Source organism: Haliotis rubra, unplaced genomic scaffold (genome assembly GCF_003918875.1).
Source record: "Haliotis rubra isolate DU_JTF1 unplaced genomic scaffold, ASM391887v1 Scf1085, whole genome shotgun sequence".
Classification (NCBI taxonomy): Eukaryota; Metazoa; Mollusca; class Gastropoda; order Lepetellida; family Haliotidae; genus Haliotis; species Haliotis rubra.
The window spans coordinates 1-53490 of record NW_025764987.1 but is presented as its reverse complement, the minus strand read 5'-3'; the positions used below and the strand labels follow the sequence as shown (position 1 = coordinate 53490).

Below are 53490 nucleotides of genomic sequence, written 5' to 3'. Positions count from 1 at the left end.
TACAATTATACAATGTTTCGAAAACGAACAACTTAATTTCGCACGCGAAGAAGAACGTGTACATACTTCAGAGCACGCTAAAGTTTGCTGGTTGCTTGCACACAGCAAAATTCCAGCTATATGGAAGCGGTCTGTAAATAATCGAGTCTGGAACAGACAATTCAGTGATCAACATCATGAGCATCGATCTACGCAATTGGGATACGATGACATCTGTCAACCAAGTCAGCGAGCCTGACCACCCGGTCCCGTAGTCGCCTCTTACGACAAGGATGGGTTACTGAAGACAAATTCTAACCAGATCTTCATAGGGGAGACAAGGATGGGTTACTGAAGACAAATTCTAACCAGATCTTCATAGGGGAGACAAGGATGGGTTACTGAAGACAAATTCTAACCAGATCTTCATAGGGGAGACAAGGATGGGTTACTGAAGACAAATTCTAACCAGATCTTCATAGGGGAGACAAGGATGGGTTACTGAAGACAAATTCTAACCAGACCTTCATAGGGGAGACAAGGATGGGTTACTGAAGATCAATTCTAACCAGACCTTCATAGGGGAGACAAGGATGGGTTACTGAAGATCAATTCTAACCAGATCTTCATAGGGGAGACAAGGATGGGTTACTGAAGACAAATTCTAACCAGATCTTCATAGGGGAGACAAGGATGGGTTACTGAAGACAAATTCTAACCAGATCTTCATAGGGGAGACAAGGATGGGTTACTGAAGATCAATTCTAACCAGACCTTCATAGGGGAGACAAGGATGGGTTACTGAAGATCAATTCTAACCAGACCTTCATAGGGGAGACAAGGATGGGTTACTGAAGATCAATTCTAACCAGACCTTCATAGGGGAGACAAGGATGGGTTACTGAAGATCAATTCTAACCAGACCTTCATAGGGGAGACAAGGATGGGTTGCTGAAGATCAATTCTAACCAGACCTTCATAGGGGAGACAAGGATGGGTTACTGAAGATCAATTCTAACCAGATCTTCATAGGGGAGACAAGGATGGGTTACTGAAGATCAATTCTAATCAGACCTTCATAGGGGAGACAAGGATGGGTTGCTGAAGACAAATTCTAACCAGACCTTCATAGGGGAGACAAGCATGGGTTGCTGAAGACCCATTCTAACCTGGATCTTCACGGGTCTTAAGGCTTGGGAGGAAACCGAGAAGTGATGCAAATCCAAGACATTTACCACACAAAGACACAAAGGACAAACTTACTGAAACCATCAAAGATAACCTTCTTCACTTGTTTTATAATGGTGTTAGCATCTATGCCGAAACGTTCATCTGTTGCAATAAACAAGTTATCCATAAAAAGAGTTCCTCTTCATCAAAGATAAGCACAATAACTAAACTGAATAAAATACACAGCGTACTGAAAGAACTGAACTGACCAGAGCACGAGCTCGTTTGAGAAAACAGAAAATGCAAAAAATACAAAAAAACACACTTCAAAGCTCAAGACAGAAATGTTACTCTAACAGCATAGAGGCGTGGCTACACATGATGACGTCATTTTGGATAATTTCCGTGAACATTTTATCTAGCTTCGCCTGCCTGCCTGTGTCGAGTGGTTGCAAGGTGACAGATTGCTATGTTGTTTATCATCCGGGAGTTGAAGTTTATGCAACGATACAAACGTAACGTAGGACCACTAAGTTCTCGTTCATATTAGAGAATATAAATACATTGTAAAACACCCACCAACAGTGGAATTCCTCTGAAAGTCAAATGTTGCAGAAAGCTGACAAGTATACTGAACAACATTAGAAACGCACCACACTAAAATGCACCGACGATGCTCAGATAACATGGGTACATTTCAGTCTGACGGGGATATTTCGTATTACATGTATATGGGTGCTGCGTTTCTAATATTGTTCTGTTTATTTGTTTGTTGCTTGTCGTAAGAGGCAACTAACGGGATTGGGTGGTCAGACTCGCTGACTTGATAGACACCGTATCCCAATTGCGTAGATCGATGCCAATGCTTTTTTCAAAAGATACTTAGCTAAAAAACATGGATCCCCTCAATAAGTTATTAAAGTCAAAATTCAACAATTTCATAAACCCTCCACGATGAAAGAAATTTGGAAGCAAGTTGAAATGACTTGGGGTGGGGAACCTGAGATGAGGAGGGGAAAGCAGATGAAGAAGAAGTGATTAAGAGATAAGAAGGGGCGGTGGGGTAGCCAGTGGTTAAAGCGATCGCTCGTCATGCCGAAGGCCCGGGTTCGATTCCCCACATGGGTACAATGTGTTCAGCCCATTTCTGGTGTCCCCCGCCGTGATATTACAATCACGTGATTAAGTGTTAAAGATAGAACGTCAGAGCAAAAGAATACACAGTCTTGGCCCGCCTCAGAAACAAACATCCAAGTGGGTCAAGTTGTGTCATTCCTTTCAAATGATAAACTGCAAGCATAGAACGAAGTGGAACTATAGAAAGAAAATAGACGGCTACAACTTAATCTAAGAAAAGAGAAACAATGAAAACTAATATATTGCGATGAAAATGATAGCTTTTGTTACGTAAGAGGTCTTATCAACCATGGTTCTCCCGGTTTAAAAACTCTTTCAAAGACCAAGAAGAAGAAACAGTGCACAGAAAAGTTTGTACGTCTTGTTAGGTACGTGCAAATATGAAACATATTTTTAAAGTCTATTCACTGGTGTATTGATGTTGACACGAAGCTGAAATAAACATGGCTGTTCTGTCTTCAGTAAATTCACTCACTCACTTATTCCAGGGTCTGTATGGCAGGCTAGTGGGATCTTAAATACCCCTACCCCAACATCATTTCATGGGTGGTGGTGTAGCCTCGTGTTCAAAACGTTCGCTCGTGACGCTGAAGACCTGGGTTCGATTCCACATATGGGAACAATGTGTGAAGCCCATTGCTAGTGTCCCCCGCCGTGATATTGCTGGAATATTGCTGAAAGTGGCGTAAAACCTAAACTCACTCACTCACATCATTTCATATGCCCATAGCAACCGTACCAACAAATAAACCAACCCGGATACTACATTTAACTCCGTCGGAATTCGATCAATGTGGTCAATGTGGTCAATGGAATATATTTGAGTCGTACACTTCCCGACGTCATCACCTCATGAGGAAAACTAATGATAAAATGAAAACCTCACGACCCGAGATAAAACCAATAACTCAAATGAAAGACTAAAACAAACTAATTCACTCGCTCACACACTTACTCACTGTCAATCCTGAGTGAGCATCACAAGATGCGTTAACACTGACTATATTCACCCCATGGAGAATATTTTACGGACGCTTGTCTCACTTCGCGAATCATAACACGACTATTGCTGAGTGCGGCGTTCAACAACAAACCAACCAACCTTTCTCCAAGCTATTAACTGTTACCCTATTCCGTCTTAAAGACGAGGGTCAAGTTAAGGATATTTAGCCACCCTTCCACGTGGTTGGTTGCCCTGGCCCACCATTGGTTGATTCCTGGAGTCAACATTCCCTTCATGTCGAGCAATGTTCCAACAGACTTTGGTTTCCACAACTTCAGAGTGAGTGAGTGAGTTTAGTTACGCCGCGTTTAGCAATATTCCAACACGGCGGGGGAACACCGGAAATGGGCTTCACACAAGAGGGGAGATCGAGGATTCGCTTTCCACGTTGATTTCAAAGACTCTGGCTCAGAAGGTGTTCTGATGAAGGTTACAAAATTTCAGACCTGCAAAGCTTTTACAAAGTTTTACGGGAGACATATGGATGCCATTCCAAATCTGAGGCATCGGTGACTACAATTGTGTCCTGATACCATTCCCTATCTGAATTTACACTGCAGAACAGAACAGAACAGGGCCCCGTTTCACAAAGCTCACGTAAGCCTAAGATCTCGTAACTTTTTTCGTAGCATTCTTACCTCCCATGTTACAGTATATAAGGTATGAATGCTACGAGAAAAGTTACGAGATCTTAGGCTTACGAGAGCTTTGTGAAACGGGGCCCAGAACTTTTATTAGGGTCAGGCCGGAATACTCGACATAAGAGGTACAAATATACAGTTAAGAATACACGGGATGGCGGGATGGTTTACAGTAAAGATTTACAGTTTTCATGATGGCATTACAAAATGTACATTTTTAAACACTAATTCATTTACAGTTAAACTCGTTAAATTTTAACACATTGGTTTTTTAACATAATGGTTTGGAATATTAAGTATAACAGTGTAACGTTTGAACTTAATGTAAGTTCTGTTTCTAAGACTAAGCATTAGTCTACAAAACACCCAACAGTTCGCTGTATGCATCAGTTCCTTATAGGCATGATTTACCATAGCTGAAACTCTCTGATCCATTACCCAAGTGGATATTGACACATGACTCATACTGTAACAGTCATGATATGCATTAAAAGGTTAGACCCGTGAAGATCCGGGGTAGAATAGGCCTTCAGCAACCCATGCTTGCCACAAAAGGCGACTATGCTTGTCGTAAGAGGCGACTAACGGGATCGGGTGGTCAGGCTCGCTGACTTGGTTGACACATGTCATCGGTTCCCAACTGCGCAGATCGATGCTCATGCTGTTGATCACTGGATTGTCTGGTCTAGACTCGATTATTTACAGACCACCGCCATATAGCTGGAATATTGCTGAGTGCGGCGTAAAACTAAACTCACTCACTCACTCATTAAAAGGTTAACATCGTAAATACAGTTAAATAGAACTGAAGTAATCTATTATCAACATCAGTAATCTATTATCAACATCAGTAATCTATTATCAACATCAGTAATCAACATCAGTAATCTATTATCAACATCAGTAATCTATTATCAACATCAGTAATCTATTATCAAACATCAGTAATCTATTATCAACATCAGTAATCTATTATCAACATAAGTACGAGCATATCTGAAATTAACACCAAAGTGTGACATGTTTCACATACACATAACGTCATGGTATTGCCAAAGGTAATAATGAGTGAGTATAACTTTACGCCGCTGTAAGCAACATTCCAGCAATAACACGGCGGCAGACACCAGAAATAGACTTCATACATTGTACCCATGTGGGGAATCGAACCTGGGCCCTCGGCGTGACATGTGTCAACCTACTCAGCGAGCCTGACCACCCAATCCCGTTAGTCGCCTTTCACGACAAGCATGGTTTGATGAAGATCAATTCTAACCGGGTAGGGGCTTTAGTATTGCAGGGAGGGCTGGGCAGTAGGGAAAATAATATGGTTCAGGGACTGTGAAACAGACTAGGTTTTTTGTGTGTGTCTTTTTTGGGTGGGTGGATGGATATGTGGATGGTTGGTGTTCTTTGTTTTTATACCAGTCAGTTGCAGCATATTCGTGTCACGAAGTATGGTTATAGCGAACTACAATTAGAGGTCCCGTTTAGTTCGGTATAACCGTAGTGGACTATATGATGTATTGTTAACGTAGGAACATGTGCCATAACTGACATGTTATTTACCTTGTGTAATTCTCATGTTCTTCCTAAATAAGTACTGCATTAAACGATTGTAACATTCTATACCACCCATCAAAAGTTTAGACTCACTAGTTTAAATGTAGCCACTTACATCAGTCAACTATTCTAAACTAGATTTTGCAAAATATTCCATACTGTTTAAAGGTGCTGTTTACACATGAGCTAAATGTATTGTAAAACAAACTTGTAAAGTTGAAAAGATAATTGTCATGAGTTCAATAAATGATGCAGCTGTTCACATGCACGATGTCTGCACATGCTTTTCAGCAATTTGATGCATGATCATCATGCAATTCATCTGCATAAGGTTTGCAGTTGGTTCCCCCAAGGAAGGGCAGAAATTCATCTTCGATGTAGCCACGTATATGTATATAACATATAGTGAATGCTTTGAGTGAGTCTAGACTTTTGATGGGTAGTATATAAAATTTCTGTCGTTGACAATAGTTTGAATTGCTCTGTGGTTGTCTGACATTTAATTACAGATAAAATATATAAAAATGTCAAATATATGTAAAAATATACATATTTGTCAAAATAACCAACTCAAAATGACGCTTTGAACAATCCAATTCTGGTGCTGAGGCAATCTAGGCTTGCCAAATCATTCTAGATATGTCTAGGACCCCTATTTAATGGATTCCCTGTTCTCGGGCACAGACAAGCTGAACAATGAATTCGTCGTGTATTTATCCAGGTCTTATGTTGTGTGGGTTTGTCGTGTACAGTGGTGCCTCTGTTAATCGAGCTGATTCCCCGCCTCGTTTAACTAAGAGTCATTGAACCAAAATGCCGGTTATGGACACATTACAATCCAAGGGGCGGTGGGGTAGCCTAGTGGTTAAGGCGTTCGCTCGTAACGCTGAATCCCCGGGTTCGATTCCCCACATGGGTACAATGTGTGAAGCCCATTTCTGGTGTCCCCCGCCATGATATTGCTGTAATATTGCTAAAAGCGGCGTAAAACCATACTCACTCATTACCACACTCATTACATTAAGACAGACGGCTCAGCAACAGACCAACCTCAAACATCGCCATAGAATCGGGCGGCCTGCAGCTACTGCAGAATCTTACAACATTGAAATGAACTTCACGCCATGTACCCATGTGGGGTATTCAATCTGGACTTTCGGCGGGACGAGCGAACCCACCGCCCCCCGTTATATGTAGGAATAATGAGGAAGTTTTATGGGAGACACAGGATATTGTTTTTATCACACACCACTATATATATATATATACATATATGTATGTATGTATGTATGTATGTATGTATGTATGTATGTATGTATGTATGTATGTATGTATGTATGTATGTATGTATGTGTATGTGTGTATATATATCTATATATATCTCTATCTATATACTCTCCCAAAAAAAGAAACGCATCATGAAAATAGCAATTTCATGTAGCAATGAATTTTACGTAAGTCCTATGGTGTTTATGTTTTGAAACATCACAACAAAACGCACCATCCGTAAAATACGCGTATTTAACAGCATGATTTACAATTTCGGCGTGTAGTGTCACAGAATACACAATTCACATGCAATGCACGTGAAAGTTGGGGATCAGATAGTCTCAATGATGGGTATAAAAGGTTGATCGCTGTCTGTCGATTATTCACTGTATTTGGACTATTGCAGATGCCCCTCGTAGTGGGCGACCTAGAGCGACCACTGCGGCGCAGGATCGCTACATCCGGGTACGTCACCTGCGTCATCGAACAGCTACGGCGACCAGTACGCGCGCTCGACAAATACCCGGACTGAGGAGGCTTTCTGCACAGACCGTCAGGAACAGGTTGAGAGAGGCTGGTTTAGTGCCAGAAGACCTTATTTTGGCCCTGTGCTTCGACAACAACATCGTCGACATCGAGTTCAATGGTGCACCAACGTTCAGGCCTAGAACCTACCGAATTGGCGTAGAATCTGGTTCTGTGATGAATCAAGATTTCTACTGGAACGACGCGATGGAAGAATGCGGGTGTACGGACGTCGACGTGAACGTTTCGCCGACGCTTGCGCTCCCAAGGTTGACAGATTCGGCCGGGACAGTGTTATGATGTGGGGAACGATCACCTGCCGTAGGAGAAGTGATTTGGTGATGATCCAGGGCAACCTGACAGCTCAACGGTACTGTGACGAAATCCTACGCCCACACCTCCTTCCAATCATTGATCGCCAGAGGGAGTTGTTTCAACGGGACAATGCCAGGCCCCACTTATTTTTCTACAGATTATCTGTCAACCCTCAAGCAAATTGCTAGTGTTCCAGCCTATGTTCCCCATTTTGTTTTACTTTTATCTTAGTACCTCCAAAAATGCAAAATCTGCAATAAATGCACCACAAACTTCGGGAAACAAACATGAAAAATATATTTTGTGTGTTGAGATAGGCAGAAGTCACACCAGAATCAAACGTAGATATTAAAGTGCATAAAAAAGCAATTTGAAGCTACAATCGCTTGTTAAAGTGACTGCTCCTTCGATGTTTACTGAAAGAGCTTGTCTTGGAGACACTACCCACCCCCTTTATCATAAGGACACAACTTATTCTAATCTTTAAACTCATACTTGATACTTGATGCCATGGGTTCAAACTAAATACAGAATGGTCACACAAGAGTGTCAGCTCTCAACATATTGTAAACAGTGCCAGCTTGAATATCTGGACGAAATGTTTTTGAAAGATTAATATGGGGGTGTCCTTAAAAAGCAGCAGTGTTGCTCGAACTGAATTGGGGCGGTGGGGTAGCCTAGTGGTTAAAGCGTTCGCTCGTCACGCACAAGACCCGGGTTCGATTCCCCACATGAGTACAAAGTGTGAAGCCCTGGTGTCTCCCGCGTGATATTGCTGGAATATTGCTAAAAGCGGCGTAAAACCAAACTCACTCACTCGAACTGAATAGACTTTGAAATTACGAGTTGGTTAGTCTCAAGTACTTTGGCTGTGCTCCAAGAGAAATAGAGGGCTATTCTATAGCGATATATATCGGGGCAATGGACTTGCGAGGCTGCATCACCTTTAGTTCACCAATGAGCCTTTTAACAAGCACATCACAATATTTGCGAACACTGCTCACAAGGCGTAACTGATACTGGTAGCATGAGCGACAGAAGTCACCCATAAAGATTGTCCTTGTTTAAAAGAATTGTGTTTGCTTTCCGTCTGCAACGGGTTGGATGTGAATAAGAAAAAAGTTCGTCTGCTTTAGGACAGTCGTCTGCTGGTTTTTTTAGAGGTAATTGTACGCAACGCTAATCAGTGGTTTACACATTGTTCTATACATGTCTGACCAATGCAACAACGTGATATACGTTGGGTAATGTAGGAAAAATGTACGTCTAGCTGTATCAAATTCATCCTGTACGGTGTACAAGTTGTACACCATGAAAGTTAGACAAGCTGTTTGGAAAGAGATAGAATAAATATATAAGACATGTAGAGGCAAGGAACGTATTTCATGTTTACCATCTTCATCCTTAATCTCAGAGATAACATATTGTATCATGGACATTTTAAACGCGAGGAACATGTTTCATTGGAAATATATGCTGAAGCAGGTTTATTCATAGCTAATGTAGCAGATAGACTAAGCCACCGGCCTAACAATGTCAACATACCGACCTCGCCTACCGGTGAAGCTTCCCATTCATACATTGTGTGATCAGTGTACCGTATTTAGGTTAGGAAGATGTGTTGTACAATACTTATTTTTAAAGGGAGTTATTTCAAAGAGTGTATATATATATATATAAAGAAAGTGATGAGAATACCGAGCGTACAGTAGTACATATATAAGAAGAAGTTTCTGAAATAATTACACAACACGGATCTTCTCCAACATGTTTCACTTTTATCTTCAGGGAGAAGTGATTACAGTTAAACGGATTATGTTATGACGTCAATTTGTCATGACGTCACAATGCAACTGTATACAAATGTTGTGACGCGGCGTGGACAGAATGCGCGTCCATAAACAACAGATTAAGGACCCCAAAAAACAAGGTGCATCCCCTAAGCGCTCACATTGACAATTGCGCAGCAGGAAAGGAAATAAAATTTAAAATATTCCCTTTCTATAAATGAATACTGCTGACGCCATGCAGCGTAAAGCTAAAGAAAACTTTTTCATCAAAGAATTGTGTCCATCGTTAAATAGGTAACGCAATGTGTCTGAATTATACTTGTTTTCATTGTGCTACTAGTACTGTCAATATAAAGCCGCCAATGTGACGTCATGGCAACGCCGCGTCACAACATTTGTATATACAGTTGCATTGTGACGTCATGACAAATTGACGTCATAACATAATCCGTTTAACTGTAATCACTTCTCCCTGAAGATAAAAGTGAAACATGTTGGAGAAGATCCGTGTTGTGTAATTATTTCAGAAACTTCTTCTTATATATGTACTACTGTACGCTCGGTATTCTCAACACTTTCTTTATATATATATATACATATATAAAATGTAATCGGTATATTTAATACATTTGTATCAATGTGTAACTGTTTACAGTTGGATGGTCTGAAAATACCCAGAGTTATGTTGACCCTAGACATGTGTGCGGGCGAGTTCATTCATCAGAAATCTGTTACTTACGATGTGTTTATAAATACGAACTGCTAACCACACTCATAGTAATGTTTCATCCCGTGGTGAGAACCGTCATGGATCTATTGAAAGGTGTCATACATTCATGTTCAGATATATGCATAAAATCTACACGCACATACATTCCTACATGACCGCAATTTCATTCAAATGTATTAAATATACCGATTACATTTAAGATACATATATATATATATATATACATATACACACACACACACACATAACAACAACAACAACAACAACAACAACAACACAGAGGTTAATGAGGGGAATACCCATGACCTCTTTGAAATAACTCCCTTTAAAAATAAGTATTGTACAACACATCTTCCCTAACCTAACCCAAATACGGTACACTGATCACACAATGTATGAATGGGAAGCTTCACCGGTAGGCGAGGTTGGTATGTTGACATTGTTAGGCCGGTGGCTTAGTCTATCTGCTACACATTAGCTATGAATAAACCTGCTTTAGCATATATTTCCAATGAAACATGTTCCTCGCGTTTTAAAATGTCCATGATAAAATATGTTATCTCTGAGATTAAGGATGAAGATGGTAAACATGAAATACGTGTCTTGCCTCTACATGTCTTATCTATTTATTCTATCTCTTTCCAAACAGCTTGTCTTAACTTTCATAGGTACAACCTGTAACACCGTACAGGATGAATTTGATATGCTAGACGCACATTTTTCCTACATTACCCAACGTATACGTCACGCTGCATTGGTCAGACATGCGAGCAGAACAATGTGTAAACCGCTGATTAGCGTTGCCTCACAATCACTCTAAAAACAGCAGACGACTGTCCTAAAGCAGACGAACTTTGTTCTTATTCACATCCAACCCGTTGCAGACGGGGGAACCGCTAGCAGACGACGAACACCTGTGTCATCTCATTCACTCCGCTCAATTCAATACCTTCCTTTGTGACCGCCTCCGTGGTGTAGTGGTTAGAGCGTCCGCCCGGAGAGCGGAAGGTCGCGGGTTCGATCCCCGACCGCGTCATACCAAAAGACGTTAAAATATGGTACTTGTTGGTCCCTGTCTGGCGCTCGGCATTAATTGGTACAACGAGGACTGGTCGGCTCGGAGTCAGTATACTGTGTCTGAGTGGGGTATTCAAGCTTCACTGCGGCATGGTATCTCAGTGGGCTAGCACTATAAAACCAGCTTCAGTCTGGGCTAGTACAAGCAGCCGCACATACACATACACACGCATGCACGTCGTCATATGAGCGAAATATTCTCAAGCACGACGTAAAACCCAATTTCACCTAACCTCACCTCACCTTCCTTTGTACCCTTTGTTACCACATCTTTAGGGAGTCTTCTTCGGTCCACTGCACATTCAATTCAAGTACCTCACTCCATTGTACACTCGCTCATGCTTCACCGATTTCCATTGAAATTGGGAGGCAACTGGTATTGTTGTCACTATAACCTACATTTTCCTCTACTTACATGAACCAAGTATTTCACATGATGGATTTCACTGTTTTCTCTTACATCGTCAGCATAGCCAGTCATTACAAACCAATCATTTCACTGTTTCCTCTTACATCGTCAGCATAGCCAGTCATTACAAACCAATCATTTCACTGTTTCCTCTTACATCGTCAGCATAGCCAATCATTACAAACCAATCATTTCACTGTTTCCTCTTACATCGTCAGCATAGCCAATCATTACAAACCAATCATTTCACTGTTTCCTCTTACATCGTCAGCATAGCCAATCATTACAAACCAATCATTTCACTGTTTCCTCTTACATCGTCAGCATAGCCAGTCATTACAAACCAATCATTTCACTGTTTCCTCTTACATCGTCAGCATAGCCAGTCATTACAAACCAATCATTTCACTGTTTCCTCTTACATCGTCAGCATAGCCAATCATTACAAAACAATCATTTCACTGTTTCCTCTTACATCGTCAGCATAGCCAGTCATTACAAACCAATCATTTCACTGTTTCCTCTTACATCGTCAGCATAGCCAATCATTACAAACCAATCATTTCCTGTTTCTCTACATCGTCAGCATAGCCAGTCATTACAAACCAATCATTTCACTGTTTCCTCTTACATCGTCAGCATAGCCAATCATTACAAACCAATCATTTCACTGTTTCCTCTTACATCGTCAGCATAGCCAGTCATTACAAACCAATCATTTCACTGTTTCCTCTTACATCGTCAGCATAGCCAGTCATTACAAACCAATCATTTCACTGTTTCCTCTTACATCGTCAGCATAGCCAATCATTACAAACCAATCATTTCACTGTTTTTCTCTTACATCGTCAGCATAGCCAGTCATTACAAACCAATCATTTCACTGTTTCCTCTTACATCGTCAGCATAGCCAATCATTACAAACCAATCATTTCACTGTTTCCTCTTACATCGTCAGCATAGCCAGTCATTACAAACCAATCATTTCACTGTTTCCTCTTACATCGTCAGCATAGCCAATCATTACAAACCAATCATTTCACTGTTTCCTCTTACATCGTCAGCATAGCCAATCATTACAAACCAAATCATTTCACTGTTTCCTCTTACATCGTCAGCATAGCCAATCATTACAAACCAATCATTTCACTGTTTCCTCTTACATCGTCAGCATAGCCAATCATTACAAACCAATCATTTCACTGTTTCCTCTTACATCGTCAGCATAGCCAGTCATTACAAACCAATCATTTCACTGTTTCCTCTTACATCGTCAGCATAGCCAATCATTACAAACCAATCATTTCACTGTTTCCTCTTACATCGTCAGCATAGCCAATCATTACAAACCAATCATTTCACTGTTTCCTCTTACATCGTCAGCATAGCCAATCATTACAAAACCAATCATTTCACTGTTTCCTCATTACAAACCAATCATTTCACTGTCAGCATAGCCAGTCATTACAAACCAATCATTTCACTGTTTCCTCTTACATCGTCAGCATAGCCAATCATTACAAACCAATCATTTCACTGTTTCCTCTTACATCGTCAGCATAGCCAATCATTACAAACCAATCATTTCACTGTTTCCTCTTACATCGTCAGCATAGCCAGTCATTACAAACCAATCATTTCACTGTTTCCTCTTACATCGTCAGCATAGCCAGTCATTACAAACCAATCATTTCACTGTTTCCTCTTACATCGTCAGCATAGCCAATCATTACAAACCAATCATTTCACTGTTTCCTCTTACATCGTCAGCATAGCCAATCATTACAAACCAATCATTTCACTGTTTCCTCTTACATCGTCAGCATAGCCAATCATTACAAACCAATCATTTCACTGTTTCCTCTTACATCGTCAGCATAGCCAGTCATTACAAACCAATCATTTCACTGTTTCCTCCTACATGGTCAGCATAGCCAATCATTACAAACCAATCATTTCACTGTTTCCTCTTACATCGTCAGCATAGCCAATCATTACAAACCAATCATTTCACTGTTTCCTCTTACATCGTCAGCATAGCCAATCATTACAAACCAATCATTTCACTGTTTCCTCTTACATCGTCAGCATAGCCAGTCATTACAAACCAATCATTTCACTGTTTCCTCTTACATCGTCAGCATAGCCAATCATTACAAACCAATCATTTCACTGTTTCCTCTTACATCGTCAGCATAGCCAATCATTACAAACCAATCATTTCACTGTTTCCTCTTACATCGTCAGCATAGCCAGTCATTACAAACCAATCATTTCACTGTTTCCTCTTACATCGTCAGCATAGCCAGTCATTACAAACCAATCATTTCACTGTTTCCTCTTACATCGTCAGCATAGCCAATCATTACAAACCAATCATTTCACTGTTTCCTCTTACATCGTCAGCATAGCCAATCATTACAAACCAATCATTTCACTGTTTCCTCTTACATCGTCAGCATAGCCAATCATTACAACCAATCATTTCACTGTTTCCTCTTACATCGTCAGCATAGCCAGTCATTACAAACCAATCATTTCACTGTTTCCTCTTACATCGTCAGCATAGCCAATCATTACAAACCAATCATTTCACTGTTTCCTCTTACATCGTCAGCATAGCCAATCATTACAAACCAATCATTTCACTGTTTCCTCTTACATCGTCAGCATAGCCAGTCATTACAAACCAATCATTTCACTGTTTCCTCCTACATGGTCAGCATAGCCAATCATTACAAACCAATCATTTCACTGTTTCCTCTTACATCGTCAGCATAGCCAATCATTACAAACCAATCATTTCACTGTTTCCTCTTACATCGTCAGCATAGCCAATCATTACAAACCAATCATTTCACTGTTTCCTCTTACATCGTCAGCATAGCCAGTCATTACAAACCAATCATTTCACTGTTTCCTCTTACATCGTCAGCATAGCCAATCATTACAAACCAATCATTTCACTGTTTCCTCTTACATCGTCAGCATAGCCAATCATTACAAACCAATCATTTCACTGTTTCCTCTTACATCGTCAGCATAGCCAGTCATTACAAACCAATCATTTCACTGTTTCCTCTTACATCGTCAGCATAGCCAATCATTACAAACCAATCATTTCACTGTTTCCTCTTACATCGTCAGCATAGCCAATCATTACAAACCAATCATTTAACTGTTTCCTCTTACATCGTCAGCATAGCCAGTCATTACAAACCAATCATTTCACTGTTTCCTCTTACATCGTCAGCATAGCCAGTCATTACAAACCAATCATTTCACTGTTTCCTCTTACATCGCCAGCATAGCCAATCATTACAAACCAATCATTTCACTGTTTCCTCTTACATCGTCAGCATAGCCAATCATTACAAACCAATCATTTCACTGTTTCCTCTTACATCGTCAGCATAGCCAATCATTACAAACCAATCATTTCACTGTTTCCTCTTACATCGTCAGCATAGCCAATCATTACAAACCAATCATTTCACTGTTTCCTCTTACATCGTCAGCATAGCCAATCATTACAAACCAATCATTTTCACTGTTTCCTCTTACATCGTCAGCATAGCCAATCATTACAAACCAATCATTTCACTGTTTCCTCTTACATCGTCAGCATAGCCAATCATTACAAACCAATCATTTCACTGTTTCCTCTTACATCGTCAGCATAGCCAATCATTACAAACCAATCATTTCACTGTTTCCTCTTACATCGTCAGCATAGCCAATCATTACAAACCAATCATTTCACTGTTTCCTCTTACATCGTCAGCATAGCCAGTCATTACAAACCAATCATTTCACTGTTTCCATCTTACATCGTAAGCATAGCCAGTCATTACAAACCAATCATTTCCTGTTTCCTCTTACATCGTCAGCATAGCCAGTCATTACAAACCAATCATTTCACTGTTTCCTCTTACATCGTCAGCATAGCATACAATCATTACAAACCAATCATTCATTACAAATAGCCAATCATTTCACTGTTTCCTCTTACATCGTCAGCATAGCCAATCATTACAAAACCAATCATTTCACTGTTTCCTCTACATCGTCAGCATAGCCAATCATTACAAACCAATCATTTCACTGTTTCCTCTTACATCGTCAGCATAGACAATCATTACAAACCAATCATTTCACTGTTTCCTCTTACATCGTCAGCATAGCCAATCATTACAAACCAATCATTTCACTGTTTCCTCTTACATCGTCAGCATAGCCAATCATTACATATTTCACTGCATAGCCAATCATTACAAACCAATCATTTCACTGTTTCCTCTACATCGTCAGCATAGACAATCATTACAAACCAATCATTTCACTGTTTCTCCTACATCGTCAGCATAGCCAATCATTACAAACCAATTTCACTGTTCCTCTTACATCGTTAGCCAATCATTCCAAAGCAAATCATTTCAGTGTTTCCTCTTACATCGTCAGCATAGCCAATCATTACAAACCAATCATAGCGATTTACAGGTACAGGAAAAGAGAAGAAATAGTTAACTTACAGATTAAACATTCCCAAACCTCCCTCCATCCAAAATGGTTTTTCGAATATTTCCATGAGAAAATATAATTATGTTTGGTTTCATCTGATCAATACTGAGTCAAAATGCACATACCATATGACAAAAGAACTCTAGGACAATAATTCATAAATAAACTTTTTGGATATTTTTAACAATAAAATCTTTAACTCAAGGGCAAGTGCAGCAGATAAACCAGATTTGTCTTTCGCAAGGGAGCAGTCAGTTTTATCATTATTTTATTCCAGTAAACATTACAAAACCGCACTTTCACTGTTTGATATTTTTTAAAAACCAATTAAATTATTGCAATTCAGATACAATTTTGCCTAATTCGATTTTACAAACGTAAGATATAATATTTCCTATATGTTTCCTTAAGAAAATACGATTTCAGCATAATTAAGTTGTGAGGTTTTGGTTTCCAGAAAGTTGATGATAATACACTATAGTCCGTCAACTTATCCCTGTTTTTCACAATTTACATGAAACTCCTGAATATTTTAAAACACTACTCTGTTCATATGGTAATTGTATACCGTGACTAACATGATATCGATTTTAGTCATTTTAAAACGATTGTTAGAGATTTTGCCTTTAAAGCTGTCATATAATAATTGTAAAACTGTGGAGAGTTTTACGAGGGGTTAACGCACGTGATGGAAAAGCCAACAACATTGTCAAATGTGTGTCAGCGTGATATGTACATACAAGGGTATTTACATTAGCACGCTTAAGTGATGTCAAAGATCGCCAACACACAGGCTTTGTTGAAAACGATGTTGTTCAAAGATGACCGGCAAATCATCAAAAGAGGGGTTTTTTCAAGCGCGAGGCAAAGCGAAAAAGTGTTTCTCCAAAAGACATTTAATGCCACCAAGATCTGCAAAAGAACATTGCAAAGAGTTATCTCCCATGACGCTCTTTCCGAGCTTGATGATGACATGGTAGTTAAATCGGGGGCCGTCTCAAAACATGCAAAGAAAAGAAAGCTTGATAAATTCGATAGAAGGGTTGTGAGGGATGTCATGCGTCGTTTACATCGATCCAATGAGTTCATATCGTCAAGCAAACTGAAGCAAATATTGTTCAAAAGAAGACCATGACATCAATGTATCAAAGCATACAATACGCAAGCTGTTGCTCAAATTTGGATATAGATACAAGAGATTGAGCAACCAGTCTTTAAAGACTTCAATAAATCTACTTGTTTAAAATGGATTTGTGATGATTATACAGTCCCTTTAGATTTCCTTGCAGGCGTGACAATGTAAACAAGATGCACGTGTCTCACGCCATGTTGTTTGCTGTTCCATAGTATCATTTTACTCCCTTGTATAACTACTTCTATTTTTCATATTTTTATAAGATGGCTTCTTAAGAAGAAGCTTTAATAATTGACATAAAATTATGAAATTTAAACCGTAGATAGGTCATAAGATATAAAGAGCCTATGCACAAAAACATTTTGAAGGCATTTTTGGTTAAAAGGTTAATTGTGTAAAACAGGGTGCCAAAAGTTAGGTTGACAGACTATAAGTTTATGTTCATAAAATATTTTATTAGATATTCAAAACTCATGGTGACGCATTAATCCTACAGGCCCGTGGCAGTTTTACTACAAATGACAAGTTACGATATTGAATTTGGACTTCATGCTCAGAGCCATAATGAAATATATCCGTGAGCATTGATCATGCAATGACCCACTTTTTAAGATGAGTTCGAAAACATATGTTGGCGCATATGCTTTGAAAACCAAAATTACACGGATAAAAATGGTAACTGCAACACACGTTTCTCTGACTTTCCAAAACCAAACTGGAATTGAAACATGGTAGCACATTACTGCGATCGGACAAGAATACACCAAAACGTATACATCAGCAATGCTTGAAAGTATGGTCACCATGACTACCCACAAATCTAATTGTCGCACAGTTTTCAAACAATGATCGGTCTAATTGTATGAACAGCCACGGTATCAGGTGTAGCATGCATCCCTCGGACCTTTAACATCTGCTAGTTTCCTCCTCATAATGGCAATCAAGCATCATATCAAAGAAAAGCAAGATTTATGGATGTCAACTTCTATATTGTGAACAACACGACGTTTCGGAGTATATGCTTGCTCCTTCATCCTTCACCTGATGCACACGACGTTCGGAGTGTATGCTTGCTCCTTTATCCTTCACCTGATGCACACGACGTTTCGGAGTGTATGCTTGCTCTTTCATCCTTCACCTGATGCACACGACGTTTCGGTGTGTATGCTTACTCCTTCATCCTTCACCTGATGCACACGACGTCCGGAGTGTATGCTTGCTCCTTTATCCTTCACCTAATGCACACAATGTTTCGGAGTGTATGCTTGCTCCTTCATCCTTCACCTGATGCACACGACGTTTCGGAGCGTATGCTTGTCTTCATCCTTCACCTGATGCACACGATGTTTCGGTGTGTATGCTTGCTCCTTCATCCTTCACCTGATGCACACGACGTTTCGGAGTGTATGCTTGCTCCTTTATCCTTCACCTGATGCACACGACGTTTCGGTGTGTATGCTTGCTCCTTCATCCTTCACCTGATGCATGCTTACACGACGTTTCGGAGTGTATGCTTCGTTCCCTTCATCCTTCACCTAATGCACACGTTTCGGAGTGTATGCTTGCTCCTTTATCCTTCACCCGATGCACACGACGTTTCGGGTGTATGCTTGCTCCTTCATCCTTGCTACCTGATGCACACGTTTCGGTGTGTATGCTTGCTCCTTCATCCTTCACCTGATGCACACGACGTTTCGGAGTGTATGCTTGCTCCTTCATCCTTCACCTGATGCACACGACGTTTCGGAGTGTATGCTTGCTCCTTCATCCTTCACCTGATGCACACGTTTCGGTGTGTATGCTTGCTCCTTCATCCTTCACCTGATGCACACGACGTTTCGGAGTGTATGCTTGCTCCTTCATCCTTCACCTGATGCACACGACGTTTCGGAGTGTATGCTTGCTCCTTCATCCTTCACCTGATGCACACGACGTTTCGGAGTGTATGCTTGCTCCTTCATCCTTCACCTGATGCATCCGCGACCGCGTCATACCAAAAGACGTTAAAATATGGTACTTGTTGGTCCCTGCCTGGCGCTCGGCATTAATGGGTACAACAAGGACTGGTCGGCTCGGAGTCAGTATAATGTGTCTGAGTGGGGTATTCTTGCTTCACTGCGGCATGGTATCTCAGTGGGCTAGCACTATAAAACCAGCTTCAGTCTGGGCTAGTACAAGCAGCCGCACATACACATACACACGCATGCACGTCGTCATATGAGCGAAATATTCTCAAGCACGACGTAAAACCCAATTTCACCTCACCTCACCTCGATCCACGACCAGTTTTTCGGTCATAAATCCAATATGGCTACCATCACGTGTTTCAGCAATGGGGAAATCGATATGAGCTGCAGGTGGTGTGATAATAGCTGGATGAATCATAACCGGTGCTCATTTTCTACTTGAAAATGAAAATGCCTTCGACATAAAGCCAATACATTTTTAATGTATAGATGTTTTATATGTCTCTATTCTCTGGGTGCAGAATATAGATTATCACGGCTTTCAGTACAAGACAATACTATTCATGATAAACACATCAGGAGATTTGTGAATTACATACATACACTACACAGCTGTATGAAACAGATATTTCGCTATAACGCGGGTCTGGTGACAGCTGCCTTGATCCCTCTTGCAAACTTAAATGCGCCTGACGTCGTCAGGGTATACCTCAACGGGGGCGGTGGGGTAGCCTAGTGGTTAAAACGTTCGCTCCTCAAGCTGAAGACCCCGGTTCGATTCCCATATGGGAACACTGTATGAAGCCCATTTCTGATGTCCCTCGCCATGATATTGTTAGATTATTGCTAAAAGCGGCGTAAAACTAAAATCACTCACAATACCTGAACGTAACGTCCTGAAAAGTGAATCCTAGTTTCTGGTACGGAGCTTCCAACCCCGTGAGAGAGAAAAGTTGGTATTCGGGAGGGAGTTCTTTGATAACTGAATCATCCATGAGGTTTGTCCTCATCTATGGGACCAGTGAAGAACCCGGTTAGAACTGGTCTTCAACAACCCATGCTTGGCATAAGAGGCGACTGACATGATCGGGTGGTCAGGCTCACTGAATTTACATACCGCCGAAAATATAGCTGGAATATTGCCGAGTAGGGCGTAAAACTTAACTCACTCACTACAGATGGGTCAGCTACATGAATGATTATTCCCTCTTTTACCCTTTCTCAACCCACTTCATGTACAACATATATATCCTTATCTATGAGAGTTCGGGTGACGTTAGACTAACATCTAGTCTCTGAAACGAACATATTTTACAGAAAATACTTCCTAAATTATAATAATAAAATATAATAAAAAGGAGCCCAGAGACTTTCTCCATTTTCACCAGAACTGTGGAAATCTAGACTTGCCACATACTCTAGACTTGAATGGGCCTTCTTGGATATATCAAATTTTGTTTCAGGGTCTGTATGACAGACTAAGGTGACCTCAACGTTGAGTTAGCATTACGAAACGGGGCCCTAAGGGGATCGAGTGATTGATGAGTGATAAATTTACATCGACTAATTACTTGTACATACATAATTTATATCAATGTGTTCTTTGCTATAAACTAAATTTCAGTAGCCTACAACTATCGACTGCAGCCAACTGTCAACACAAACAATGAATCTAAACCTTGCTTCGGCGTGAAAGGGCACAGTTCCTTCTCTGATAGTGACACCGCTGTTGAAACAAATGATTCAAACCGGTTCCGGATTGACATTAACTGGTTCAGGAAGGGTGGTGTAATATTGCCTCGCTTACACCAAACCGGAATGATTCTGCCGAGCCGGTAGTCGGTTATCACGAGCGGGCACAGGAACATTGGGAAGGGGAAGCTCTAGGCGCACGATGTCCGTGCTGAGGGTGGCGATCGAATTTCCTTTGCCAGCGATCTTGTCGCCCGGAAACATCTGCTGACTGGCCACCTGGTCCAGTCAACGCGGCTCCCGCCCCAGGTAAGTTTGTGAACTTTGAAACATCACCGTGTTCGTCATGGGATTTCACATCAGGTACGATATATGTTAAAGATCCATTACCCCACCGACTTGTACAAAGAAGTGAAGCGTTTGGTACAACTACAAGTATCAACAGTCCATCACCCTGATGGGCCACAGCGGTTGATCGTAACTTGACTGTCCGTTTAAACATAACCTTGTTACCTCTATCGAGCGTGCTGACGTCAGAGGGATTGTCTCAAACTTGGGCTTTCACTTACTAGCCTGGTTCCCTGGGTATCCTGCGCTGGCGCTTTACTGCTCGCGAGACACTAAATGGTTATTCATTGGCGGATCCGAGTTGGTGTGTGTGTGTGTGTGTGTGTGTGTGTGTGTGTGGGTGGGTGTCGAACCCCTTGAAAATGACTTAAGACCACACTGAAGATTTTATTTGCGTTGGCTTTCAAAATTCATCGATCCGCCCATGTTATTTGAAACGTATTAAAATTGAAAACCCAAGAACGGATTTAGATGTTTTCTTAGCATTTTCCCCAATTTTAGATTAAAGTTTTCGCTAATATAACGAGAATAGTGACATTATTTAAGCAGTTTCGAGACATGAAAGACATACACAAATGAAAGACATAAAGAATGACAAGCACCCCATTTACAGCAACGACATGTGCGATAATATTTCGTGTCAATTCACTGTTGTCACGAAATCGTACACGTATTCCATGGAACTGAACGATTACAATAATTACATATATCGTTACATATATTTTAGAAATTTTGAAGACTCAAATATTATGCCCCGTATCTTCCAGCGTCATACGGTTGATCTGGCGGAAATATTGGAGGATAAAGAATTATCATTATTATTATTTACAGACCACAATAAATAAAAGCGACAAAGATAGAGCGGGTGATTATTGCTGTTGCTGTTGTTAGGGGCCGTTCATAATCGGGGTGTGTGTGTGTGGGTTTGAGGTTTGATGTTGATTTTCATGGAGTTGCATGTACAATGTGAATGCCCCCAAATTTATGTACAAAAGAAATGCCCCCCACCCCACCCTGTATGTCATGTACAAAATCAATGGACTACCCCCTAGAACACCTGTACAAGATTGATGATGACCACTCCCCTACTTCCCCAAAACCAAAGGGTGCCCCTTCCTCCCTTCCCTCCATAATCACGTCTCACTGTAGTTAAAACGCATTGCCTTCGCCGAGATAGCGTGTATTTCCTGTGCTGCTATTTAAAGACCGAGCTAGCGAAACTAAAAATTCAAACCGGTTTCAGAGTGACATCAACAGCGCGACCCAGCTGTCCGCATCTAACGTCAATGTCAACACTGGGTATATGATACTCCGTCACTATGCAAAACCCAAGTGCTTAGGGATTGTTACTCGTGCGCAAGCCTGGGAGGAAACCATTTGGTGGCTGGGAATGATTAGGGTCATGAATAGACTTGCACAAGTCTAAAAGATAATAATTGATAGTTTAATTGATAATTTCTATAAAAAAATATAAATAAGAGACTGGTGTCCTTGTCCTTTGTATGTTGACATGCCTCTTTAAGGATAGAATTACTGTACATGCATGGGCTTAGCCTTCAGTACGGTTATGGCCTGGGGAAACCGAAATCTGGACAAAACCTCCTCAATTTAGGTGTCGCTTTCGCGACTTTGGTTTTCGCTTTACCGGGAATAGGGAATATTGAAATTTCGCTTTCCCGGGCCGCCACCTTCAGTACAGCCTTGGAGCAAGGCTAGGTCATGAGTTGTGGGTCGTAGTAGCAGGGATGATCTAAACTACGTTGTATAGTCTCCCCGGTGGTAGTAACGATATATGCATCTAACGAAGTTTATTGCGGTCCCACCATTTGCTGTCGAATTACATATATCGTGTATTATACGTTTATAACGAATGTGGTACCTGTGAGTTCGTTACAACCGTACTTTACTGTAATGAGGTTATTCGTATTAAATGCATATACCTATGTTTATAAAGTGACGAAATTGAGTCTTTCTATTTCCATAGTTACATTGATGTTTCTGAATTATTTATATCTTTCTGCATACTGAATAATTCAAATATATCATTTGCGATACGTATATTAGGTTGCACCAAAGGCTATATGAATTCATGATATGTAGGGGCGGTGGGGTAGCCTAATGGTTAAAGCATCTGCTCGTCAAGCTGACGACACGGGTTCGAATCCCCACATGGGTACAATGTGTGAAGCCCATTTATGGCGTCCCCCGCCGTGATATTGCTGGAATATTGCTAAAAGCGGCGTAAACCCAACTCACTCACTCACTCATTATATGTGTTGGCACTACTTTGTCCCAGATAGTGGCGGTGGGGTAGCCCAACGGTTACAACGTCCGCTTGTCACGCCGAAGGCCCGTGTTCGATTCCCCATATGGGTACAATGTGTGAAGCCCATTTCTGGTGTCCACCGCCGTGATATTGCTGGAATATTGCTAAAAGCGGCGTAAACCCAACTCACTCACTCGCTCACTCATTATATGTGTTGGCACTACTCTGTCCCAGGGGTAGCCCAACGGTTACAACGTCCGCTTGTCACGCCGAAGACCCGGGTTCGATTCCCCCAATGTGTGAAACCCATTTCTGGTGTCCATCGCCGTGATATTGCTGGAATATTGCTAAAAGCGGCGTAAATATAAACTCACTTACTCACTACCCTGGACTATTGGGGGTATACAGTATCCATCTGAGATACAATGCTTATATTTATAATTGAAACCTCACGCAACTCAATGGGTATTTTGCAACAGTTTGCGGTAGCAAATGTGTAAGAAATGAAAATAGAAATAAAATCTGAATTACGTGGCGAGATTCATATGGCAAATTCAACAAACAGGCATCTCGCAAAGACAGGATACAATTACCGTGATTTGATACCTGATAGACGTGATTTAATACGTCTTGGTCGTGACATGAATACTTGATGGCCGTGATTTGATACGTACGGCAAGCCTTTTCACTTGTATCAAGAAAATTACAGATATCTTCAGTTGTTTTCAAGATATCTTGAATTAGATTAGATATACCTTGAACTATATTGAAGATATCTTGAATACGTTTATAACGAATGTGGTACCTGTGAGTTCGTTACAATCGTACTTTACTGTAATGGGGTTATTCGTATGAAATGCATATACATACAACGTATGTTATATTTGGGATTACACTAATCACACAGCCTGAACAAAAGCATAAAAGAATAAAGAATGTAAACTTTTTGTTCCTAGAAGTAGAAAAGATACACCTTAATCAGGCTTTAGCAGCTCTACACCAAAGTTTGCCTTGTATTTGAAAATCCCTTAGAACAAACCCTTGGTTTATATATCTGAAAAAACATTCGTGATATCACGAAATGAATTAAGGATATGTGGAAGCATGAAGGGGCACAGATCTAGATTGTGTGGTTTATTGTGCGGCTTCAAATAAAGTCAGTTAATTTTAGGTCAGCTGACATAACAATATCATCAAAGTCAAAATACAGAAAAATACCCGGTACCCTAAACGTCGGACAAGCCATTATTCCGCAATCCAAAACCGGAACCCTATGTCGGTGTTCCTGTTCAACTTCGTCACGATATGGCTGCAATATTGCCGATGTGACGTTAAATTTTAACTCACTCACTCACTCCTGTTCAACTGGTTGCGGGTGGTATTGTGCATCGCGAATATATCGAATTTGAATTTGTATTGTTGTATATGTTTATGATATATGCTCTTGTACAACCAGGGTGGTGGGTAGCCAAGTGGTTAAAGCGTTAGCTCGTTACGCCGAAGACCCGGGTTCGATTCCCCATTACGGGTACGATGTGTGAAGCCCATTTCTGGTGTCCCCGCCGTGATATTGCTGGAATATTGCTAAAAGCGGCGTTAAACCATACTTACTCACTCACTCACTCTTGTACCACCAAGGTGTTGTATGAGAATATAGAATTCAATTGAATTAAACCATACTGTAAATTGTCGTTTCTTACATAGTGCAGTCAAATGCATTCTGATCAAGTAAATAGCACAATGCAGAATGGACACGTCATTGGGTACGTTTCTGTATTCGTATTTTGGCTCAGGTACGTTTTTGAATACAGAAACGTACCCGGGGTACACATCTGTAGTACCCGTGCCGACAACGACCCCTTCAGCGGCAGCGGGGAATATAATGTGGTTCAGGGACTGTGAGACAGACTATAACCCGCCTCTACGTCAGGCGAGGGTTTATTGATTCATAGACAGACGCGTGGTAAGATTAGCATGGCATTACCCTGAGACAATTTCAGGCATGTGCATATTCAATTGAAGCCCGATCACATCTGCCTGTGCCCTGACATCTCGCAGAACAAAGGGGCAGGCATACACCCGCCACATCGCCCCTGGGCTCCTTGAACGGCTCAGTCACCAATCGCAAGAATCTCTTGTATTCCCGTGGGGCAGCATGACTTAGTTGACTAGTTCAAGTAGCCCCTTTAAATCAGCGCAACCCTTTGTCACTACGACTTATCATGTGATTCATTCGGATCAGCGGTTGCAGGATTTAGAGCAGGATGCCGTCACGTTAACCAGAGACCATATAATATATGGTCTCTGCGTTAACCCAAACCCTATCCAGTCACGCTGTTGTGATTACGAGCCTGCTGAGAATCGAACCACGTGACTCAGGTTGGGGACGAGAGAGGATACGGGAGCGCGTGGAGTATGTAGCTGGGGAATGTTTTCGGTCCGTGTTTTCGTCTAGGATTTCACCACGCTCGCCAGTGAGAGTCGTCTGCGGCATTATGTATCGTTGAGGTAGGTTGTAGTTGTCGTCTGCAGTAGTTGTCGTCTGCATCAGCTCTGCACCCTACATGCGCAAAAAACGTTTAGTTTCTGAAAATTTACAATTTTGATAAATACAAAGGATTCTATTTATATCGGAAAGGAGGCCTATTGAGGTTGATGATTCAGACATCCTGAAACTTGTTTCTTCAAAGGCTGATTCATTGCAGTAGTGCTCTCCGTAGTCGGAAATGAAGGGCTTCATGGGCCGGGATACAGACTATATACATTGCACGACGCTCTCAAACGTGGTTTGGAAACCATGTAAGCCTGGGGATCTGTATTTAATTTTCCTTGTTGAACGTGCTCGTTGATTCTCCGTCGCTGACTTACCCTTGGGTTAGAACGAACCGGAATTTTACATATTCTTGACATTTTGCCAACTGATTATGCGTGTGTGTGGTGATGCTGCCTCTCTCTTCAATGTGATATTAGACTAACAACTAGTCTCTGAAATGAACACATTTTACAGAAAGTAAGTTCACAGTAAAAACAATATATAATATAATGAAAAGGATCCCTGAGACTTTCTTAATTTTCAGCTGAAGCTTTAGAAATCTAGACGTGCCACATTTTCTAGACTTGCGTGGGCTTTCTTGGATATGTTTGCTTCAGGGTCTGTATGACAGACTAACGTGATATTTATGGAGGCCGAGAGAGGGCGTGGCGTGTTCGCCTTAAGATACGACCGCGATAAGATAACGCGAGACCAGAAGTGAAGACAAGAAAGCGATACGGCCAGAGGAGAAAACGGTATAACAACGTGATACAACGGAGCTAGAAAGCGGTAGAGATGGAGACGATGAAGCCATAGAGCGATAAATCCAGAAAGGACGATATTACCCATAATGTCGTTCATTAAAAGGGGTTAACTGATTTCCATTGGTTCAATTCTGTAATATCCACCGCTGTTTTGCTATTTATACAGAGACAGTACTGATGCCAGGAGTTGGGTTGGGTTGAGTCTAGGGGTGGGTATTGCTGAGAATTTTCATATTGCGATATATTGAGTGAGTGAATTTAGTTTTACGCCGCTTTTAGCAATATTCCAGCAACATCACGGCGGGGGACACCAGAAATGGGTTTCACACACTGTACCTATGTGGGGAATCGAACCCGGGTCTTCGGCGTGACGAGCCAACGCTTTAATACAGGCTACCCCCACCGCCGCTTGCGATATATTGGGATGCCAAAGCATATATTGCGATATGTATTGCAATATATTGTGAGCAGTTGTTTTTTTCACAAAAGACTACTTATAATTGAGTTAATGATTGATTTATAAAGCAAAAACACAACAAAATCACTATGCTTGATTAAGCTTTAATCAAAAATTTTGATCATGACAAAATAAAAATGTAAATAATACATGCATTTGGCACAAATGAAGCAAGGAAAAGAACAATTAACACCAACACAGTGGTTACTAGTTTGAACTTGTTTCTCCACTCTCTAAAAACGCCCTGAGATTTTAGACAGCAGCTGGACCTGGTCAGGCTATATCAGAGATCACTGGTCATTAATGAGTAAATATTGAAACATTCAGATCCAAAACATTGCGAAACACTTAAAATTCAGAACACAACTTCAAACCGAACAACAATCCATGCAGTTAAATATGATTTTCACCACGATCAATCATGAACATCTTCATCAGCATCAGCACCACACCTTACCAAAATCATCATTAATCATCATCATAATCACCATCACCATCACCATTATCATTTTACAACATGATTTCCGGAGTGAAAATCGGAACTATACGAAGGTTTCCGAGTGTTACGAAGTTTTCCGAATGCATGTTAAAATACCGGTTTTCGATTTAGCGTATCGCAATACATATCGTTTTCATGTCTGAACCGGTAAATACCGGTAAACCGGTTTTATTGCGCAGCCCTAGTTGAGTCCCGTCCAGGATTCGAACCCACACTCAACAGAGTCAGGCACCTAATCGCCAGCACACAAAGTCAGCAATCTAACCTACTCAGCCAGCGCAGCTTCCACAAAAAATGGAAGTCGGACAACTGGGGCGGTGGGGTAGCCTAGTGGTTAATGCGTCCGCTTGTTCTGGTGTCCCCGCCGTGATATTGCTAAATGTGTCGTAAAACCATACTCACTCACCCACCCCATTCAGCCACTGCGGCTTCTAAGAAAAGGTGGGGTAGCCTAGTGGTTAAAGCGTTGGGTCGTCACGCCGAAGACCCGGGTTCGAATCCCCACATGGGTACAATGTGTGAAGCCCATTTCTGGTGTCCCCCGCCGTGATGTTGCTGGAATATTGCTAAAAGCGGCGTAAAACCAAACTTAGTCAGTCAGTCAGTCCAAGAAAAGGTAGTGTTGATCACGGACCTCTGTACCCTGCTGATGAGTGTAAATTGGCACGGCTCCCAGGGCCGAAAACCATGACAGGACTCAACCCAAAAATAGTACTTTGAATCTGTACTTTACGAAGAAGGTGTTATCCCAAATATAACATGTGATACATTTGACCACGCCCTGGCATTGTGCATTCATAGTTTAATTTGGTATATGGGTTTGGTATTGAATGTAACCGTCTTGGGAGCCACTGTCTTTGGGGGGGGGTAAATTAGATGTTTGTCTGCCACAAAGTCGCAATGCCGGTCGGGTGAGTCTACATTCATGATTGACCTGTTTGGATACACAGGCCCTTTGTTCCAGCAGGACAATACCGTTATGCAGCAATTCTCTAATGAGTTCTTCTGTTAGCCATGGAGAGAGATATTTTTTTATTATTATTTTTTTTTTAATCTTTTTTTTATTTTTTATTTATTTGGGGTGTTGATTACAATTTAAAGGGCTGCACTATTAACGTGTGCCTATCGGGTCCGTGGGTGAGCATTGGTCATTCTGTATTTTTAATAAAATATTGAGTCATCTTCTATAGCGCACAGTCTCCAAACACCGCGTGATTGCTCGCGGCGCTTTATCAGAATCTGATTATTATTACCCCGGATAAGCCAAGCTGCCTGTCAGAAGGTTATAGGCGCTTAAAAGGTTAAAGTCACATGACTTTTCCAACCGGATACTAATTTTCTGTCTACAGTTTTGTTCTGACTAAACTTCGGCACTTTCCCTTGCAGTTACAATCTCTTTTATGTTGGCTCATTTATATTTCAAATTGACAACAAAATACAACGTTGACGGTTTCAGCCTGATTACACTTGCTTCAATGCAACAGAGATCGATCCAGAGCGAACCGTGCACCGTTAGGTCCCTAATACTATTACACAATTAGTTATCTGTCTGATCTAAATTGATTCATGTCCAGGGTAGAAAGTAGAAAATGCTGGTGACTGCAATTATTTCCTAAATTTTGATAATGATAACTTAGCAGGTTCGTTATAATGTACCGTTAAAACATGGTCGACCTGTGAGTGAGTTTAGTTTTACGCCGTACTCAGCAATATTCCAGCTATATGGCGGCGGTCTGTAAATAATTGAGTCTGGACCTGACAATCCAGTGATCAACAGCATGAGCATCGATCTGCGCAATGGGGAACCGATGACATGTGTCAACCAAGTCAGCGAGTTTGACCACCGATCCCGTTAGTCGCCTCTTACGACAAGCATGTTACTGAAGATCAATATTATAACCCGGATCTTGACAGGTCGAACCCGTGAAGGTCCGGGTTAGAATATTGATCTTCAGTAACACATGCTTGTCGTAAGAGGCGACTAACAGGATCGGGTTGTCATTATATGTTATCGTATCCCAATTGTGTTGTGCGATGCTTATGCTGTTGATCACTGGATTGTCTTGTCCGGGCACGGTTATTTACAGACCGCCGCCATTATAGTTGGAATACTGCTGAGTGCAGCGTAAAGCTAAACTCACTCAGTCATTCACTTAACAGGTTCGATATCATGCATCCTTAAGAGAAGGATCAGTATTCATATCCAAGCGCTTGCTAAGTTACATGTACCATGTACAAGTACATGAACAAGCAGACTCCATGCAAGTTTATCATTTCTCAAATGACAACAAGAATATTTACCAACATAATTATGGTAATTTGCAGTGAAACAATGTTTTACTCTAGGTAGAACACAGGCGATGACCACTAGCCTTGTCATTTTTAATAAACGTGTGTTTTCTGAACTATCTTTCAATACCATATATTTAGATTTAAACAAATTCATTTGGAAAAATATCCTATTATTAAATTTTTAACCTGGTCATCTGGAGTCAATTTCCACGGAGGTGTTTCTGTATAACCTACAGTAAGGGAGATAACCCCGGTTAGACTATCCCACCGATTTTGTGTATGCTACAAGGGACACTGTCATCTTTGTTTTTGTCATATGTGGCATCGTGTTGACAAAGCCGCATGATTACCGCTGGTAAGACTACAAAATGTGTTGTGTGTTACAGAAAATGCCCATGACCCGCCAATGGCTGAGGTCGTGTCAGTTTCTTGAAAAAAGGAGGTGTATATAGATGATACCTCTTCCCGTTTGAACTCACCAGAACAGTTGCGTTGCAATATCAGAATCGCTTTAGGTCAGCTCGAAGCGCTTGCCCACACTTCCGTTACCGTTTGCTCTCCTTATCCTAATGAAAAACATAATAGAAGAGTCTAAGGAAGACGTGGAACAAACTGAGAATATTTGGATATAAGCTTCTTTTGTCTGTTTCCCAGGTGGTCCTGTCAAAACTTTCTTCTTCCGCTGTCAAATTCAAATTTCGGTAAGATTATTTTTTACAGAATGCCGGATACCTTGGGCCATCTTTGAAAGCACGCTAGTTTACTTTTGTTTAGGGTAAGTTTTAGGTTTAGGGTGACGTGACACTAAACAAAATGGCTGGTAGGTATCCGGTATTTTGTAGGGGTGGGGTAGACAAGCGGTTAAAGAGTTCACTCGTCTAGCCGAAGACCTGGGTTCGATTCCCCATGGGTGCAATGTGTGAAGCCTATTTCTGGTGTCCCGTGAAGATCCGTGTTGGAACTGGTTTTCAGCATCCTATCTTGTCGTGAAAGGCGACGGACAATGGGATCGGGTGGTCAGGCTCGTTGACTTTTTGACACATGTCACCGTATTCCAATTATCTAGATCTATGCTCATGCTGTTGATCACTGGATTGTCTGGTCCAATCACTATCACTTACAGACCGCCGCCGTGTCCCCCGCCGTGACATTGCTGGAATATTGCTAAATTCGTCGTAAAGGTTTACTCACTCGGCCGTCATTGTCGTTTGGGACCGAAGCGACTTCAACCAGCAATAAATGCAGCTCTCCTGTGTGAGGTGAATCTTTGTGAAGAAACGTTTGATAGTCTATCTATATACATGTATATGCAAATAGAGAAAATAAAGAGCAATGTATGGAATGCAATAACGTATCTACATTAACCCCAGAATTCGTTTGCTCTTTGCTTTGGAGACGACCTCAATCTTAAACCGGATTAAGTAAGACACTTGCACGTCATTTCGAGACAGAAAAAAAGGGTTTGTCAATCGCGCGAGATCCCGGCAAGGTGTAAGTGGGGCACCAGTCGGTTTCCGTGCTACGGATTTTGTAGATCGATGCTCATGCAGTTGATCACTGGATTGTCTATTCTAGACTCGATTATTAACAGACCGCCGCCATATAGCTGGAATATTGCTGAGTGCGGCGTTAGAAGAAGAAGAAAATAGTTTATTAACGTGTCCCGTGGTATACAAATGACATGTTAAAATCGCATACAATTCACAATAGAATATGTAAACCACCTGGTCCTACGGCATATGAGACACGATAACTACTTAAAATCCTGATGAAAATGTGGAATTTATTAATATAAGACTAAAACATTAAAATATTTATATACATACTGATAATTGTTGTCCAGGACTAAAGGGCGTGTTGTCGTCTAATATGCATTTGTGTTATATTGCGGCAAGAGGCTTCACAAACCAACCGACCTGCTGTCATCAGAGCCTGCGATACAGTAACCTTGACGTGGAACTAGGGGTGGGTATTGCAGAGAATATTCATATAGCGATATATTGCGATGCGAAAGCATATATTGCGATATGCATTGCAATATATTGCATGAAGTATTTTTAAACAAAAAACTACTTATAATCGAGTTACTGCTTGATTTATAGAGCAAAAACACAACAAAATCACTATGCTTGATTAAGCTTTAATAACAAATTTTAATCATGATAAAATAAAAATGTGAATAATATTTGGCACAAATGAAACAAGGAAATATCGGAAGATTTCCGAGTGTTACGAACTTTTCCGAATGCATGTCAAAATACCGGTTTTCGATCAGCGTATCGCAATACGTATCGTTTTCATGTCTGAACCGGTAAATACCGGTAAACCGGTTATATTGCGCAGCCCTACGTGGAACCCATGCATGTTACTGTCGTAGCTATGGAATTATGCAACACATTACGTAAAGTGCACCGACATGCTTGGGACCACCTGTTTTTATTTCAAACTAAGTGCTTTTGTTTACAATGACAAGTCCGATGGTGCGTAAAGCCAACACCTGCAGTTGAGTTAGAGGAGCAGAACTGTCTATCGCGGCTTATAAGGTGTGCAGAGCCGTGTTTGTTGGCTCTCGTTTACAAAAACTGCTCCAGAACGCTCGACGTATTGTCTCGTTAGGAATAGCTGGCGTCATCTCTAAAGTGAAAGTAGGAACAATAGGATGTCAAAAACAAAAAGACAAATTATCAAGGATATATCTGATATTATCCCAGGGGCGGGGCAGGGCAGGGCAGGGCAGGGCAGGGCAGGGCAGTGCACACTATCAGCAGCACGTGGTTACATCAAAAAGATTTATCTTTTTTTAAATACGAAATTGGGTGCTACGATTCTGGTGCATATAACTGTTGAACTGACAACGAAATGGCATATATACGAAATTACACCCATGGCATGTGTCATAGCGTCTAATTCAGGACAGCCATCGTCCAAATATTTTTAAAGACCAAAAACTATGTAGCCAAGCCATGTGAGACTTAATTGTATTTATGTATATGACGCTAATCTGCATACTTAATCCTTATCACTACCGAAGTGTACATTGTCTTGTCAGCCACCCTGTACCACTGTCACTTCTTTTAATAACTATTTAAAACATTTATAGCCTTAATTGGTCATCCCCCTTGGTCGTGCCTGCCATCACCTCAAATGGTCCAAGGAACTGCTATTGTTTCTCTGTCTGTCCATTATTGAGTCTTCGCCTGTCCATTGTTGTCAAAAACTGTATATATGCTCACATCTATATTGTCAACCAGTCGGGTGTAGTGGCGACCGCGAGCAGGATAATGTCGCTGTAGGAAACGCCCTGGGGTTGAGCTGGAACTCTGCTCACCTCGTTCATGTATACTTGTTTATCAGGTACTGTATAATCAACTAAAGAAGTCTGAACTCAACGTATTTCTTCGTCTTCGTCAAGGTATTATTGTCCGAGCTAATTCCCCTATCGACGCATATACGAGTTTGATCACTGGATTGTCTCGTCCAGACTCAATTATTTACAGACCGCCACCATGTAGCTGAAATATTGCTGAGTGCGGCGTAAAACTAAACTCACTCATATACGAGTTGACACATGTACAACATCGGCATTAGGCGAAAAGCCCTTAATACTATTCTTATCATAATTGAATAGCATCTATTTCATTACTTTCAGGCAGAATCACAAGTTGACACCGTTTAGGCAGTAACTCAATCTAGAAAGGCGAGGACCCAAGAAAAGGCACCACTCGCCCCTGTCCCTAACCTCCAAGAAGACTCGTCCCCCTATCGATCCTTGTTATGTGCGAAAATACGACAAACCAATCAGAACGCGCGTAATGGTTGCGGTGCTTTGATAAAAATAATCCCGACTACTTAAATCGTTTATGGCATTATGTTATTGTTTAAATAATCATGAAAAATATCGTCTGTTGAAAGTACTAAGAACGTATCTAACAGAATTGTGCTGTCTAATGTGAAGCTTTCGATAAGAATCATGCGATTGAGGGTGAGAGATTCACGGACATGCGTGTGTTGACATAACGGCTCTCACTGGTCCACCTGAGTGTATTTCTGACGATCTTGCGGGCTTGTTGTAATGATTGTACGTGCGCTTCCAAGAGTTTGGGGAAATGTAATTTTATATCGCTACGAGTTTCAAAACAATAATATTATATCTGTTTGTAACTAATCAACTTTAATCTTACATTGGGCATATATTTCACATCAAATTCTGGGAATATTTTAGTCTGAAATTCATTCATATATTTTTCAGTTCAGTTAAAATTCCACTTGGGATATCACAGCAAGGTTACACGAAAGTTCAGTTGGTGAAATATTTTAAAGTCATTTTTTGAGTTTCTGCTTCGGGTTTTAATGTAGCTGTTTTTTTTATAAATTTTATTTGCACATTCAATGAAACAAATCCCATTTGTGATTATTAAACCCTTTTCAGAAATAAAATTGGTGAGAAATATAAAGTGAACATCTGCTAATAATTACGTCTGAAAATGTCATTAACGAATTTGTTTTTCTCCTTCTTTTAGTTGTATCAAGAAGGAGGTCTAATTCTTTAAAATAATTAAAACAAAAACAAAAAAACAACAACAAACACAACAGCAATACAATATGAGTACTTCGGTGATATTAAGTACCATTGGAATCAAACAGGAATAGAGTTATCGTTCTTGTTTAAAGTAGTTCTGATGTTCATACGCGTTGGCGATCTATAGTCTGCTTTTAATACTCGTGTTGTCCTTAATTTGAAATCAAGTTTTAGAGAGAGATGCTAGTTTTATTTCTTGACACCGTGATATTCTAGTTGGTTTTACTCGTCCTTCGTTGACAGGTGGTTTTATAATTTACATGTATTTATGGTGATTTTAAAACTTTTTCGAACCCCTATGACATGTGCACAAATGTGAGGCCCATTTCTTGTGTCCCCGCCGTGATATTGCTGAAATATTAAGCTAAAAGCGGCGTAAAACTTAACTCACTCACCACCAATTGTATATATTCTGCATTGCGTTTTCTGTAGGATGCCTGACGTTCGGATGCACTTATGATAATCAGACAAACCTGGCGACGCTGTTTGAAGATCTTAGTCGGATTCCTTCTTTTCATCGTGTGTCAGGTTCTCTGTTGTAAGTATCATCATCACATGTTGCTGGTCTCCTGGAGGGCCAGGGTAATGATTCCCACATGGGCCAAATGTGCAGCTCCACTTCTGGCGCCGTGATGTTGCTGAGTATTGCTAAAAGCAGCGTATTACATTTCACTCACCACTCACTCACTCACCTGATCCTAGTGGTTAAAGCGTTCGCTCGTCACGCTGAACACCTGGGTCTGATTCCCCAACATGGGTACAATATGTGAAGCCCATTTCTGGTGTTCTCCGCCGTGATTTGCTGGAATAGTGCTAAAAGCGGCGTAAAACTAAACTCACTCACTCACTGAAGATCAATATTCTAACTCCTGACCGTCACGGGTCGACTGCTGACGTCGACCGTTATGACCTAATTTTCTCCCACTGGTTTATTGGTTTAAGAGAGGAACGGTGGATTCAGTTAGACGCTGTTCGTTGTACTACATGCCAAGTTGATCACTGGATTATGTCTTTGTCCGGGCACGGTTATACAGACCGCCGCCATTATAGCTGGAATACCGCTGAGTGCAGCGTAAAGCTAAACTCAATTTCAGTCATTCACTTAACAGGTTCGACATCATGCATCCTGCTAGGGATCAGTATTCATATCCAAGCGTTTGTTGGGTTATTACGTACCATGTACAAGTACATGAACAACAGACTCCATGCAAGTTTATCATTTCTCAAATGACAACAAGAATATTTACCAACATAATTATGGTACTTTGCAGTGAAACAATGTTTCTTTACTTTAGGTGGAACACAGGCGATGACCACTAGCCTTGTCATTTTAATAAACGTGTGTTTTCTGAACTATCTTTCAATACCATATATTTAGATTTTAAAACAAATTCATTTGAAAAAATATCCCATTATTAAATTTTTAACCTGGTCATCTGGAGTCAATTTCCACGGAGGTGTTTCTGGGCGAACCTACAGTAAGGGGAGATAACCCCGGTTAGACTATCCCACCCGATTTTGTGTATGCTACTAAGGACACTGTCATCTTTGTTTTTGTCATATGTGGCATCGTATGACAAGCCGCATGATTACCGCTGGTAAGACTACAAAAATGTGTTGTGTTACAGAAAATGCCCATGACCCGCCAATGGCTTAGGTCGTGCTCAGTTTCTTGGAAAAAGGAGGTGTATATAGATGATACCCTTCCCGTTTGAACTCACCAGAACAGTTGCGCTTTGCAATATCAGAATCGCTTTAGGTCAGCTCGAAGCGCTTGCCCACACTTCCGTTACCGTTTGCTCTCCTTATCCTAATGAAAAACATAATAGAAGAGTCTAAGGAAGACGTGAAACAAACCGAGAATATTTGATATAAGCTTCTTTTGTCTGTTTCCCCCAGGTGGTCCTGTCAAAACTTTCTTCTTCCGCCGTCAAATTCAAATTTCGGTAAGATTATTTTTACAGAATGCCGGATACCTTGGGCCATCTTTGAAAGCACGGTAGTTTACTTTTTGTTTAGGTAAGTTTTAGGTTTAGGGTGACGTGACACTAAACAAAATGGCTGGTAGGTATCCGGTATTTGTAGGGTGGGGTATGACAAGCGGTTAAAGAGTTCACTCTGTCTAGCCGAAGACCTGTCTGATTCCCCATGGGTGCAATGTGAAGCCCATTTCTGGTGTCCCGTGAAGATCCGTGCAAGAACTGGTTTTCAGCATCCTATCTTGTGAAAGGCGACGGACAATGGGATCGGTGGTCAGGCTCGTTGACTTTTTGACACATGTCACCGTATTCCAATTATCTAGATCTATGCTCATGCTGTTGATCACTGGATTGTCTGGTCCAATCACTATCACTTTTACAGACCGCCGCCGTGTCCCCCGCCGTGACATTGCTGGAATATTGCTAAATTCCGTCGTAAAGCTTTACTTCACTCGGCCGTCATTGTCGTTTGGGACCGAAGCGACTTCAACCAGCAATAAATGCAGCTCTCCCTGTGTGGAGTGAATCTTTGTGAAGAAACGTTTGATAGTCTATCTATATACATGTATATGCAAATAGGAGAAAATAAAGAGCAATGTATGGAATGCAATAACGTAATCTTACATTAACCCCAGAATTCGTTTGCTCTTTGCTTTGGAGACGACCTCAATCTTAAACTTCGATTAAGTAAGACACTTTTGCACGTCATTTCGAGACAGAAAAAAAGGTTTGTCAATCGCGCGAGATCCCGCGCAAGGTGTAAGTGGCACCAGTCGGTTTCCGTGCTACGGATTTTGTAGATCGATGCTCATGCAGTTGATCACTGGATTGTCTATTCTAGACTCGATTATTTACAGACCGCCGCCATATAGCTGGAATATTGCTGGAGTGCGGCGTTAGAAGAAGAAGAAAAATAGTTTATTAACGTGTCCCGTGGTATACAAATCATGTTAAAATCGCATACAATTCACAATAGAATATGTATACCACCTGGTCCTACGGCATATGAGACACGATAACTACTAAAATCCTGATGAAAATGTGGAATTTATTAATATAAGACTAAAACATTAAAATATTTATATACATACTGATAATTGTTGTCCAGGACTAAAGGGCGTGTTGTCGTCTAATATGCATTTGTGTTATATTGCGGCAAAGAGGCTTCACAAAACCAACCGACCTGCTGTCATCAGAGCCTGCGATACAGTAACCTTGACGGGAACAGGGTGGGTATTGCAGAGAATATTCATATAGCGATATATTGCGATGCGAAAAGATATATTGGTGATATGCATTGCAATATATTGCATGAAGTATTTTTGATTTATAGAGCGAAAACACAACAAAATCACTATGCTTGATTAAGCTTTAATAACAAATTTTAATCATGATAAAATAAAATGTGAATAATATTTGGCACAAATGAAACAAGGAAATATCGGAAGATTTCCGAGTGTTACGAACTTTTCCGAATGCATGTCAAAATACCGGTTTTCGATCAGCGTATCGCAATACGTATCGTTTTCATGTCTGAACCGGTAAATACCGGTAAACCGGTTATATTGCGCAGCCCTACGTGGAAACCATGCATGTTACTGTCGTAGCTATGGGAATTATGCAACACATTACGTAAAGTGCACCGACATGCTTGGGACCACCTGTTTTATTTCAAACTAAGTGCTTTTGTTTACAATGACAAGTCCGATGGTGCGTAAAGCCAACACCTGCAGTTGAGTTAGAGGAGCAGAACTGTCTATCGCGGCTTATAAGGTGTGCAGAGCCGTGTTTGTTGGCTCTCGTTTACAAAAACTGCTCCAGAACGCTCGACGTATTGTCTCGTTAGGAATAGCTGGCGTCATCTCTAAAGTGAAAGTAGGAACAATAGGATGTCAAAAACAAAAAGACAAATTATCAAGGATATATCTGATATTATCCCAGGGGCGGGGCAGGGCAGGGCAGGGCAGGGCAGGGCAGGGCAGGGCAGGGCAGGGCAGGGCAGGGCAGGGCAGGGCAGGGCAGGGCAGGGCAGTGCACACTATCAGCAGCACGTGGTTACATCAAAAAGATTTTTTTTTTTTTAAATACGAAATTGGGTGCTACGATTCTGGTGCATATAACTGTTGAACTGACAACGAAATGGCATATATACGAAATTACACCCATGGCATGTGTCATAGCGTCTAATTCAGGACAGCCATCGTCCAAATATTTTTAAAGACCAAAAACTATGTAGCCAAGCCATGTGAGACTTAATTGTATTTATGTATATGACGCTAATCTGCATACTTAATCCTTATCACTACCGAAGTGTACATTGTCTTGTCAGCCACTGTCACTTCTTTTTTAATTACTATTTAAAACATTTATAGCCTTAATTGGTCATCCCCCTTGGTCGTGCCTGCCATCGCCTCAAATGGTCCAAGGAACTGCTATTGTTTCTCTGTCTGTCCATTATTGAGTCTTCGCCTGTCCATTGTTGTCAAAAACTGTATATATGCTCACATCTATATTGTCAACCAGTCGGGTGTAGGGGCGACCGCGAGCAGGATAATGTCGCTGTAGGAAACGCCCTGGGGTTGAGCTGGAACTCTGCTCACCTCGTTCATGTATACTTGTTTATCAGGTACTGTATAATCAACTAAAGAAGTCTGAACTCAACGTATTTCTTCGTCTTCGTCAAGGTATTATTGTCCGAAGCTAATTCCCCTATCGACGCATATACGAGTTTGATCACTGGATTGTCTCGTCCAGACTCAATTATTTACAGACCGCCACCATGTAGCTGAAATATTGCTGAGTGCGGCGTAAAACTAAACTCACTCATATACGAGTTGACACATGTACAACATCGGCATTAGGCGAAAAGCCCTTAATACTATTCTTATCATAATTGAATAGCATCTATTTCATTACTTTCTGGCAGAATCACAAGTTGACACCGTTTAGGGCAGTAACTCAATCTAGAAAGGCGAGGACCCAAGAAAAGGCTACACGTTGTACCAGTATGGGGAACCGAACTCGGGTCTTGGGAGTGAAGAGCAAACGCTTTAACCGCTAGGGTTCTCTCACAGCTCTTTAAAACACATTATATGTCTCCCCCTTCTGCCCAGCCAAAGCCTTTGATGGAGCAAATCTAGATTTCCTCAGGTTCCGCCTCACTGGGACTCCTTTTCAAATTAAACCTGATTATTTGTTACTATCAACGTTATATATATTCAGAGACTGAGTGTTAGTCTGCGGCACTTAGTGCAGCACTGCTAAAAATGTACGTGCTCTAAACTGCAGTTCTTGCAAAAAACCAGACCAGACAATAGTTAAACTGTGTTCGTATTGAGAGAACCTGTTTCGGCGGCATGACATTGTTCCGTGATTTGACATATTTTGTCGCTATATGGAAAGTGGTTATTGATTGAGTGTATTATTCCCCAGAACGGTTCACAGTCTCTATCTCCACTCTGCACATTGGTGAGCTCGGGAATTAGGACTTTGGCTTCATCCGTTGTCATGGAGACGACATTGGCTATGCTTACACAACGAATGAATTAATCGGTTTGATTCTCCGAATGAATCTGTTTGTATTGAAATAGGATTCGTTTCTGGAGGATTGCCAAGTGAACAGATGAATCGATGTGTATTGGTATATGGCGGTAGAGTTTTCCATTGCCACTACGTCACACCAATGGCAATATTTCGACAAATGCGTCTCAAAATAAAATTTGGTTGCCAAGAGTTTTGTCCACCGCCGCAACGCGGAACAAAGGGACTTCAGTAGCGTCCGTACTTCATTCGTCACCACTCGCACCTTTCCGTAACCTCCAAGAAGACTCGTCCCCTATTGATGCTTGTTATGTGCGAAAATACGACAAACCAATCAGAACGCGCGTAATGGTTGCGGTGCTTTGATAAAAATAATCCCGACTACTTAAATCCTTTGTGGCATTATGTTATTGCTTAAAAATAATAAAAATATGTTTCGTCATATTGAAAGTACTAAAAGCATAGCTAACAGAATTGTGCTGTCTTATGTGAACTTTTGATAAGAATCATGGGATTGACGGTGAAAGATTCAAATACACGAACGTGCGTTTGTTGACATAACGGCTCTCACTGGTCCAACTGAGTGTATTTCTGACGATCCTGTGGGCTTGTTGTGGTAATTGTACGTGCTCTTCCAACAGTTGTAGAGAATGTAATTATAAATCGCTACGAGTTTCAAAACAATAATATTATATCTGTATGAAACTAATCAACTTTAATCTTTAACATTGGCATATATTTCACATCTCTGTGAATATTTTAGTCTAACTTTATTTTGCAATTGGTCATTCATATATCTTTCAGCGAATTCATTTTAAATTCCACTTGGGGTAAGACAGCAAGGTTACACGTATGTTCAGTTTGAGAAATATTTTAAAGTCATATTTGAGTTTCTGCTTCGGGATTTAATAAAGCTGTGTACTTTTATAAATCTTATTTGCATATATAATAAAACAAATCCCATTTGTGATTATTAAACCCTTTTCAGAAATATAATTGGAAATATAAGGTGAACATCTGGTAATAATTACGTCAGAATATGTCTTTAACAAATATGTTTTCTCCTTCTTTTAGTTGTATCAAGGAGGTTTAATTCTTTACAAACAAAACCAGCAATACAATGTATGAGTACTTCGGTGATATTAACTACCATTGGAATGAAACAGGAATAGAGTTATTGTTCCTGTTTAAAGTAGTTCTGATGTTCATACGCCAATATGAAATCCTTCCAGAGGGGCACGAGGCGCTATTTGGCTTGTCCCGGAATAACACGAGTTGGTCACGAATGTAATAATCTCTATATATACCACATTGTGTTCCTTAGTCTTTCTCATCCAACCATCGCCAGCGGCTGAAGGGATGGTATAAATCCAACTAGGGTCCATGCAAGTAGCAAAGGCACTGTAAGTCCCCATGGTCCCTTATATAGTGATCTACCTTCAATTGTTGGCGATCTATAGCCCGTTTTTTTAATACTGTGTTGTCCTAATTTGAAATCAAGTTTTAGAGAGAGATGCTAGTTTTATTTCTTGACACTGTGATATTCTAGTTGGTTTTACTGTCCTTCGTTGACAGGTTTTTATAATTTACATGTATTTATGGTGATTTTAAAACTTTTTCGAACCCCATGACATGGGCACAATGTGTGAGGCCCATTTCTTGTGTCCCCGCCGTGATATTGCTGAAATATTGCTAAAAGCGGCGTAAAACTTAACTCACTCACTCACTAATTGTATATTCTGTATTGTGTTTTCTGTAGGATGTCGACGTTCGGATGCACTATGATAATCAGACAAACCTGGCGACGCTGTTTGAAGATCTTAGTCGGATTCCTTCTTTTCATCGTGTGTGTCAGGTTCTCTGTTGTAAGTATCATCATCACATGTTGCTGGTCTCTCGGAGGGCCAGGGTACGATTCCCACATGGGTACAATATGTGAAGCCCATTTCTGGCGCCGTGATGTTGCTGGAGTATTGCTAAAAGCAGCGTATTACTTCACTCACTCACTCACTCACTCACCTGATCCTAGTGGTTAAAGCGTTCGCTCGTCACGCTGAACACCTGGGTTCGATTCCCAACATGGGTACAATATGTGAAGCCCATTTCTGGTGTTCCCCGCCGTGATTTTGCTGGAATAGTGCTAAAAGCGGCGTAAAACTAAACTCACTCACTCACTGAAGATCAATATTCTAACCCGGACCGTCACGGGTCGACCGCTAATGTCGACCGTTATGACCCACTTTCTCCCACTGGTTTATTGGTTTAAGAGAGGAACGGTGGATTCAGTTAGACGCTGTTCGTTGTACTACGTACACCCGTACTCTCGTTCACTTGTGGGGCGGTTGGGTAGCCTAGTGGTTATGCATTAATGCGTTCGCTCGTCACGCCGAAAACAAAGGTTCGATGCCCCACAGGGGAAAAGTCAATTTCTGGTGTTCCCCGCTGTAAACATGATGGAATATTGCTAAACGCGGCGTAGAACTAAACTCACTCGCTCACTCTTTAGGAACAGAGAACAAAGATCTGATTTTCATGTTAACGACGCTGAGTAACAAAGGAATAGAAATTACAGCTAATGACATTATACAATTATAGACTCTTGTAGAGGTCGATATCGGTTTTTATGGACCTGAGTAAAACAATATCGACCGAGCTTGCGAGGTCGATATTGTTTTTCTCAGGTCCATAAAAACCGATATCGACCTCTACAAGAGTCTATAATTGTTTTATTATATAATGAAAGAGAAACGGGTTTTAACATAAACTTTTAATGCACACACTGTGCCATCTATCCGAGTGATCTGATTGGCTGAAAAGCGGGGGAAGCCCCTTCGTACGGGATTCCTTGTCTAATTTTAGTAACCCAAGTCAATATCGTAATTTATCAGAAAACTCAAGTCAGTATCGTGTTTTGTAGTCAATCATGTGACGGTCTTTTGACCAATCGTGGTACAGGAAAAATGCTACCTATATAATAAAAAACGATATCTGGATATACAGTAAAAATGAATCGGGTAGATTTTTGCATGATTTATTTCCATCGATTAATTCATTATCATTCTCATTACAGCAACCACCATGCATACTTGGCTTCATCCCACTCCGGACGTTTCCGCTATTTGACGGAGATGTACGAGTACCACCCGATGTCACGGTGGTCACCGCCTACCTCAACCTCGGCCGTTTCAACAAGGGGGACCGAGGAACCGTGTTCGGTCCCACGTTGTATCTGGAGTGGGCCACTGTGTACGAGCATCTAAGGAACCCTCTGGTTGTGTACACCGACTCGGACCAGTTTGTCCGTCTGTTCACGGACATGCGACAACACTTGATGAACATTACAAAAATCATCAAAATTGAGAAAAAACAATTATGGGCGTTTGACCATTTGGACAAAGTCCGTAACATATACTCTGACCCGAAGTATCCAAAATACCAACCCAATACAGTGGTTCCAGAATATCCATGTGTTCAAAATGCAAAATACTCGTGTGTTGAGAAAGCTATAGAGAGTGACTTCTTCCATACCAAATATTACATGTGGGTTGATGTTGGTTACTTCCGGTTAATCACAAGCAGAAAAAGGGACTTCCGGTTGACACTTCCACGGAACTTTGACGAGAAGAAAATAGCTCTCAATCAAGTCAATCTAGACTATTCAATGGAGGAACGGCCAGAAGATATTTTTAAAATATATGTACGTGTGGGTTGGAGGGGGTCTTTCTGTCGCTGAGAAAGGCGTGTTTCGCCAGTTCATTAAGGATTACAGAAAGGCCGTGGAGCATTATTTGGACCTGAATCTGAGCAACTCGGACCAGCAAGTTCTGTTTGCAATGTCAACAAAGGCGGAACGTGCTAAACTGAAACTGACAGTACAGATCAACCCTACGTCTGGGACGTCTGGGGCAGCTGCTGGTACTACCTCGGCTACCAGTGCTACAGGGAGGTTTGACGACATCATTGTGTAGGACACTTCCATGCATCACACACACCTATGCCTGATATCCATGCTCCTGTCAACCAAGAATTTTCCCCGATGTATCCAACGCCCTTGTGTATCGATCACCTTGATGTATCGAACACCCGGTTGTATCGATCACCTTGATGTATCGAACACCCTGGTGTATCGAACACGTGTACGTCAGTTCAGTGTTGACCCTATCACAAAGTGTATAAACCAGGGGTTTACACAGCAAAGTGCTTGTTCAATTCTACTTATCAGGAAGTGAAGGCCACCGTACAGGGCTTTAAACATGTACAAAATCTACAAAGTTGTATTCTGCTGTTCTGGTCCAGGAGAATACTTCATCTCTCATAAATGATCTTATAAAGACAGACTTGATGATCAAATGACATTTGATACTCGTGTTCCTCCATAGTGTGTTTCGTGTTCCATCTGGTGTATTTACCTTCATGTGCCTTGCGATTTACACACAAGATACAATCGTTCATATCAACCGACGTTAATGTCATAAACAATCTACCACCGTTAATCCAGAAACACTTTTATCTGACCGATACCTGTTGGGAAGGTATAACACCTGCATAGCTCAATGCTCTTTAATACCTCGTTTAACCAGATGCTTTTCTGCTCTGTGTGATTTCATTGGGAAATGTATCATCCGGGTTAACGGGGGTTCGCTGTCTTGCTGCCCCTGCTGGCATGCTCTGGGTCAGCAAGCTGGCTATTGTACCCGTGAAGATCCGGGTTAGAATTGTTCTTAAGTAACCATGCTTGTCGTAAGAGGCGACTAACGGGATCGGGTGGTCAGGCTTGCTGACTTGGTTGACACGTCATCATATCCCAATGGCGTAGATCGTTGCTGTTGATCACTGGATTGTCTGGTTCAGACTCGATTATTTACAGACCGCCGCCATATAGCTGGAACAAAGCTGAATGCGGCTGAGTAAACCTAAACTCACTCACTCACTCAAACTGTCCATTGGATAAGGACGAGCGTAATTGTATATGCCCAAATACATAATTATTGGTCATTTTTCTGCGCAAGGGAGGTAATTTGTTACCGGCTGAATCCATTTTTGTGCGGTTCTTCAGTGCAATATAAGCAGTATTTGGCTCGTATTTTCCAGAAGATTCCAAGCCAGCATGCATTCAGTCAAGAATAACTGATGACATTAATTACTGAATATTTGCAATAATTATGATTGTATTAACAATGTGGATTAACAGAATCATTGATCTTTTATCATATTTCAAACCGCTTGTGTGGAATAGATGTATCAATCATTTTTCTTTAGTGTCATACAAACAAAGTTGCAAAGCTGCGAGGTCTATAAAGACCTGGTTAATTTGATGCAAGTCATTTTTGCCCAAATTGGACAAAATATACTCATGGCAACGAATAAGGGAACACCACTTCACAGCGGAAGTGAAAATTCAATCTTTCTTGAAAATTTCAGCTTTGATTTAATTCCAATTTTAACAAAATTAATCCGTATGGACTACTATCATTGAGATTTTAGCTTGTCCGCAGCACAAGTTATTAGTTTTGGACTAGCTGGATATCGTCAACTTAAATGGCTGATGTTCAGTTCCCACCAGATATTATGTCAGTGTGGTCGCGCGAGAATTTACGAGAACTATCGTACCAGCTGTTAATTTTTTCATGAAACAATGCCATACGAAGTGCAATTATATTATCAGCAGTATGAATCGAGAGGTTTTGGCTGAAATTGACCAACGCCGCTCGACCGTTGTCCACTTCGCAATGTTTATTGAGATTAAAGCTTGTTCGTCTATGGGGATCCATGTGACCTTTGAAATTTTGTTGGAACTAGTACTGAGGTCAAAGGGCAACGTCACCAGATTAGACACAGTTTTGCAGTCGTATCACTTAGCTAAGGAAATATTCTCTATTGGACGAGGCCCAGCTTTTAGGGAAGGGTTTAATCATGAAATGCATATAGGTGAGACTGCATGTGACATTCATGCATCTTTAAATACCACGCAACAATCGTTAGAGGGTTTGAGTAAGGGTTTACGCCAAGTTTTAAGCAATATTACGGCGAGGGACACCTGAAATGGGCTTCACGCATTGTAGCTATTTGGGGATTCGAAACTTGGTCATCGGCGTGAAAAGCGAACGCTTTAACTATTAGTCTACACAGCGCCCACATAACCGTTAGAGGGGCGGTGGGGTGGCCTAGTGGTGAAAGCGTTCGCTTGTCACGCTGAAAACCCGGGTTCGATTCCCCACATGGTTTCATTGTGTGAAGCCCATTTCTGTTGTTCCCCGCCGTGATATTGCTGGAATATTGCTAAAAGAGGCGTAAAACTAAACTCACTCACTCACTCATAACCGTTAGCGGAATACCTTGCTAGGGTATCATGACACCAGTCAAGAGAAGTCACGTCGCTACATACCATTGTGGCAAGTGTGGCAGCCTAGTGGATAAAGCGTTCGCTCATCACGCTGAAAACCCGGGTTCGATTCCCGACATGAATACAAACTGATTGAATATTGCGATGCGCGGCGTAAACCTATGTTCACTGTAAGTGCCATTATCTTGAACGCGAGACGACATACTAAACTCGTGGGGCGATGGGTCAGCCAAGCGATTAAAGCGTTCGCTCATCACCTTTTTTAAAAGTCATATACGTACTGTAGCATGGGGCCCATGAAAATTGTTTCGTCGAAGGCAGAGGCGTGTTATTTTTATTTATTTATTTATTTATTTATTTATTTATTTATTTATTTATTTACGAAAGAATTTGGAAACACTGCGTCAGTTGGTACTTGCTACAGAAGCATCGGCTATTGTCCTGGGAGGGATGGGAACCTTTAGATGAATAGCATGGTCATAAAATGCTCCAAATAAATGTTTGTTCAACTTTTATGTTTAGTTTTTAATGTCTGTTTTTTAAGTGAAAGATAACCATGTCAACAAATAGGCTCGTGTTCACTGAACATGAAGTTACCTCATTTGTGATAATACCTAAACGTGAAAAGAGTTGACGTCAAACGCCATGACAGTTGATAATAGACTTTGATGGCACACAGTGAAAAAAATACAAACTACTGTCTCTTGGAGACAGCTTTGGGAAAATATCCAATGTAGGTACACCAACTCAAAATGGATGCTTCCATACGAGCTGTTTTATATGCAATATCAGTTTTTGTTTGTTTTGTTTATTTTTCAAAAGCCGAAGGTTTCGTGTTCATAATGAAAATAGTATTACAATTGGGCGTTGTGTTGGTTGTTTGTTGATTTAACAGGAACGGACTGAATTCTGAAGATACACCTCTCCCATTGTTCGTGACCCTTTCAGACCGCCTCCGTGGTTAGTGGTTAGAGCGTCCGCCCGGAGAGCGGTAGGTCGCGGGTTCGATCCCCGACCGCGTCATACCAAAAGACGTTAAAATATGGTACTTGTTGGTCCCTGCCTGACGCCCGGCATTAATGGGTACAAGGACTGGTCGGCTCGGAGTCAGTATGATGTGTCTGAGTTGGGTATTCGTGCTTCACTGCGGCATGCCCAATTTCACCTCACCTCACCTCGTGACCCCTTCGTGTTATTCCTCACGACAAGAACTTCTTGGAGGTTACGGAAAGGGTTGGTTGGTTGGTTGGTTGTTTAACACCGCACTCAGCAATATTCCAGCTATATGGCGGCGGTCTGTAAATAATCCAGTGATCAACAGCATCAGCATCGATCTGCGCGATTGGGAACCGATGACATGCGTCAACCGAGTCAGCGAGCCTGACCACCCGATCCCGCTAGTCGCCTCTTACGACAAGCATGGGATACTAAATACCAATTCTAACACGAATCTTTACGGTTCGGTTACGGAAAGGAGGCACCGTGCGGTGACGAATGAGGGTGGTGATTGGCTTGGGGGATTTCAAGGGAAGGTAATCTGCGATCACAAGGAACCAGTGGAATGGATCCTGGGGGTTCATCGGAATTCAAGCTCTGGAAATGTTGGGACCCCCTGGGTCAAATACTGCCGTCTACTCCAAGCTGCACCATCAAGATATGTGTTTGATCATATTCAGTAACAGATAGCCTCAGTGAGATTAGACAGTTCCAATACCGGTCCTGAAACAAAACCATGGTTTCAGACAAAAACAGGTTTTCAATCAAATAGTAGTAAAATGGACCAAAGCGGACGTACAATCCTCGCTGTTTGCATCAGGTTCTATCAGTTTAGGAGGAGTTATCTACCTTGGTCATGTGGATTTGCTTGACGATTGACGCACATTCGTCACCACTCGCCCCTTTTCGTAAACTCCAAGAAGACTCGTCCCCCTCTTGATGCTTGTTATGTGCAAATATACGACAAACCAATCAAAACGCGCGCAAATGACCGCGGTGCTTTGATAAAAATAATCCCGAGTACTTAAATCGTTTATAGCATTATGTCATTGTTTAAAAAATCATGAACAATATATATCGCTGATTTTGAAAGTACAAAGAACGTAGCTAACAGGATTTTGCTGCATATTATGAAGTTTTTAATGAGAATCATGCGATTGACGGTGAGAGATTCAAAAACACGCTCGTGTGTTTGTTGATGCCGAGCGCCAGGCAGGGACCAACAAGTACCATATTTTAACGTATTTTGGTATGACGCGGTCTGGGATCGAACCCGCGTCCTTCCGCTCTACAGGCGGACGCTCTAACCACTACACCACGGAGGCGGCCACGAGTTTCAAAACAATAACATTATATTTGCATGTAACTAATCAACTTTAATCTCAAACATTGGGATTATATTTCACATCTCTGAGGATATTTTAGTCTGACTATTCTTTTGGTCATTCATATTTTTTTAAGCGACTTCATTTAAAATTCCACCAGGGGTATGACAGCAAGATTACACGAATGTTCAGTTTGAGAAATATATTAAAGTCATTCTTGAGTATGTGTTTTGGGATTTAATATAGCTGAAATTTGTAAACTTTTATTGGCATATTCAATAAAACAATTCCCAGGTGTGATTAGTAAACCCTAATTGGAAAAATTAGGTTAACAGCTGGAAATAATTACATGAGAATATGTCTTTTAGAAATATGTTTTTCTCCTTCTTTTAGTTGTATCAAAGAGGTTTAATTCTTTAAAATAAGATAAATAAACAAACCCCCCAAACAACAACCTAGCAATACAATGTACATGTGCTTCGGTGATAATTAAGAAACATTGGAATCAAACAGGGATAGAGTTATCGTTCTTGTTTAAAGTAGTTCCGATGTTCATGCGCCAATATGAAATCCTTCCAGAGGGGCACGAGTCGCTATTCTGCTTGTCCCGGAATAACACAAGTTGGTCACGAATCGGCTTGTCCCGAAATAACAAGAGTTGGTCACGAATGAGAGTGAGTTTAGGTTTACGCCGCTTTTAGCAGTATTCCGGCAATATCACGCATGTGGCCCATGTGGGGGATCGAACCCGGGTCTTCGGCGTGACGAGCGAACGCTTTACCCACTAGGCTACCCAACCGGCCCTAGCTCTTTGAAACTGATATCCTCCTCATACACATTGTACTCAGAGTTGACTATCATTCCCAGAATGCCGAGCACCAGGTACAGCAACAACATGTACCGTCTCTCAGTATCTTATAGTACCATGGGGGTTGTGGGGTAGCCTCGTGGTTAAACAGACAGACAGACAGACAATATATTTCGAGTATTCAAGGCCATGGCCCATATTACAAAAGGGTTTAAACAGGTGTATTCATGCTGGTCATATTACAGGTATCTTGTCACCGGACGAGACACACAAAAAAAGCTCTTGCAAAATAACAACAGAGATGCTACACTAAACTATCACATAACATTTCAGCATATATACTGAAGATCTAATTATAATTTGTTGCATTTCTTATCCTAAAGGATTTATATAAAAACCTTGCCAAACTTAATATTACAATGGGCACAATGCGTGAAACCCATTTCTGGTGTCCCCCGCCGTGATGTTGCTGGAATATTGCTAAAAGCGGCGTAAAACCAAACTCAGTCAGTCAGTAATATTACAATCTTATCAGTGCTTGACATAATTCTAACAAAACTGTCCATAGAAGGGCTATTTCTTATGCTGTTATGAAGACATTCTCTTCTTTCGGCTTCATAACACTGACAGATCATCCATACATGAAATTCATCTTCAACAAGAAATACATTTTTACAATGACAATATAAGCAAAATCTTTCACCAGCAGTTAAATTGCAATGCCTTCCTGTTTCAATTGCTAGCCTGAAATTATTACACCTGAATTTACAGATAACAGTTCTTAAATGCTGTGGAATGTCAATTGAAAGATAAGACTCAACATGTAACATTGTTTTAAATTGACAATAAGTTTGACACTTGCTCAAGTGTGAAGTAATACAGCGCCATTCCTGGCTCAAGGAGTCAAACAATCGCTGTTTAAAAATAGACATAAACATTGTCACATTGCCAATATCTTGACCTATCCACACAATTCCGAAACCGAATTGAAATATAATGTTTCTCACATGAGAGGCCCAAGTAGTTCTACCGGTGTCCTCCCATTTGTGAGAACTCCCAGTTGTGAGACACATTAATTAATGTTTCAGTGCACACAGGTGGTGCCTCCCCATCCCTACGATGAAAGTGGGAACAGCCCTGTTGCTGAAGAGTACCCGCAGGAGGCATAGTTCATTAATGAGTTAATCAACCCAGAAGACATTGTTCGTTGAAGAGCATTTATTGTTTTCAATAGATACTGAAATACTGAAAAAGATTATCGTGAACTGGCGATATATTCTACTTGTTGAAGGCCTGCCGTAATGGTGATCCGAAAGAGCAGTCAAAGGTTAATAAATACATTTGGATTACAACAGGGACAGCAACAGGGCTGTCACTAATTATAGTGACAACAGTTATTGCTAGATTTTTCAAACACGTAAATCTGAGTAGGTAAATTAATTTCTCTTTCAAATGATCACGAAGTTACCTACACAAAGTGTTTGTTTTTTAAAGCCATTTATCTGAGTAGGTTTTATCAAGTTACCTCCACAAGATTCAGTTAAATAGCTAATCCATAATAAGCTGGGGTTAATCCATTCTATCAGATAGGGGAGTAAGGTGTGTTTTCTTTGCTAATTACCTACTCCACTGTCTCACAACTGGGAGTCTCACAACTGGGAGTTCTCACCATGACAAAATTGGTGTGAAGACAACCCCAAGATACCTATAATTATTAACAACATCAATTTTCTTACCTTTAAAGTACCATTTCTCGTAACTTTTTAGAGGACCACCTCTTCGGAATACCATTATCTTAGTTTCTTGTATGTTTACCAGCATACCAGTTACTGCACAAAATTGTTCTAAAACATTTATTTTTCTTTGTAGATTGATAACAGAATCAGATACCCCTGATACATCATCAGCAAAGAATAATGCTACAGTACTTGGATGTTCTGGTGAAACAAATATACCATTACCTCCTTTCTCTTCGAGCATTACAGACAATTGGTTTATAAAGATAAGGAATATAAGAGGACTCATAATACAACCCTGGCGGGTTCCAATATTACACTTAAAGTACTCTGTTAATCCACCATCTGTTCTTACACTGCATGATAAAGATGAATACATAGAGACAATAAAATCAAGAAATTTACCAGAACATTGTGGTTTACACAATCAAACGCTTTACTAAAATCTATAAATATGCAGTAGAATCTGCCTTTTTTCTTGGATATGTATTCTGAATCTAGTGGTTAAAGCGTCCGCTCTTCACGCCGAAGACCCGGGTTCGATTCCCCTGGGCACAATGTGCAAAGCCCATTTCTGGTGTCCCCTGCCGTAATATTGTTGGTTGTTGGAGTATTGCTAAAAACGGCATAAGACATTACTCACTCAAGCACTATAGTGCCATGGGTCCTGGGTCGAACCACTAGTCTTTCACTCTTGGGACAGATGCTCTGTCCACTAAACCACGGACGTGGTCTTAAACAAGGAGCTATATATGTTGAGTTGTTTGACCGTCGAGGTGACCAGACGTGTTACACGGAGCTCTCGCTCAGCTTCGCTTGGCTCGGCTTGATTGACCATGAGCACAGATTAGCGTTACAGAAGTCATGATATGAAGTCAACTCAAAAAAAGAAAGAGAGACAGCAAAAGAGAAAGAAAACGTCAGACAGCTCACCAACAGATGTTAAATTGACGAAAAAAAGGTGTGATACAGATGGTAACGAAATATCGCTTGAACAACTGAAAACTATGGCGTTCTACCAAGGCTATCCACAACAGACTGTAACCCCCAATTTAGGGTTATACGGACACATGCCGCAGTCGCCACAGATTGTTACACCAGTCAGTGTCAATCCGACATGCAGTCCAACGTCAGATGTAACGCCGAAGTGGGTGGACGGTATATTTGCTCGCCTGGAGAGTATGGAAAAGCAACTCAAGAAATTAGACAAGATTGAGTCAACAATGGAGAAACTGTCCGGTTAGGGTCAACTCCATGGAAACAGACATCTCTATCCTACAGACAACAACCTAGAGTCTGGAGGCAAGTGCCAACTTTAAAGAGAAACAACAAGATGAACTGATGAAAAGCGTGAAGGTGCTAACAAAAGATGTTACAGGACTAAAACAGCAGCTTTCATCCACAGGGGCAAATGCAGGTACAGGAGTCCAGTCGGAGGAGGTGAGAGACCTGAAAGAAAAGTTGTTAGACGTACAATCTCGATCTATGAGGGATAATCTCGTCTTCACTGGGTTGGACGAAGCGGACGGAGAAGATACCGAGAGCATTATAAAAACGTTCATAAAATCCCACCTCAAAATAGAGAAACAGATAAATTTTGAAAGGGTGCATCGAATAGGAAGGAAATTCCCCGAGAGGCGTCATCCGAGACCAATCGTGGCAAAATTCTCTGAGTACAAGGACAGAGAGACGATCAGGAAAGCAGCGTTCACCAACCTGAGAAAAACCAAGTTCTACATAAATGAACAGTTCCCGAAAGAAATAGAAGATCGCCGAAAACTGCTCTACCCAGTGAGAAGAGAAGCGTCTAAGTCGGGAGATAAAGCCAGACTAGTGGTGGACAAACTGTACATCTGTGACACACTCTACGAGACCGGTAAGCCAGTTCCAGCTTCTAAAAGTAGTATTCCCAGGAGAAAACACACCTTTGAGGAACTGAGGACAACAACGACGACGTCAGCGTCACCTGTGAACGAATAGGGGCACAGGGAGCGTACGTTACCACAGTCACACGTAAATCAACCCTCTGAACATCACCAGTTAAGACTCCTGTCACTTAATGTGTGTGGGTTGCAGTCTCGGCTTCAAAACCCAGATTTTCT

At 41.1% G+C, this 53490-nt stretch overlaps 1 protein-coding gene across 2 annotated transcripts; it reads left to right on the top strand.

Moving 5' to 3' along the window:
* Positions 1-21135: 21135 nt before the first annotated feature.
* On the top strand, positions 21136-44535 carry LOC124282060. 2 transcript variants are annotated; one of them, XM_046718039.1, is made up of 3 exons: positions 21136-21232; positions 41940-42045; positions 43251-44535. In XM_046718039.1, exons 2-3 carry the CDS (start codon positions 41941-41943, stop codon positions 43911-43913), a joined length of 768 nt encoding a protein of 255 aa, XP_046573995.1. In that variant the 5' UTR covers positions 21136-21232; position 41940; the 3' UTR covers positions 43914-44535. The 2 variants fall into 2 exon arrangements, with proteins under 2 accessions (XP_046573995.1, XP_046573988.1); XM_046718032.1 differs by lacking the exon at positions 21136-21232 and adding an exon at positions 25910-26045.
* Positions 44536-53490: the final 8955 nt, after the last annotated feature.

Excerpts from the sequence above, each read along its gene's own strand:
- LOC124282060 (XM_046718039.1), top strand. The coding sequence starts at position 41,941 with ATGTCGACGTTCGGATGCACTATGATAATCAGACAAACCTGGCGACGC. Across the intron at positions 42,046-43,250 it reads TGTGTGTCAGGTTCTCTGTT|CAACCACCATGCATACTTGG; the intron begins GTAAGTATCATC and ends TTCTCATTACAG.